Source organism: Mastacembelus armatus, chromosome 10 (assembly GCF_900324485.2).
Source record: "Mastacembelus armatus chromosome 10, fMasArm1.2, whole genome shotgun sequence".
Classification (NCBI taxonomy): domain Eukaryota; kingdom Metazoa; phylum Chordata; class Actinopteri; order Synbranchiformes; family Mastacembelidae; genus Mastacembelus; species Mastacembelus armatus.
The window spans coordinates 5,672,626-5,744,714 of NC_046642.1; the positions used below are offsets into that span (position 1 = coordinate 5,672,626).

The 72,089-nt window shown below is 38.4% G+C and overlaps 4 protein-coding genes across 4 annotated transcripts; 3 read left to right on the forward strand and 1 right to left on the reverse strand.

Moving 5' to 3' along the window:
- Positions 1 to 27,762: 27,762 nt before the first annotated feature.
- Positions 27,763 to 31,843, reverse strand: LOC113144855 (alcohol dehydrogenase class-3-like). Its single transcript, XM_026331116.1, has 9 exons — positions 31,691 to 31,843; positions 31,435 to 31,536; positions 30,933 to 31,083; positions 30,724 to 30,811; positions 30,404 to 30,623; positions 29,493 to 29,753; positions 29,285 to 29,417; positions 28,982 to 29,120; positions 27,763 to 28,520 (listed from the first exon to the last, which is right to left on the reverse strand). Exons 1-9 carry the CDS (start codon positions 31,706 to 31,708, stop codon positions 28,496 to 28,498), a joined length of 1,137 nt encoding a protein of 378 aa, XP_026186901.1. The 5' UTR covers positions 31,709 to 31,843; the 3' UTR covers positions 27,763 to 28,495.
- A 40-nt stretch (positions 31,844 to 31,883) lies between these two features.
- On the forward strand, positions 31,884 to 34,864 carry gar1 (GAR1 homolog, ribonucleoprotein). Its single transcript, XM_026330419.1, has 7 exons — positions 31,884 to 31,983; positions 32,183 to 32,400; positions 33,317 to 33,471; positions 33,600 to 33,659; positions 33,750 to 33,876; positions 34,091 to 34,201; positions 34,289 to 34,864. The coding sequence occupies exons 2-7, from the start codon at positions 32,199 to 32,201 to the stop codon at positions 34,297 to 34,299; spliced, it is 666 nt and encodes a 221-aa protein (XP_026186204.1). The 5' UTR covers positions 31,884 to 31,983; positions 32,183 to 32,198; the 3' UTR covers positions 34,300 to 34,864.
- Positions 34,865 to 35,658: 794 nt separating this feature from the next.
- On the forward strand, positions 35,659 to 39,137 carry LOC113144847 (alcohol dehydrogenase class-3). Its single transcript, XM_026331099.1, has 9 exons — positions 35,659 to 35,738; positions 36,240 to 36,341; positions 36,652 to 36,793; positions 36,900 to 36,987; positions 37,245 to 37,464; positions 37,771 to 38,031; positions 38,225 to 38,360; positions 38,792 to 38,930; positions 39,088 to 39,137. The coding sequence occupies exons 1-9, from the start codon at positions 35,721 to 35,723 to the stop codon at positions 39,110 to 39,112; spliced, it is 1,131 nt and encodes a 376-aa protein (XP_026186884.1). The 5' UTR covers positions 35,659 to 35,720; the 3' UTR covers positions 39,113 to 39,137.
- Positions 39,138 to 40,791: 1,654 nt separating this feature from the next.
- LOC113144320 (eukaryotic translation initiation factor 4E-1A-like) lies at positions 40,792 to 47,480 on the forward strand. Its single transcript, XM_026330280.1, has 7 exons — positions 40,792 to 40,848; positions 42,237 to 42,340; positions 42,809 to 42,904; positions 43,797 to 43,860; positions 45,263 to 45,376; positions 45,737 to 45,876; positions 46,589 to 47,480. The coding sequence occupies exons 1-7, from the start codon at positions 40,831 to 40,833 to the stop codon at positions 46,701 to 46,703; spliced, it is 651 nt and encodes a 216-aa protein (XP_026186065.1). The 5' UTR covers positions 40,792 to 40,830; the 3' UTR covers positions 46,704 to 47,480.
- Positions 47,481 to 72,089: the final 24,609 nt, after the last annotated feature.

The window sequence follows — 72,089 nt, forward strand, 5'->3', positions numbered from 1 at the left end:
GTTGGTCACTGAAGGGACACCCATCTCTGTCTTATGTTAGCACTTTTTCTGTCCCTTGGGATTAGGAGTTGTCAATGGGTCCCTCTGTTCCACACACACACCCATACCCTGCACACACACTGCAGTAGCTGCTCAAATCTCTAGTTCTTAGGGTACTGTGTATGATAGTGACTGGGCGAACTCGGGGCTTGATTAGTGCAGTTAGCCCTTCTAAGGCTCTGGCTGTTTACAGTGGATTACAGAGAGGGAGGCAGGGGTTAAGTCTACCCAGGCACCATGCCCCCTCCCCTCCCTCGCCCCCCATCTGCACAGGGCTGGCAGCTTGTCTGGACTCCCTATTGCAAGGCCAGGCTGACAGGTAGCGGGATTTGGCAGAGCACTTTGCATGAGAGCCAACAAGAAAAACTGAACATGGCGGATTAGCTCGGGATTATGTTGTCAGAGTTAGCCTTGACGGACAAACTGCAGAGGAATAAATTGCAATCTGTTTGAGGAGCACGCTGCCACGCAAACAGGAGCAGCATCAGCTCATCTCACAGCCTGTCCAAAATGACATGGAGGGGAGAAAATCATTAATAATTTATAAACAAAGTCCACAACCATTACTGACATCTGCCCACTTTGGCTGGACAAGACGTCTGGTTGTCTAACCCCTCACATCAGAGGCTGTTTCATGTTAAATCTTAAAAACCAAAAGTGACAGGGTATGTATAGAGATAAGACAAGGTTATAATGGGGAGCACTCATAAAACAAACTGGCTACTACTATGATTGAGCCTATCTTCGTTTTTCTGACAAGGCATTGAGTGAGGAGTAGTCAGAAACATCTAGATCTACCTGTCACATTTTTTGAACTGTCAAGTTGATATTCATTAGCTTATACTGGAGAAATCTTGGCACCTGTCTTTAAATTAGCTTTTAGCCATGGCTCTAATTTAAGTAGCTTTTAGGTAGACTAGTAAATAGTTTTTCAGTTGCACACCATTAATTACAAAAAGAACCGTAGTACATTTTTGCAAATATAAAAATCAGAGTATCTAGACAGCCTATGTTTGTGTGCTCTTTTGTATAATGGACTTGTGTTATGGCTGAGTGCATTTGTTGGGCACTCAAACACTGCAGAAGGTCAACGGTTGATCAAGTTTTTATTCAGGCATTTAGTTCCCACAACCTTCATAAATATTTTCACTTCACGTGAGATACAACACATTAACCAGGAATGTCATCTTAAAATGACACTGTTGTTCCCTTAGGTTACAAGAAAACACTGAACCTTGATGCCGCTGTTTCAAGTGTGACCTCATCATGATAGAATTTCAAATATATCAATTCTATTCAAATATTTTAAAGCCTCTGGGTAAAAGTGACTGAAATACAATTTAGCTGAAAAAAATATGTTCCATGGAAACGTGTGAGAGGAGAAAGATTCTGATTTGCAATATCTCGTGAGACCTTCAGAGTTAAAGAAAAAAAGGATTATTAACTTAGCCCTACATTAAGAAGAAATGATAATGGAACAAAATCTACAACTACATCTCATTGTCTCTCTGTTTTCGTCTCACATACAGGTTGTTCTTTATTGGAAAATTTAATTCTTTCCATTTGACGGCGTGCGACAGCGTACTTGTGCTGAGGACTGACTGGCATGGTAAAATGTATTAATGAGCTTTATTGCATTCTATCCTCTCCTACATCATTAGGAATGCACGTCTGTATGTTAAACATATGAATATGCATCGGCATAGAGCATTTGCTCTCAGAGTTAGCAGTGAGCCAGTGTTGTGCCTTGAATAATAATCTAGTAGAGAAATGAGCTGCATTTCCTTTGCCTTTGCCTGGTAATTGAAAAAAAAACAGAAAAGAAAACAGCAGATTTATTTTTAATTTTATCACAAAACTGCATTTGAATGTGAAATTATGCTCTGACTGAGGGAAGTAATAATTTTATAGGTGGTGATATTTGCCAGTATGATAAAAAAATGTAATTGTGGCATGTTTAGATTAATCTTTATTCACGACAGTGCTACATCTTGTAATACATTAGAAAAAATAGAATGATAATGTTTCTATGGTAATTAAAAATGTAAGTTGTTGAGCAAATACATTAGAGTGAGACCTGTTCTATTTCTGCCTTTTTCCCTGAACAAATGCAGCTCAGTGTTCGTAGCCACACCGTCAGACTGAGGGTGATACTGAGGTCAGCAGAGGTCACGTGATAAAGGTTAACAAATTACCAGAGTGTCTCCCACACACCTGATTGATGTTGGTTGGGGAAAGGGGGAAAGGGAATGTGTCCAATGGTTAGATCAAGATAACGTAAGGTTAATGATAAAGTATTTCTGAAAAGCAGTGGTTTACAACAAACAAAAGACAAAAAAGATAAAAACAATAACTAAAAGGAGGAGGAACTGATGCTACTGATTCACTGACAGGATAATTAACTGGAGCTAATCTGCTATCCGAACAAAATATTCCATATAGGGTGGGCGTGCAGAAGGGTGCCAGACCCTTTAGGTGCTCAGAGAGGAGGGAGCACTAGCTCAGCGGGGTGCTATGGGGTGTGTTCATGTTGATTGATTAATTGTGTAAAGGGTATGTCTTCTTACTAGCTGCTCATTATGAGCCAAGCACTAAGGAATGGAAATACACGAAGTCAGTGGTTCATTTATAGCATTGTAGGAGATACAAATACAAAGTCATCACCCTTTGCTCTAAAAATAGCAGCAACCTATCAATGTGTTTAAAATCTGAAGGTAAACTCCAGAAGCCAGAATAGTTTCCAGGACAGACATAAAACATTTTGAAAGGAGACTAAAACCCCGAGAGCAAGTTGAACATATTCTCCACTCAGTCTCCCTCATTCCCCACTGCAAATAAATAAATCAGCTCTGTCTGCACACACAGTTTTTGACCTGAGGTGACTTCACTCGCTGGAAATTACAGTTTTCATTCTTTCTTTGATTCCAAAATGGTATTATCTTTGCTTCCCAGTGGAGGGAGGGTAAACAGTAGCAGTGAAAAGTCATATGTCTATTTAAATAAACTGCATTGTCTGATGATATTTTAATGGGCCAACCTCAATCCCCTGGGCAGTGACCCTTCTGAGTGTTATGCTGTCATATACTCTGCTCAGGGCACTGAGATGTAATTGCTATGTACATACAGGGCTGTTCTCTAGTTACTCCACTGCAAAATATGTCGAGCTGCAGGACATAAGCAAACCTGCTGCCGTTAAAATCTCATTTACCATTAGACAACTGCACTGCTGAAAGAGAGCACACGACCTGCCCATTACTTCACTGTATGATGCAGAATGAACTCATCAGCAGCAATGGATGCTCAGGCTTACTAGCTTCCACTTTTAAATGAAATACAAATTTAAAAGCATGATGGGTCCTCTCAAATAAATGTTTTACAGGGATAGATGTCATATTGCTTACAGCACATAGTTGTCAAAGTTGTGTGGGCTTGGTGAAGATGGGAATGTCCCCCACCTGAGCCACCAAGACTTGAATTTAAGATTTAATTACATGTTAGGTGGATATTTTTTGCAGTGGATGGTTGTCTGTATGCAGTGTTCCTCCTGCCTTATTCCCACACGAGTGTCCATTTCCAGTCAAAACTGAGAGGGGTGTCCACAGACCAGACGACACTGTGTTTTTTTTTTTTTTTTTCACCACAGACACCCACGCCCTGCATTTCACTGATGTTTCCTGGGAAGAGACAAGTGGTAAAATAAGAGGACCACAAAGAGGACAAGAAAAAAAGAACAGAGGATGTTATCAGATTGAAGGAATGAGCAGCAGAGAAAAAATAGAGACAGAATAACTCAATATGTGCATGACTCCCTTTCTAGCTGAAACTAATGAATTTTTGTGGGCAGAGGAAATGCTTTGGGAATAGGTAAAAATTTCATCAAACACCGGATGTGTGTGCTTGATTAGTAATTCAGACCAAAGCTAACTTTGGTCAGACAATATTACAAGAGGGCTCAAGGAAATAGCTAATGAGCAGCTAAGCTAACTTTATCTCGCTCCAGAGCATACAGTCATCTGATTTTCTAGGCATTGAATCGTAATTGGATTGTGCAGATGTGAAGAACATTTATCTTTTACAATTATCAGGAATTCATATCTTGGACAAATTTGCCAGCTTGCATTACCATTTGATTGAATTAACTATTGATGAGCAGCAGAAACCAATATCAGTTCAGTATTACGACTCCTAACAGTCAAAAGAATATTCTGATTTTGGATTTTACAGAGCTTTAAAAATTTTGTTTGCTTTTTTTAACCATCTTCTCAGTCATCTTGAATTCTGGAGTCTTTGTCTTCCGCCTTACCACCTGTCTCCCATTAGGGTTTAGTGACCAGAAGTGCAGTGACGTGCTAAATAAACTCAAATCATTCACAAGCTGAGACACCAAGGGCACGGCCTGATGAAGATGTAAACTAATATCCCAGGAGCACATGAGGTCAGTCAGCCCCTTTTACAGGCAACATGAAAAGAGGTTCGAGTGGCGGTCATGAGACAGGGCTGGGTCTTTTTGTCTCACTGAAAATTCATGGGTTCAGATAATGAAACAAGGTGAGGTGGCTGCTGCAGGATATTGCTAATATACAATGTTATGTAATTAGATCATAGGGGTCATGACAGGGTTTCGTAAGGCTACAAGGTGAAAGAATTTTATCACCTTGCATAAAACCTGGTAACCTGAAATTATTATTAAAAGTATGAATGAAAACAAAAGCATCTTTTTTTCTTTGTTTGTTCACAGCTGAACTTCAGTGGCCATAGTAGTGTTTTGTCTATCATCGGAGTAGAAAACAACAGTATAATTTGAGATAATTGTTGTCTGTTTTGAAGTCTCCCACAGGTTAGGGTGCCAATTAAGGCCAGATGGATGGAAGTCGCCCACACGAGAGATGACGCAAGGTGACTTTGGTATTAGTCTCATAATGCATGCTGACGGTGGGGATTTCAGAAGCATAGGAGGTCATCTGGAGAGTCCAGAGGGTTCGAGTTTAGCCCTCTTCTGTGAATCATGCAGCCTAGCGTGCGATCGGCACACTGCCCTTCTCTTGACTCCCTCATAAGCTCTGTTACAATAACACACTTGCCTTTCATTCTGGCTCTAACCCTGAACCTAAACTCCCACCACCCACCACCACCACTAAGACTCCACTCCTCTGAAAAACACAGAAGGAATAAAGAAACAGCTCTGTAGCTAGAGTGCTCTGTAAGATAAAAGCCGGAGGGTATTTATTTCGGCCTCTGGCTCCCCTCAAAACTCTATTACTGTTGTTAGCATAACTGTGATGACAAAGATAATCTTTATTATTACTATTATTATTATTATTATTATTCCCTACTTTAATTAATTTCTCCCCGGGGCTCAGAACGGTAATAAAGAGCAGACGTCGACTGTTTCTGTCCCAGCCTACTTCCTCACCATTAAAGTCCCAACCAAGTGCAAGTCAAGGTTAACAGTGCCATCTACAGTAGAAAGAAATCTAGTCCATCATGTGCTTTAATGATATGAGTGGTACAAACATGGATATATATGAAAATAAAATGATATGAAATCTGTTACAGCACAATAACGTCCGCTGATCGCCAAAATGTTACTGGAAACAAAATGCTGCTCCCACTGTCTGATGAGACAACATTTTGAATGACATCAAATCAGTTTCATGATTATATCCTTTGTTAGAGACTTTCTAAATAATTGTTGAGCAATGAAATCCCTGAAGTAGGAATAAGGCTAGGTGAGTGACACAAACTAATTCAGAGCTGACTAATTTAGCTCATCAGTATCAGAGGAACTCAAACATTTAGGCATTTGACTTGACGAGGAGAGGAAAAGAGGCTAATGACCGACCATTACTGTTTATCCTCTGCCTTATCACTACTGGCGATAGGCTTGTAAATATTATCCTATTCTCCTTCCACTGCACAACACCATCTTCACCCACTTACCGGAAGCGCCGACATTTACCTCAGGATTTGCCAGGGCTTGGGCTAGAGTGGCTGTGAGTGTAGGAAGTGCTAATCTACAAGGCAGATTCAGGATTAGTGTAGTGTGCCAGGTGACCTAAGGACCTGAGATCTTATTGGCCAGAGTAGATGCAGGCCTGCAGTTTGTTTGGGGAGGGGGCCTTAACTCTGCTTTAGCCTTGCTTCTCTCATTCTCCTTTCTTCTCTCACTCTTTCTCTCTCTCTTTCTCTCTCAAGGAGTCCTGATGAGAATTCCACTAATCAGCTGAGGATTAACAGAGACTCAGACAACACTACATCTAATTCCCCCTTCACTGCCACTGGGGCAACAAGAGGCCCCACGCAGCACTACAGCACACCAGTACTGAACACATCATAGTGCATGTGTGTGCCACTGTTAGGCTGAGGTAGATATTGACATGTACACTGCGCTCCCTAAAAAGCTCCATTTTGATAACCCTGTCTAAAAAGGTTTATATATTACTGGTTTGCGAGATAAATGTTGAGGTGAATTTAATGTGCTTCAAGTCACTGTAGACTTTTTTATATATTAATTAACCCGATCCCTTTAACCAAGACCATAATCTCGCATCCTAACCTTAACCAAGTGCTGTGAGTACTTCATCATGTGTCAGGCATTATTGTTATTCATTGTTACAGATGTTTCTGAGCAGATGTTTTGCATTCCAACACTCATTGGAAATTTCTCATTAGAGTATAAATGAATAAATAAACTCAAAAATCATTTTAAATCTTTTGACAAGTGGTTAAGTAATTTCTCAAGCAAAATTGGATAACTGTGTGTTACACTCTCTGTTAGACACATATGTTATCTTATGCGATTGTAATGGGCACTGTTATTGAACAGTAGAGACAAAAATGTAAAGAGGGCAGTCTAACAAATAACAGTGGTGATAATTGTAAACCCATGTAAAGACCCAATAATTTGTATATTTTGTTAAAAACATCAATATTGAAAACAATGATCAGTTGGAGCTCAAGAAGAGTGTAAATGAATGTGTTTAGCTGAACTATGGCTGAGCTGGATGATGCTAAAAACATAAGAAACAGTTGCTATAGTATGAGCCATATTTTATTTCTATTATATTTCTGATTCCTGCAAATATCCATATTGCTTAGGAATATACTGTTCACACACAGCAAAGCTAAATATTTTGCTTATATATTTTTTTTTTTTTGGCAGAGATGAGTGTGCCAGACTACGTGAGTGGCCTGAGTGTAATCCTGTATGCTTGGATAAGAACACGGTGGTCAGCTTGTGTTTTTCAAAGTGACAGTGGCATCGTGAGCTCATTCATTTTAATGTTGAGACTCATTCACTTGTCAGGTCATGCTGGGCCACCCGCAGAGCAAAACTACTAGAAAATCTGAACTTCAATAGTGCGATGTTTCACACTTTGTGAGGTAGAAAATCTGATAGATTTCTGCATCTGTTTAATATTAATAATTCAAACCTCGCACTATGCCTGATGACATTTCATGATAATATATTTTAGAGTGAGTGGGTTGCATTTTCAGTCTGGTTAAGTACATTTTGGCTGCAGCCTCGTGTTATCTCGGAGACAGGTTGGCTTCCCAGCCTCCCACAGTTTTGCAGTAATGAAGGAGCTGTCTTACCCAAACAAACAGGCTCTCTGGAGATGTACCTCAACTACCTCCTTAATCCAGGAAGTCTCTCTTATCTCCACACAAATGGCCCTGTAGTGAGACGCAGCACACTACAGTGTCATTCATCAGTTAAACCCCAGAGCGATGAGCAGGTACGACTGCTTCATGATCGGAAAGTAAAAAGTGACAGTGTGCACTGTGGTGGTGTAAGTCAGAGCTCTGATATCAAGTCTGTCGATCTGGCATCAAGCTCTGTGTCACAGTGTGGGATTCACACAGGGTGATGTGCACGTTAAACTGGTAGCTATAAATGCCACTATCAAGCAAGTTTTGTAGAGTTAAATAGTTTGGAGCCTGTTGTTTTAAGGCACTCCTAATGGGATTTTACATATCACCAAAAATCATATTTTAAGATAATTGTATTTCTCAGCGCAAGTTTTGTTAGGCCAAATTCAGTTCTGCCATTACTTCATATTGGTTCAAATCCTTTTCTGATGTTTTTATTTTAACCAATAGCAATTTTCCATTATCTGTTTGAGTTGGTAGCTACATGGCTAGAAATTTGTTAAAAACATTAGAATCTTTGTCACATTTGGCACTTTAGCTTTCTTAATGCCTCAGATATAAAAGCTTCCTGCAAACGAAAGATAAAATTAAAAAAAAAAAAAGAAGCAGTGCCTGAAAGTGTTGATAAGAAAAAATAGTGGTAAAACATTGGGGAGTGAGATCAGCAGCAGAGAAATGTAATTTGTGGAGGAGTTGTGGCACTCGGCGCCACTCATTACACTGCTTCACAGAGTGCTAAAAGCTTCGTGTCTTCCAGCGAACACACTCCCACTCAGTGCTGAATGACTGACCAGACTGGTCGGGCAGAACAACATTGAATGAAAAACAGGAATTAAGAAAAGTGTGTCAGAAATTGTAAAAAGAATGCACATATTGTGTCTATGTTCATTTTTAATTGCTTTAAACATCATCAATAACGAAGGGTTGATAGGATTTTAAAGAAGCAGGAGTCAGCATTAACAGATAACAGCTGCACACACACGCACACACACACACTAAGCCTTTGGAAAACTTTTTTGTCCATCATTCACGTGAACATTTACAATTCGGTTTATATTTTAATTGCTACAGAAGGTGGTAATGTCAATGTTGTCCACTACACAATTGATCATTTTTTATGACTGATAATTTTTTGTTTTGAATTATATATAATGTCTAAATGCTATTACTAATAATATTGCAAATTATGATTATTATAATAATGAGTGCCATATATTCTCGTGTCCATAATACAAAATTGTTTAGTAAATGCACATACCTGCAAATAGAAAAATAGATTAATTAGGTCTTTGGCATAGGGTATTCAACACTTATTCATAAATACACTCATTTAAAAGAGATTTCAGAGTTCTATCTAATTATTTATAAAATGTTTTTTTTGTTTTATTTATCTATCAGACACAATCAATTTCCTAATAAAAAAAATGTTGTAATGCCTACATTATTTCAAAGATTCATGCTGTGCTTTGTAAAGTTGTAATGCTGTTGTTAAAAAATGTCTTTTTCTTTGCCCTCTCTGTATTTTCTGTGGACTGGTTGTTATTTATAGGCCTAAAATGTTACTGCATTTCTTAGAATTACCAATATATTTAAATAATTAGAGGAATGCAATCAAGAAAGGTTCTCTCTTATCCTGTGTATCCATGTGTGTGTCAAATAGCCAAGCAGTTTCCCATTACTATCAGTTACTCTGAAGCAGGTTTTGAGCCGGTTGCTAAGAGAGTTCATCCAGCAGTGTTGATTGTAAATACTGATCTGTATATTTTTTTAAAGGTCTTATACGGAGATAAGACCATAAGACTGTGTTTGCGGGTTTAGTGACTATGCCAACAAGGCCACAAGGAGCTGGAAAGAATTGGAGACCGAGCGTGCAGTCAGTTCAGAAAGCTGAAAACAGCTGTGTTTTTACAACCACTGAAATACAACGCTAGAAAGGATTGGCTACCCATACAGCACCTGCCATTTCCATCACAGCCATGTGGTCACAAAGGGAGCAGTATATCTGTCAACAGGATCAAGTCCTCAATAGACCCCGTGAGCCACTCAATCCTCCAGGACACCCCTTCCACTGGCCTCAACAAAGCCTCAAAACCCCTCAACCTGGCCATCTCAGCCCAATTTATTCAGGATATCCTCTTATTTTCTGTAAGGAAGATACTTCCTTCACCTGTCCAAACTGTCCAAACTGCCTAGGGAGCAGTGTGTTACTGATACAGAGGCCAATGCAGTAGCTGTTCTCCAAAATCTGATATACAGTTTTGTTTTTGAACCTGACACTGAGAAAATGTAGGAAATTTCAAGATAAACATCCTGCTCCACAAAGTTGTTTTGAAAGAAGCGTGCAGGTTAAGGCAACATTGTTCCACTCTGCTTCTGAGTAATGTAAAAGTCAAACACAAGATTACCTGTCCTGACGACAATATTTACAAGGGTTGCTTCAGGAAGGAGAGATACAGCAAATAAAAACCCTGTTTGCCCTCTATAAAGAAGCTTGTCATCATGTTCAGCTCAAAACTCAATGTGAGCATTAAATAGCCTGGTCCTTGAGTGACCCCCAGTCTAACATGAGTGTCAGTATGGGGTACACACCCTCTGAGGTAAAAAAGAAAAAAAACAAAAAGGGGGAAGGAAATGTAGGGACTGAGTCGACCCGATGGGGATTAGGGAGGGGGTCACAGTGGATCAGCTGGGTCTTCCTCTCCCACAGAGGAGGGAAAACAAATATTAATCACCTCTTGCACTTCACACACAAAGGGCCCAAGATGTGAGAGCAGGAGGGCTAGAGGAAAAGATGACACAGGCCTCAGCAACTAATAAAAAGCCCCCATGGGGGCCATTTAGTGGTGAGACTAACGCTCTCAGGACACCTCAGTGTGTGAAGGTGTGTTTCTACTGTTTGGAGAGAAATTCAGTTGCACTTATATATCCAGGTGAAGTTGACTGGGCACAAGGGTTTCTTATCATTAGTCTTGTGCTGATTATTCTACATTAAGTGCAGGCTTACAGTTATGAAGTGTGCATGTTTGCATCCAGTGAAAGTGTGAAAGGAACAGGGTGAGGTAAGAAAGAAAATGGTACGGTATGATAATAAAATGTATGCTTATTTTCCTAGTTTGCAACATGGTCTGTCCACATTCCTCTTACTCCAAAACCTCCCCCTGGTGCTTCGTCCGTGAGGCATCACATGAGTGGCAACGATGAACCCCACCTGGCATACTGGTGACGGTGCCATCTGGATGCGGCCAAGGCTCACCATCGGGCCTGCAGTCAGTACCCACAGTGCCAGAGTGGAGTTGTTTAATGAGCGCATATGAGCAAACATTTGACTGCCAGGTGGCGTTGCCGCCACGCCATGCCGACCAGGCGGGCTTCTGCCATTGCTGTTCAAACTCGGGGGTATCAAAGGGGGGCCTTGGATTTCCAGAGTAACTAAGCCGTAATCCACCCCCTTATTGGTCCTATTCATATTGAAATACATGATCAGAGGAGCTGCAGAGACCTTAATCTTGCCAATGAGCAGTCCGGCACAGCTGCAGGGATAAAGTCAGAGTATGAGACCACCAGTATATTAGAAAAACTCAGGCCTTGCTGATTGGATTAGGGGAGACGGGGGAAGGGGTGGGGGGCCTCAGGGGTGAGGAAATGTCATCTTCCATCGTTGTGTGTGGCATAGTGGTTTCAATGTTGGTGACCAAGGATCAGCAGGCGGGGCAGACACACTTTGTCCCAGGGTTTGGTGACCTGCAAAAGAGAACTAGGAGGGGGTGAGACAAAGAATAGCAACAACAAAATGGAAAGCAACAGCAAGGCTGAGTGTGTGAAGTCAGGCCTTGGTAGCACCTCCCAGACGCCCAGCATGAGCTCGTCTGGTATTAAGTTGTAGTATGGCAGTTTTGAGGAGGGAAAGAGAGAGAGAGGACTAAACCGGGCATTAGCTGTCGACTTAAAGGTTTGTGCTGGTTCCTCTGGTAGGAAGAGCCGCCCCGTTTAAGTGTGATTGAGCATGGCTTAGATGGGGATCAATGGTTATCCTCTCGACTGTTTTGTTTTGAGGTTTCTTTTCTGTATTTACTGTGAGGAAAAGGAGAAGCCATTTTGTTCCACAAAGCAAGAGCCAAATATTTCCATAGTTGTATGTCTGGCGCTGGCAATGTGATTTATTCATTTATACTGACAAATACATCTCAAACACAAACATCACCATTTATTACTCTTCCTCCTCGATTTTCATCTTTAACATTGACTGTAAAAACAACCAGACTGTGAAATCCTACAGGATTAACTATGGTGCTATTTTGAAAGTATATGTTAGAAATGAATACAGAAGAAAAAACATATTTATATATACACATCTCTCATCATTAATGTGTTGTTGAATTAGTCCAAATGACAACTAGTGATTGTTCAGTAAGGTAGTTTTATGGAAAAAACCATCTCATCAGTTAAGTTCAGTCATTAAGACGTACTGTTTGTGACAAAAGGTGCTGATTATTAATTTAGGTAATGAAACAGAAGGCTTACTGTATATACTTAAGGTCATGTCCCTTTAAACAATTTGTACATGCTCTCTATCCAGCAAAGGTCTTGTTTAGGGGGAGGAGTTTAACCCTAGCTTTGTTCTCAGTTATGCAGTAAAATATTGTTAATGACTTTGAAATGAGGCGGAATGGTGGATGAGTGGTTACAACTGTTGCCTCACAGCAAGATGGTCCTGGGTTCGCAACCCATCAGGGGCCTTTCTGTGTGGAGTCCAACTGCTGTGTGGGTTCACAGGTACTCTGGTTTCCTCCCACAGTCCAAAAACATGCATGTCAGGTTGATTGGTGACTCTAAATTGCCCATAGGAGTGAGTGTGAGTGTGTGAGGTTGTTTGTCTCTATGTGGCCCTGTGATGGACTGGTGACCTGTCCAGGGTGGACCCCTGCCTTTCACCCAAAGAGAGCTGGGATAGGCTCCTGCAGATCCCTTTGACCCTGGTTAGGGAATAAGTGGGTATAGATGATGGATGGATGGATGGATGGACTTTGAAAGTTTGTACATATTTCATCATACTCACAAATTTAATGAGCTGTAATACAAGTTAAAAAAATGTAGATTTCATGTTTGCACTCTGAAGCAATGTGACCATAATTTTCTTGGATTATTTTGCCTGGACTTTTACTGTACTTTGTAATTAGAATGAGTTTTCTTCCATCTCTCCTTCAGACACTACAGCTGAGCAGAAGCACAGTCACACAGCCTATATATACACTGGGCTGATGATGGATCTTTGGCTCTTGGTACACCTGCCCAAGATGTTTACACTGGATTGACACTTCTGTGTTATGGCAGATATAGACTTCAGTCTATCTCACATTTCTTTATTTTACCAACCTGTTAAATGTCTTAGCTGAAGGTGTCAATAGTGTGGACCTATTTGAAAGCTGGCTTGCCTGAGACACAATGCATTATATGTACATAACATTAACATTAACAGCATTTTTTCTGGGCAGGCCAAGAAAAAAATATTTTAAATGTACATTTATGGACACATAAGCATGCCTACACAGAATGCTTTATACAAAACACACACACACAGACACACACCAAGGAATCTTGAGAATAATTTGGTGGCTTTCCTATTGATTGGATGAGGAAGAAGAGAGTGAAATCAATTCGAATTAATTCGTCTTTCACCACTGATGTACACTTGAATGTTATGAAGTTAGTGGTTCCACCTGCTTAAAAAGGCTTTTAATAATTGGTCTATTGAAGAGTTAAAACTTTGTCAGGTGCTTTCCAAAAAACCATTAATGCAAAGTATTGCCTAGCTTTGAACTAACAATACTAGTGTTAATGCTGGCCTCCAAAACTCTCACCACTTTAAGGCTACATACTTGCATTACACTTCATCTCATATAATCTCTGTTAGTGTGCTGTAAGGGTCCCTCCAGTCCAGAACAAATGTCGACTCTGGTCCCTGTGGACTAAGAGAGCCAGCTCAACAATGCTATTGTTCCTCAGAGGGATCTAGAGCTGATTAAGTGCCCTGATGAGAGAAGGGAGCAGTTGCCAAACAAATACTAAAACATCCAGGACAACAGGGGCCGGTCAAGTGCCAGAACTTATCCACTCTGCAAACCATTACATTAGCAATTTGAAAATGAATATTCACAGATCTTATTTTACATGTACGATTACTCCCAAGGCCTGTCCAGCCTTGTTGTATACAAAAGCTGTAACACAGTAAATTTACTGTGAATGGTTGATCAGGATGTTCAAGAGGAATAGCAGCACAGGCTGTTGTGATCTTTTCTGTGAGGGAAAATGCCAAATGGAACAATCACTTAATCGAAGCTCTTAATATTTTTTTTATTTTTGGGGGTATTTTTGTTTGGTTACATATATCATTGAGTGTTAAAGTTCTTTTTTTTTTAAAGGTGCCTTCATATTGACTGATTTGTTTAAAAAACAAGCTGAGAAAAGAGTAAGTGCTATGTATGCCATACTGACTGCACTGCCCCTTGGGGCAAACGTGTAATTTGTGAAATTGGGCTTTAAATTAAAACTGCCCTGATTTCTTTAATATGAAACAAAATAACAGCAGATAGGCCTCTTTTGGCATGGCTTTGTCTGACCAAAAGCATATTTCACATTACTTAGAGTGAAAAGAACATTTTGATAGACATTAATATTTTCCTGAGCTGACTTACTTCCAGCCACAGCATTGTAGGGGTATTGTTAGATGCCCTTCTTTTGCTATTTAAACTAACAGCTTGTGCCAAGGCAGCAGACTGCAAATCTGCAGCCCCAGTGTCCCCTGGGAGCTTGGTTAAAGCTTGTGTCAGCTGCATCCTTTACCTGTTGTTGAGAGGCTGCTATTCTACTTCCTTTCTCTCTGGGAGGAGGTTCCTCTTTCACCCACTTGTATCACACTGGGTGACATGCCTGTGTAATACTAAGGAGCCCCATAGCTATTAATCTCCATCTCTGCACCTTTTGGAATTGGCAACATCCCAATTTCACTAATGATCCCTCAATCAACAGCTGAATGCCTGGTTATGTGAGTGTAGCTGTGGTACTTGTATATTCTTACATGCTAAAATAGCAGTGAGTGAGTGTCGAACTGTGCCAATGTACCACTATGTTTAGTCGGCAATGAGGCCTTTACTGGTACAAATGACAAGCAGCACTATAATATGTGACCACAAACATCACATATCACCAAAGAACATAGCTGGTAAAATAATGAGTTGTATAGGATGTGTAGGCAGATTCAGTAATGTTGCACATAAGACAGATTTGGTGTCATATTATAACAGATGTCATATCAGGTCTAAAACCATATGAACTGCAGAGCTGTCAGCGAATTTGCGATCAAATTGCTTAGTTCACAGTCATAAGTGTCACAGAAATTAGTGTCGACTGAATATTGTTACTTCAGCCAAGTTACATATGTAGGGTAGTTAATCAGTGTTCAAGCATGATGTTGCCCAAGAGCTGAAGACGTACAATATGGCTGACAGAGGGTACATTATGTCATGAAAAAGCTAATAGCGGTCTTTGTTAAGCTGGGTATTTAGTTAGCTCACTCCACAAAGTCCTGTGTTCGATCGGAGGATGTCTGTGTAAAATGATGAGACGGACAGCTTCACATCCACTGTAATGCCACTCAGCCAAATTGAAAGAGGCAGAATGAAGAATGAATCCATTAAATTACCATTTCCATTATCCATTTATTAAGTTGTTGACTCAGACACTTCCTCCATATGACAACACGAACACTGAAAAGGTTGATTTTAACTGTAACCCTTCAGATTACCTTAATTATGATCAGTAACAGGCTCAGTCCTTTGAAGGTTAAGCCTCACTTACCTCTCCCTGTAACCACATGCGCCAGTGAATCATCACTGGAAACCCCCTTGAATAGTGTGAATATGCCCAAAATCTTCTGTATCTACATACAGCTATACACGCAAGAACATTTAGCAATGCCATACTTTCCACAGTATGGATGAAATTAATATGAACATCTTCATTATATGCACATTTATACCTGTGGTGTGCATCACATTAAATTTTAGAATAATATATTTTGCAATCTGTGCATTTAGTGAACAACACAATAAGAACGAGTTTTTAAAGTAAACTAAATGAAGATTGTGTAGATTTGGTTTATCCAAGATCTTCAGGTTTGATACCTTCCGGCTTGTTGTTGTTGGCCTCCTCAGCACTTTTCAGCTCTGTGCTTATGTGATTTTGACTGCAATTTTGTTAGGCCTTGCTTGTAAATGAGAAAGACAATAAGATAATCCCCCTGGATTTAACTGAAATAAATTTGAAACACACACACCCTTAAATTCGTCTGCTGCTTCACTGACTTCACTACCTTTTCTCAAGTGCAAACCTGAGTTTTCCTTGAACACATTCTTAACAAACATATGCAATACTCATTGACAGACAGCTTAACCATATCAGTTAACAGACCAAAATAATGTTTAATTGTTCAGTTTTGAGCTTTTCATAGATAAACCCAATTTTTCTTTGACTTTATTGAGACCTCCCGCACCTGACAGAAAAATCATATGGTAAAGGAATGGACTCTGCAAAGGAGATTTATTGTGCTTACCTTGCACCCATGCCTTGATGTCATAAAATTTTATCATGTGTTTTCCACTGAGTACTTTTAAGCACATCTTCACCAGACAGAAGACACATAAGTCACTCGCTACCATAATTTAGTCAAGACAGTATTTCTAAAACCGACGTGAACCTGCTTCGAGTTAGCGCTAAAGCACACATACAAGAACTGGTCTTCACTATTTTCTTCTGGCTTCAATGTTTTAAAATGCTTTAGGCTGATATCAAAGAGATATTTTATCATTTATATTAAATAAATTTGAAATATTTTGTTTTCCAATTTTTTGAAAGATTCTTGACACTACATCAGCAGCTACATCCGTTTAATCTGTCACTTTTAATTATAACTTCAATTTCTTTCTATATTTCACTTATTCACTAATAGCAGAAAAATATTTTGGGCCAATTTTGGGACATTAGACATTCAAGTTATGGCATCATTTTATTATATTGCATGTTTACATATTAGAGACGCCAGATTTAAAGAATTAGGACAATTTAAACTGTTTTTGGACAGCTTTTTAAGACGAGCCTTTTAATTAAGTTTAAATTGTTCAGTTGGAATTGAAAAACAAAATGAATATTAAAATTATTTCCCAAATTGCACATTCTCTTTCTGGTTGAACTTTAAGGAATAGCATATTTACAGAAGCAGAATTAGAATTCAGAAATGTAAGCATTGCATGTAAAATTAGAATGGTATACAAAGTATGAACACAGCTATAAACGTGGTAGTGTAAAAATAGTTATCTGGTTATTCAATGTTCAAAGGTTCACCTCTACCAGAAATTAATTTCTAAAGGAAACAGCTTTTGGTGCATATGCACTAATTTTAAAACATTTGAGACCCAAGTTCAACACAAAAACAATAGCACTGGTCAAATCCTTTAACATAAATATGATACAGTAATAGAAGTCTGTCTAATCATATAACACACCTTGATAATATATGATTAAAACAAAGAACATGCCCATGTCACATGCATACATATTCATTTTTCAAAAATGTTACACCATAAAGAGATTTGGCAGTGTGGGTGTTTTAATTAAGCTTATATGTTTTGGTTCCCAGTTTAAAGTCATTCCTTTTGGATCTGGAAGCAGTAAGGGTTCAAATTTGTCCTCTGAGTGATACGATTGGAGGACACTAAATCCTCATTCTGTTAATTAAGGCTCAAAGAAATTTTGTGGATGAGAGAGAATATCTTGGCAAAAGGCATCAGTGAGAGATGCTCATGGGAAATTATTGTTGTTAAGTTAATAAGTTGTTTTACTCTTAGTAGAGTGAAAGGGGATTTCAGGGATTCAAATCAAAACAAACAAAATGTCCATATGAACTGAAGAGTTAGGGAAGAATCTTTGAAAGGAAATCAATTTCACACATGGTAGGAACAAAACAAAGTTCAGATGTAGTTAGCTGAAATTATTCTTCAGCATTGTTTATGCACATGGAATGACTTGCGTAAACACACACACAAATGCAAAAAGACTTGTCAGAGATAAAACATTATGAAGGAGCTCACAGTCTCTCCATGCTAATCAAGATAAATCACTTCTACTGTAGCAAATTGAACAGGCTCCATTTAATGCTGCACTAATTTTCATTTCTTATCCGAGCATAGGCATGCTCTTACAACAAATTGTGAACATGAAGGTTTGGATAATATTTAAAAGCTCGAAGCAGCCACATGATGAATGTGGCTACAGTTGGCAGATAAGAAAAGACTAATGATTCTGAAAGGCTGCCAATTTCACAGCACCCCGACAGTCTAGGTTAAACCAGTCATTTTTAACCTGCTCCCTGAACCTTTTTTTAATGTTTCAAGAAGAATTTCAGGAGTTTCAGGCAAAAACATGACAAATGTAACAGAAATTAACTGTGGTAAAAATGTAAAATGTGAAGACTTCAATGCATCAAAAAAGCAAAAGCACTAAAATATCAAATTAAAAAATAAAACTAAAATGTTCATTGAGCAAACAACTTATATCAGTATTTGTGAAATGTAATTAATGTGATCCTGCTGTGCATGTAATAAAGAGCTGTGTGAAAGCAATAAAAATAGACAAAAACATGTTGACTTTCTCAATAAAGCCTTAAGCCTAAAGCGAGACAACAATTCATCTTCTCACTACTGATAGTGTATGTTGCAGAAGATGACTGGAGCTGTTAAAGCAACAGTTATGGAGCAACTGTGTAAACTAAACAACCAATTCTCTACCATCTAATATTTTTTAAAAAAGCAAATTTTCGAAACCCACTCTGTGTGTTGATGTATGTAATATGAGAGATGCACATCAAACAAAATATTCCAATCAACTATGTTTGTACAGCAAAAAATCAACTTTTAATTTTTAATTTAATCACCCACCCAACAACGAATAGATGCTGATCAGTGCTGCCTTGTTGAATATTCATTATTCATTCAAGTAACCAAGAGCAATGTTTCATGTCATTTGCTAAACAAAAAGTAAAGCGATCTGACACATAATAATGTATCATAATGTAAATGTTATTCTATAAATGTTATGCATAGGCCTTGAGCTTCCATGAATGATTCTGTAAATTCAGAGGACTTGTTGGCTTGTACGACTTGTTGACTGTAAAAATATACCAGAACGTTTTAAAATTACAATATGCAGGTCGGGTACAAGCATATTAATATGATGCTTGGAAGCCAAAATGCTTAAATGCTTCCTTGTATGATCTGTCTCAGGCAGTGAATGTACTTTTCAGCATTTGCAGATTCTTTGTCTCCAAGACTCATGGAGTGACAGGATTTTGTGCAGCACTGCTCCCCCTTGTGGAGCTAAACCTCCACTGCATTCAAAAGGCTTAGATTTAGCACAGCCAGGACTGGACTGACTTTAACAGATCTGCATTGTTGCAGATTTCAACTCAGGTGGTGAAAAGAACCAGATCGAAACTTGGTCTCAATAGGTGTCCAAATATCCACAGTGTTTCACACAGCAATGCTGCAACTGTTTGTTAAGCAACATTTTCCACTTGAAGCACTCTGTGAAACAGCCCAATTAGCGGTTAGAGTACTGATCCCTCTGCCACTGGGCTTGGCAGCCATTAAAACTGCTTTCTTAATGAGCCGAGAGATGAGGCCTTTTTCTGTGTGCTAACCAGGTGGGGCACTAACACACAGAGGCGATAAAATCAATTGGCTCCCCATCTCTCCACTCGCTCACTCATATTTTTCTTTCACATCAACCATGCCACCCTTAAATTAGTACTAAATGTGTCCAATAACTAGATAAGTTACTACATGAAAATGATGGTTGCATTCAGAAATACATGATGTATACTATTCACACTGTCCCCCAGTTGTTCCTTGAGTATGACATTTTTAAGATAATTCAGTGTGTTTTGCAAAACATTGCTGTTTGTTCCCTGTAATATGCTGAAATTTAAATGTAATCTCCTTTTGAGAACAATTAAAGTTACTCTGCTCGAAAATGAATATAATGTGGTGGCTGTGGGTGTTCCATGGGCCCCTGCAGTACACCAACTTGTCAGGGCAGGACAGAGCTCTGGGGTGGGTAAATATGCCTCTAGTGCCCCAGGGATGAGGGATTACCCTGGGCTATTTGGCTGCTTCCAAACAGGTGAGGAGCCAGGTTAGACATGACAGACTTTGCTGGGGTGTCCAAGGCTTAGAGGATATTACTTTAAAAGCAGCTTGGTGGGTGTTCCTGGTGCTGTCTCCCTGTCTTCTGCTGGTTGTTTGTTTGTCAGTCATTAAAGATGGAGCATTTTGTGTGGATAGTGGTTCTTAATCCGAGTGGTAGTGATTATAGGCGCGGTCAATAGAAGCTAATTGCATGCACTGCACAGTTATTAACACAAACATAATCAGTCACTTTTAAATGAAGGCATGTTGCATTTTACTGCAGGACTTTCTTTGCTTGTGTCTTATGACACAACCTTTCAATAAAAAAATCATTTTTCAGGGCAAATGTCATCACTTCTGACCAGTATGAGTGATCAAACCAATCAACCAGCATTGTTACTGGGCCCAGGCCTCAAACATAAACCCTTTCTAGGCTGGGGACTTTGTGTGCCTTAATAAAGTCCTAATCACTGGAAAGCATTGTTTATTTTCTGTTACACTGGCCCTAAGGCCACACAAATTTAAACCCTCTGGCACTGTGGCTTTCCCTCAAAGCCTCACATATCCGCTAAATACCATCGGAGATCTGAGACTTTTCCTCAGTCGTCCCTTTCATTAATGTTTGTGCTGACCTCACTCTGCATCACTTTCATTCACTAATGATGAATCAGCCATGCTTCCTCTATCAGGCGAAATGTTGTTTATTCCACAGGGGAATTAATTATTTGTTACCTATTGTAAAGACGCTCTGATGCCTTCACTCTTGTCATTTTACATGCAATGTTTGTTATTTAAGATTTGTTGATACTTTCACTAGTCTGGTTAAGAGCAGCACTTTAATTCTGAAAATAAGTGGAATATCTGGAAAATGTCAATGTAGAGCAAGAATTCTGTCAAACGGAGTACATAAGCACTCAAATAATAGACAAAGTATAGTTTTGATTAACAAGCTAAACGCAAGTAAACATGACAATCTGCTCTTTTTTGTTGTACTAACTCTTTAAAAAGTTCTTCGTATTTGCAGTTGTAAACAAATGTTTTAAAAAGATTTGATAGTATTAGCTGTGAGTATTTATGAAGTGGATGTGTGGATCTTGGTTATTGTGGATGTCACATCACCACCTAGTGGAACATGTTGTTTTCACAGCTTTCAGGCTCAAAATATGAGGTAATCAATAGGCTAACTCACATAAAACTCAACACCACATCATTTCAAAAATATTGGAGCATGCATGTCACTTTACAGGGTCTCTGTACACTGGACATCTCAATAAGGAGCAAAACATCCCATCCCAATTATCACTGACTGTCACTGATATTGATATCAAGGCCAGATTTCCCTGTTTGCTCAAGGAACATCTCGTTCAAGCAAATGTGTTTGCTCATGCTCTCAAGACATGTGGGCTGAGGAATGAAATATCAAACAGGACAACTGTTTAATGAGATGCACGCACCATCTCACTGCCACATGTGCATACACACACACAGTTATGCATACATTCAAACACACACACACATGCTGCATTTCTAAAACACAAACACTCAGTGACACTCCAGTCTCCTAAATATTAGTTCTCTATCACACCTGCTGAATGATCAATGAGACCAATGTAGGTTTTACATTAATAATTTGTAAAGGAGAGTGAGTGAAATAGAGAGTGAGAGGAGCGAGAGATGTGTCCTGTTGTGTTCTGGGACAGGGGAAGGCTAGATTACCCAAGTGCCAGGGGAATCTAATGCAATTATGAGTGTTTGCTTACACCATGTGTCCTCTTCCGTCTGCACAGCAGCATCGGGACTGTGCCCGCCACCATCCTCCCATTCAGCTCTCTTGTTTGTTTTCAGTATTTATGCCACCACAGTCGCCTCCTCTACTCATCACCCACACCACCAGCCCCCCTCATTTGCCCCTGCTTCAATATCACTAATTAAAGTAAACCAATAAGGTTGGGGGGGGGGGCGGTGAAAAATAAGACGTGTTTGAAGACCAGATTGAACTCTACCGGCAACTCAGAAGTCAAAAGAGACATTGGGGGGGGTTGTGTGTGTGTGTGTGTGTGTGTGTGTGTGTGTGTGTGTGTGGGTAGAATTGCTGGCAAAATATACATTATTTATAATGCAAGAAAGGAGGTCACATAGGGAAAGGGAGGTTTGTTTAAAAGATTAGCGATGGCCTGCTTATTAGCTTTAGCTCTCATTCCCAGTCATTTGCCTATCACTGAAGACTCCCAGGCCATCCACAAAGAGTAGCCAGATTATTAATTTGAATCCAATTTTAGTTCTTTTACTTCCCATTTTAATCTCATTATGGCTGCACATTAATGCCTCTGTCAGAATATAGAGGATAGTTCTTATAAGAAATGCAAAAGGAATAAAAACAGATGACAAAACTCTAAACATCAATAGGTAATTATTTCTGGATTGAAATGTTGCCCTTTGCACTATATCTAGCAGGGCAACCCTGGTTTGACTTTCTTATTTTGACTATACCCTGGGACACAGATGACATTTCATTTTTGTGTATTTTGTGCCAAGGAAGATATTAAGCTAATCTACCCATGCTCCTGTTTGCTCTTAGGGATTTGGGAAGTATAGGCAAACACGAGGCACACAGAGACTCCAGCTAAGATAAAGGGAGATAGAGAGACTTTTGGTAAAGTGACGGCACTGAGGCAGTGGCAGCGAACTGTTGGCTCTCTCAGTGTGAGGTTGAGAGAATATTGTCCATGTCCAAACCTCTCTCATTAGGATTACATATTTGATGTTAAATCCGTTGCTAAAGTTTAAATCTGTGTGTTTTGCTTGCAGTGACGTTGACCTTATGATGTGAACTTCCCAAAGACATTCAGGAGTTCTGCTGCTGTGCTACACAAGTCAAGATGACAAGAAGAGTTGGATGATACAGTCTGGATGAATTGATAAACAGAGTGATAAAACAATGACTGCAGCTACCTGGTCAAAATCACCACGATGACCTATATTTAATGCTTGATTATTTTTAGTAGCAACTGTGTATGTTCATTACCTTTAGAGCAGCATGGAGGCCCGTAACACATCTACCCTACTCTGACCTTATTTTCTGATGCACTCATTTGGTTTAACTGCTGGAAACTGTCACTTTACAAACAATATGAATGAAACTTGTACTAGATGACATAATCATATATTACAATTTATTCTATCATATATTATATCATCTAGTGTGTGTTACACTGTACCTTCATATATATATATACAGTCTACTGTTTAGCATGTGTCATAAATAGTACAAGTGTATATTTGATATTTCTTGTATGTTTTATTATACCAGTGTAATTATACCATGATACACCTCATTATGACTCCTAGCAAGTCACAATTTCACCTTTGCCTTTTACCTATTTGCACAATACAGAGGACTGTTTATGCACTGTAACTCATATTAGGGTTAATTTAGTTTCCTTCATTTTTTTATTTGACGTATTATTTTTAAATTTATTTTATCTGTTTATTATCTGTGTTTCTTGTACTCCTTTAACATTATGAGTATATGATATTCATGTTATTAATTACCTTAAGAACTTCTTTTTCTGAGCTGTCAACATCCAACCAGATGTCTATGCAGCTATACCCTGTTCTCTACAACCTTTGTTGTACTTCAATAACAAAAATCCATCCATCCATCCATTATCTATACCTGCTTATTCCAAACCAGGGTCACAGGGATCAGCTGGAGCCTATCCCAGCTCTCTCTGGGTGAAAGGCAGGGGTACACCCTGGACAGGTCACCAGTTCAATAACAAAAATATTACATAAAATTTAACTGCATAGACCTGACTAAAGACTTTAAACAAAATTTTAATTAGTCCTAATTAGTGCATTTTACTTGCTATGTAAACTGTTTTGAAAGGCAATTCCAAAGCAGTGAAAAATGATCAGGTCCCTCTTTATCCCTCTTTTGTTTACCCCGGTGATGTGATACAGCTATAAACTTAAAAAATATACGTAACTGTAAATTCAGCATTACTCATTTCTATCTCGGCTGCCAGTGTATAATTTAAAACTGTGGGATGTTCAAGAATGAGTAATGAATCCAGGCACCTATAATGGATCATTTCAGGTTTCTTTTCATTTCACCGCAATTACCAGCCAAAGAAAAGTCTTTCAACTGTGTTCAGTTAGAAGTGTATTTTTTGGGATTGGCCCAGTCCTTCTGTGGCCTGGCAACGAGCCATGCAACAGTGATTTGGGAGCTTCATCTTTGGACAACAGTGAGTTGTTGGGAGGAGAAGGAGAAAAACAGAATGATGTACTTTACCATGGAGGTATAACAAGACAACCATGACTCACCACACACTCATTATGATTTTTCTTGTCCTACCACAACCTTGAGACTCATTTGAAGCAATGGTGGACTATATATCATATTAGACCAACATGTAGCAAACCAGACATACTATGACAACATGAGTCATCAGAGGCAGACTCTTTTTCAGGGCCAAACACAGCAAGTTCAAACCGCTTCTCAGTGGCGCAAGGAGAAGTTTATTTTTAGATATCGCCCTAATCTAAAGCAGCTTTAAGAGATAAGAGCGCCAGAGTAGACTAGACAATCTAATTTGTCTTTATTTAATCTCTAGTATTGTAACGTTTTATATTCAGAATTGAGTAAAAAGCATTAAATTGTCTGCAAATCCAAAATGCAGCTGCAATCATTTAACTGAACTAAGGGAAGAGAACATATTGTTCCAATTTTAATATTCCTATTTTTTTCCCAGCTGTTCCAAGAATATAATTCAGAATTGTGTTCATCATTTGCAATGCATAACACTGTCTACAAGTTAGTGACTTACTCTTGTGTACAATGGTATACATTTAGTACCGGTCAAAAGTTCGGACAGACTTTCTCATTGAATTTAATGGTGAAGTGTGTCCAAACGTTTGACTGGTACTGTATATAGGTCATACATTTGTTTTGATGGTACTGCAACTATTATATTTTAAACACTTTTTAAATTGGCTATTTTCATACTCTGGGCTATATTGCCTTTATTGATTGTTTTATCTTGTTTCATTTCATATTCTTTTATTTTATTGCAGTTTCATGTTAATAATTATGCTGATTAACAAAAATTAAGAAAAAATAGTTATTAACCGAAGTGCTAAATTTGTATAATAAGCTATAATAACACCCTATGTTAAAAAGGGTGTTTCCCCAAATAGCTAAAAATAAAAGTAATAAAAGACATTCCTTATGTGTTGTGAAAAGACTATTGTAGATTCTTTCCTATTGGAACTGGCAATTCCATACCAATTATAATCTTACAATGACTAAAAAAAAATTACCTTTGCAAACATTCCCAGGAATTGCCCAAGTCCCCATGTGGCTGTAACTGTGGGAGCGGTAAACTGAGCAGGTTTGGGAGGTAGCTAAATCTCCCAGTACTTTCCTCACGCTTGTGAACTTCTTCTTAGGGATTAGGGGGTAAACACACAGGGTTTGAGAGAAATATCTCCCCCTACCTCCAGCCCATAACCACATGAAATGACTCTGTTGACTCAATGTTGGCACGTTGAAAAAAGCATTGTGGCAGAGGAGATTGGGATGGGTCCAAGTCTCTCATCTATGAATTCTGTCTTGTCTACAAGGTCAAATGGTCTAAGATTTAGTTGTTTACCATTTAAGGCTACTATAATCAATCTTTAGACTTCATGACAGACTTTGACAGGCATGAAAATACATGCTAGTACAAAAACATTTATAAAAATGCACAATGTGATCCTGCAATCAATTTTGACAATTGAGGTATAAAATATGCCTGTAATAGAAACAGAACATTGTATACCATTTCTGCAAGTGATCCTTTATGACAGATTCAAAAGAAGTAAAATAAGGGAAACTACACCAACTATGTCGATGACTACTTCCCACACATGCTTGTAGTATTCTGTGTGACCAATAAAGGAAAGACCAAACAAAGGAGTGCCATGATAGCACCTTAGAGTTAATCTTTCAATTACTACTTTACTGCTGCTGTCAGACAAAACACAACAAAAGCTTAGATCTGTCACGCATATAGCTCTTCACGTGTGTGTGCGTCTCTTTGGTAATAGCTGTGTGGTCTGTCTAATACCATTCTCTGTTGTCTATTTCTGTTGCAACTTAACTGTAAAATACTGACACAATATGACTGACAGATTACAAAATATAAAACAATATTGTTAAGTATATTTTTAAACAGAGCATCAGTACATGATAAAAGTCGACTATGGTTGTTGTTTGAAAACCATCAATATTGGCATTTTCAAAGTTTAAATCTATAACCATTTTGGCACATCAAACCCTTTTAAAAGCTATTTATCAGGTCATTACGCACTGGTATCAAGTCACTTGATAAAAATAGTCTTCTATGTCAGATTTGTTACTGCACAGTGCACTAATGCAGCAGAAAACTAGCTGCCCCTCCAGGACACTGTATTGTGCTGTCCTCTAGTGAAGCTGGCTATATTTCACTGACACAGAAGCTAAAGCTAACCGTGTCAGAGAAAGACCAGGGATGTCACAGGCAATGCTTGGCATTAGTTGTATAATGGCCAGGATTTGCTGCTAAAACAGGGCCTCACGTTGGCAGTCTTTAGTGACTTAAGCGGGCCGTTCTTCCATAGCCATTGGGGCTATACAGCATATCCATCCCTCTGTCTCTCTCTCTCTAACTGACTATGTCTCTTTCAGATGTGCTTTTCCTCCAGCTAGTAGTTTTCTGTGATTAATGAAATTTCATATTTTATGTTTGTAATGTTCACATGACATATGGCACACATTTAAACCAATAAGTGTATGAAGTGTTTATAAGACAACAAAGTATTGTCATCTTACAGTGTCGTCATAGATACAGAATATAATGTAGACTTGAGTTTTAATCCCATGTTTTAATTTTTCTTTTTGCAATAAAAAATCTTTGTTAAAAGAGGGTGTTTCCAAGCTACTTCTTTTAAGGTTTCATCATATTCTGTGTGCCATCATCTGTATGTCACACAGGAATATAGCTTAATAAATATGTGGAAATCTCTTGATCCCAGTCTAAATATTGTGAAAGGTAAGGCGGCACTTTTTGACATTTTTTCCAGACATGCTTTTATTTGTGTGATGGCATTTATCTCATCTGGCATTTCTGTTGTTTGTCAATTATCTTCATGCAGTCTACATGAAGGGTAGTTGCAGTGTATTGATGACATCAATAGATAAAAAAATGAACAAATGAAATGAAATATTAATATTATTAGTAAATGTTAAGGTTTCTATTATTATTTAACTCGATGCCACTTCCTGACATTTTATGTTTGCTATTGCCTTAATCGTTGCAGAAAAAATGCAATTAGTGTCAAAATGAGAACAGTTTCAATTTTACAGTGTTGTGGTTATATTCTAGATTGCATGTCCTTTGTGTATCAGTTGCACAATGCTGTGACCATGGTACAGACTGCAGAGTTCAAACAGAAAGAAAAGAAGTAGAAAACCTAGGGTCATTACTTTGAACTGTCTTCACATATTTGAGGTAAACATTCAGACACATGTCCCCAAGTCTGTGAGCATGTGCAATATTTATAGATCAGGTTGCCTGTCAAAACTAATCTTCTGTTTTTCACCTTTCTCCATTATCTACCTCTACTGCTTCATATTATTCTGCTCTCTATTTCTTGATGTTTCTCTTTATTTTCAGATTATTTAAGAGGAACAAAAAGATCTAAGATGTGTAATCTGTGATTGATAGCATAGAGGCAGAGAAGAGCAACATAAGAGGAGGAGCGCCACTTTATTTTCCATTTTAAAAAAAGATGGAAAAGCACAGGGAGCTGCCAAGAGTATTTATTTGATCTGAATGGAACTTCAATAAAACAAATTCCTTCTACAGCTATTTTAGTTCTCCACCAAGAGGCATTCCCCAAACAACATTTTGTCTTCAGTCCTGACAGCTCACAACTGTTATTTTAGCCTTTCCCGTTGACTCCCTATTAAATCAATATATAATATTACCAAGGGCAAAATCTGGTAAGCAGATACTTTTCCGTGGCTGATGACACATTTAGCCATTTGGTTTCTTTGTCTTTTGACCCATCTTGAATGGGAATGGAACGGGAATGTAATTCCAAATATCACTTCACAGGACTACAATCACTGTAGATGTTAAGTATGAGAAACATGAACCTTTATGTAAATATTATAGAAGATGCTGTGTATAGTTATGAATTACTTTTGTTGTCATGTCACATTATTACACTAAATATTGTGTAGTTTACCATGTTTGACAAACAAAAACAACATAATATCTGATTTAATTTCAATTAAAAAAAAAATCATTTTCAAATAGAAATGTCTTTAAAAAGTTAGAGGGTATTCATGGACACAAACACAGAAGCTCTTACATGACATAACACTGCCATCTAGTGGCAAATGTGGTCATTTGCTACAAGGTCAACAATAGAAAAATACGATCAATATAAAAAAAATACGCCAGAGTTGTATGCAAAATTTTATTCCTTCCTCTTATGAATGTAGCTTCAATAGATTCAGCCTCCTCTTGAGCGTTTCACAGACTGATTACAGTACGGATGCTGAAAAAAAGAAAAGAAAAATCATTAGGTTAGTTCTGGTCACATCATTCCCAACTGCAATAGCTACAACACCTGTTAGGCCTGTTTGTTTAAGAAAGTATTAATCAGGAGATATGTACAAAAGCTCTACATGATGCTATTATCAGCTTGCTTCTGTAACCAAATAGACCATTTGACATTGTTGGTCCTGGATATTCTGAAATAGACATTTCACAGCATATTTGTGTTTGTGATTCTATGGAGGTGTATCCCAACCCAACACTATAATCATAATCCAAGTCTTACACTTAAAAATGAAATGATTAATTTTGCAGGGATCAGAATTATGACCTTAAATACACAATGAGTCACAATAATGTGACTGTCTGAACAGATGTTTCCCCTGCAATGTGAGTAATACAAGGAAACATACACATGCAAAAAAACAAACAAACTACCAAGCACAAAACAAATCATCTTACGATTTTCCACTTTTCAAAAGGTCAAAGGCCACGTTGATTTGATCCAGAGGGAGGCTATGGGTGATAAATTCATCAAGCTCCAGCCTGTTGTTCATGTAGTCATCCACCAGTTTAGGCACATCCTGCACACTCTTCCAGCCTTTACACAAGGAAAGAAAGAAAGAAAGAAAACCCAAAACACAGAGGACATTAATGAAAGTGTACTTTTCTTGATGACCCTTGGATACATCAATAATAGTGGATATTAATGTTTAGACCATGTAAGATGTGATGATGATTAAGTGTTGTAATGTTGGACTTCACCTCCAAAATAAGTCCCCTTCAAGGTGCGTCCCATCAGGATCTTTTCAACCATGACTTTCATTGCTGCTGTCTCAGTCCACCCTGCAATAATGCAAGTGCCCCAGGCATCTGCTGTAGACTCGAGTGCTGCGCTCTAGGACAACACAAAGGACCGGTTGTGTAAATCAATAATTCACAATAGTAAGTTGTTTAACTGTCGCACACCCACCATGATATCCGGACTTCCAACACATTCCAGAGCATAGTCCACCCCTCCATGTGTCATCGCCACTATAACCTCTTGGATGGGCTTATTATGATCTCTGGGGTTGACACATTCAGTGGCTCCCAGCACCTTGGCTTTGTCAAACTTGTCAGGATTGATGTCTACCCCAATGATCCTTTTCGCTCCTGCAACCCTGCAGCCCATGACTGCAGCCAGTCCTACAGCTCCAAGCCCAAACACGGCACACAAGGAATCTTTTTCAACCTGCATGCAAAGATATAGGAAAGATATACGAAAGCCTGTGATATCAGATGACATCATTCACATTTACAGAATTTAATTTCACTTTGTACTCATCACATTTTAATTTTCCAATAGCTGCACAGAAAGAACAGACTATTAGAGGCAGGCAAGTCATTTTATTCATATTCATACTAAGCACTCCTGAGTTTGTTCAATATCCTAAACAAGTTTGTTTATTTTCTATATTTTTCCAAAAGACTTTAAACTTTTCCACCAAGCATTTTTCTTTGCCTGTATCATGCAATAAACTAGAAAAACAGAAGGTGTGGAATATGAAATTCATAGGTTTAAATACATTTAACATGGTGCTGACATCTAGTGGGAAAACTGACTAACTACTGTGCTGCCACTGTGTTCATGACTGTGTAGCAACTCATAAAAATATCAAATATCAATGTACAACTAAAATGTTTTCCTTTACAGAGTAAATCCATTCTGTCATGATAGGCACAACATTTTTATATTGCCCTATATTGTTCTTACACCTGCATCTCTCTTGTTCTAAGAAGACAAAGGGTTCTGCAAATAAGAATCTTAGGTTCACATCACACCTGGTGACAATTCGAGTCATGATATGAATATGAGGATCCAGCAGATATCTCCACTCTTACCTTGCCTGTATTAACAGCGGCACCATAACCAGTGGAGACACCACAACCTAGCAGACAAACTTTCTCCAGCGGTGCATCACTTCTGATCTTTGTAAGTGAGGTGTCAGGAACCACTGTGTACTGAGAGAAAGAACTGACACCTAGGAACTGATAAATCTGCTGATTCTTGCAAGAAATCCTGCTTGTGCCATCAGCCAAAACACCCATTTGTGTATTATCCCTAAAAGCCACAAAAAAGGAACAATGAGTGGTGAGACTCCAAAAATAAAAAGAGAAACAAAAGGGTGTACGTGTGTATGAGCACATGATAATGAAATCACCAGTTTTTCCTGCAATGGTTGGTTTTAGGACTCCGACATCGGTCACACTCCCCACACTGAGGCAGAAAAAGGGGAATAACTTTATCCCCTGTAAAAACAACAAAAAGCAAAGTACTTCATTCAGAGCTCTGTGTATAAAAAAGTCCAACCAAACAACAAACAGAATCCAACCAAATGCCAACTTGCTCGTTGGGAGCTGTACAGTTTACCTGGTGAAAATTTGGTTACTCCTGGACCAACACTCTCCACGATTCCTGCTCCTTCATGGCCGAGCACTAATGGGAAAGGCCTAAATTTCATCCCCTTTCCAGTTTCATACAGGTATTCCCAGTCTGTGTGGCACACACCTGTGGCAACAATCTGTAAACAGACATGAGGCTGATTCATGTGACTGTTTAAGGAAACAGATATACTTGTTGTGCAATAGACGAGAAACTAGCTGAAGGAGTGAAATGTATTTAAATGATTAGTATCAACATTTGTGGCCAGATAAGAAATAGACCTGATTAAGACGATGCTCATATCTGTAGGTATTGCAACAGGTTTCTAACACTTCACATTACTTTGACAGGACATATAAGTCAGAGGTGTCCAACCCATGGTCCTCCAGGGCCACTGTCCTGCTTGTAAACTGGATAAACACCTGATCCAAGTAATCAGCAGTAAAGAGACAGGGTGTCCTTGTAACACAGACAACAATGAGCAGCTGACCTTGACGCGGACTTCATGTGCTTTAGGTGGGGCCACCTCCACATCCTCAATGGACAGGGGCTCCCCACGCCCCCAAGCAACAGCTGCTTTGCACTTTATCACCTGATAAGATTAAAATACAAGTTTGACACAGCCCGTTTCAAATTATTAAACACCTGAGGGAAAGTCTTTACACACAAAAAATGAGCGAAAGCGCAGAAAAGATTTTCATTTAAGCAGAATAAACAGACTCGTGGTGAAGTTTTTTCTTTCTTACCTGACCAGCTGTTGACATTGTTGAGTGGTGGCGCTACTTAAAATCCCTGACTCTGAACAGAACAGTTATTACGTGGGACGATACCTGCACATATCAACACCAGACTACAGCCTGGGAAATAAACAGCTTCTTTAAATATGCGAGCGGTAGGGTTGGGCGTTTACGACACTTCCCGACTCTGCTGACTGCATTACGGCAGTCTTCGGTCACACGTGTTGTCATCATCGCATGGACCCAGCTCGGAGTGAAAATTTGTAACTAGCAGGTCACTTCGTCGGTATTCTCCTTTAACTGTGAGTAAACAGTGTTTTCAGGACTTTTGAGGATGTATAAAAGCATAACGGGAGGCTTGTGCTGGAAAACACGCGTTAATCTTGCGGTTTAAAAGCCTGAATTGAGTTAGCGTGTTAGCAGGAGTCTGTGTTGGTGCGATAAGTTGTGTTTACTGGGTGAAGTTAGTAACTGTGCCCTGCGTTTGTTCTTTTTCCTCAGAGATTTTGAAGAAACAATGTCGTTCAGAGGACGAGGAGGAAGCAGAGGTGGAGGATTTGGAGGAGGAAGAGGTGGAGGAGGATTTGGAGGAGGCTTTGGAGGAGGCAGAGGTGGAGGAGGGTTTGGAGGAGGCAGAGGTGGAGGAGGGTTTGGACGCGGCGGTGGCAGAGGTGGTTTCAACAGACAGCAAGACTTTGGTCCTCCAGAACATGTTGTCGGTAAGTTCAGCAAATCCCAGACTAGGAAAGATGAAAACATGTCAGGTTGACGTGCGGACCATTGATCATGTGAAGACGACAGAAGCTTTGGGAATAGATTAATAATTATACAGTCCTTTAACCAAAACAGACTTTATATAACATCTGAGTGTTAACTCAGTCTGTCACTGGAACTCACAGCAGTTTCCAGTTTGTAAAAACATATAAACATGCAGGTTTTAACTAAGAGAGCTTCTATATACCTGAGACATGGGTTTAAATATGTTAAATGATGAGGTAAAGTCCTGTTTTCAGTGGAAATCAAACCTGAATTTACAGTATGTGCAGGACTGTGAGTCACGTGTACTCTTACTCCTCTGCTTGTAGTGCAACTTATACAGAAGCGACTTATATGTGTATATTTACAGCCAGTTTGTCGAATAGTCACTAGTGTTAGATGACGCTCTGGGCTCAATTGCTCAATTGGAAATAATTCTGTACCACTGAAAAAGTAAAGTGTGGATGCTCACGCTAAACTCCTAGTGTAACACAGGTGAAAATGCTGCCCACAACAAAGAGCTTTACTGAAGACTTCAAAGTGCAGGTAATAAAGTTGCAGCTGAAGCACAGAGTTTCAGCATTCAGACAACCAAAGACAGGAGGAGGACATGCTGCTAGATGGATATAGTGCTATAATTGTTATAATGTCAATGCAGTCAACCAAGTCTAGAGTCATACAACCCATTTTGGGATTTCCGAACACTTACATGTCTATGACATGTATGCAAAGTAAGTACTGCGATTATTGAATTGGACACAAAAGAGCACCCACAGTTTGAGCAGTGGGAAAAGTCAGAAATTGAAACTGGGTTTAGTTATGATGTGGACTTTACCTTTTACACAACCAACTGTGTTTCAATGTTTTTCCACTTTGCAGCACTGGGAGAGTTCATGCATCCATGTGAAGATGATATTGTGTGTAAGTGTACAACAGAGGAGAACAAAGTTCCCTACTTCAATGCCCCAGTGTACTTGGAAAACAAGGAGCAGATTGGGAAGGTGGATGAGATTTTCGGCCAGCTCCGGGATTTTGTATCCTTTGTTTCTCCTTTTTATTTGGACCTCTGAAACAATATGTAGTATAAAATGAGATCACTTTCTGAGAAACAAATCTCAGTTTCTGCTCAGTAACCTTTTTATTCCTTAACATGTGCTTGCAGTATTTCTCAGTTAAACTTTCTGAAAATATGAAGGCATCTTCATTCAAGAAACTGCAGAAGGTAAAAAATCAGTAACATTTTAAAGTAGTGGATTTGCATTTTTAAGTGTCTGTGTAATAAATCACATCTACATCTAACTTTCTCTTTTAGTTTTATATAGATCCAATGAAGCTCCTCCCACTGCAGAGATTCCTGCCCAGGCCGCCAGGAGAAAAGGGGCCATCAAGAGGAGGCCGAGGTGGGGGTCGAGGTGGAGGAAGAGGTGGTGGTCGTGGAGGTGAGGCATCCAAACTTATTGTCTCATTTTCATTAATTCTGTTTCCAGCTGTTGATGAATGTGTAGATCAGGTCCTTAACAGTTTTTACCCACTTGGGTGCTCCTGCTGAAATGAGCTGTTAGTATTAGTTGCTGTTGAAATGAAAATTTTGTGCCTATAAAGGCCATCACTTGGAAGAGTAGTTTTATTAATTCCGCTTTGCTTTTGTTCCAGGTGGGTTTCGAGGCGGCAGGGGTGGAGGTGGCCGTGGTGGAGGATTTGGAGGTGGTGGCCGTGGTGGAGGAGGCTTCAGAGGAAGAGGAGGTGGTGGACGTGGATTCAGAGGTTGGCTCTTTCTCCATACTCTTGGTGTAAATTTGCCATGTTGACATGTAATGTTTGTTTGAATTGTTTCTCTATCTTTACTTCAAGGTGGGAGATGATCTGACGATGATGACTTGGTGTATTCTTTTTATCCCCGTCTACATCTGCTCTGGCAAAAAGGCTGTGTTCCATGTGAACACGTGGCCTGTTGGACTCAAAATATGGACATTGTCTCTATTTGTAGAACTTGAATCAGTTTTCCTTGTTTTATTTTTTACCACTTGTGTAAACGATGGATCTTGATACATTTTTATTTAAAAGGTTCATATGTGTGCTTGTGTACAACATATCCACAAAGGGTTGTAGGGTCCCTTTGTGAAACACCTCATGTTGTTTTCCTGTGCTGATTGTTAAAATATTTGACCATGTCAGATGTGTGTGGGTGCTTTTGATTAGCAGACACATTCACAACTCCCATGCATTACTTTTTTCAGATGTGAGAAAATGTTTAGTAAATCAGACTTTATTCAATGCTAGTTGAAAACATTTTAATACTCAAACATTGTAAAATCTTAAAATGTTACATTTTTGTCAAATGCCTTGATTAAAAGGTGCTCAGTGACTTTGTACATTATTTTCTGCTCTCCTGAAATCTGAGGTTAATAAATGAATGTATGACCCTGATTTTGTGCGACATTTGCAAGCCAGTGGTGGTAACAACATGCAAAGATATAATGTGGAAATTTGTTTGCTGATAGAATTTTAACAAGGTAACAGAAATTTTTCAGTAGATAATTTCATTTTTTGTAAAATGTCAATATTTAAATTTATTAGGTTTCTTCCCTGAAACCTAAAATAGGACTAGAATGAAATTAAGTACACTGACAAAAGTAGGTTCTATTATTGTACAGTTTTTATGCTTTAAAAAAAATAAACAGACGAATGGTATGTGCAAGAAAAGCTGAAATAAGTAGATGACTGACAGAAAATCGAATGGTAACTTCTGATATTTGTGATGGTTCAAGAAGGAACCATCTAATTTTAGAAATATTTAGGTTCAGATTTTAGTGATTTTCAGAATTGTGAATGTTTTAGTTTGGATTCTTTTTTAATTGTGATGGCATTTATTTTCTGAATTTTTATAAACTTTTTTTTTTTAAACATTGATTTCACAACTAAATGATCATCAGCTGCAACAACTGAAAAAAAAGTACAGGGTGAGTTACTTAATTTCTCTGTTTAAATTTGCATATTTTACTTAAAGCTTTAAATGCAGAACATTAAAAATATTTTTAGATTTTCAAAACATCTCACAGATATAGTTATTGATTTACAAAATAGATTATATATGTTAGATAATAACATATATTATAACATATACATATATTAATAGAGAATATGTTTTTTTTTTTTTTTTTTTTTTTTTTTATACGCCGTGTCTACGTCATACTTACGCTGCGCGTCCTCGTCTCTGATTGGTCCAGACCTTAGCTCCCTTACGTGCGCGCACGGCCCTGTCCTCTCTGCTGAAAGAGTGAACATGGAGACAGCTGGTAAAGTAAGTCCACTTCCTACAAAATGCACAGCAGGTGTTGGAAATGCACAACGTCTTTGTGTTTGTGTGTCGATAAGGTGTTATCAGTTTCAGCGTCATGAAAAGTCGTGGGTGTTTCTAACTAGCGAGCGCTCAGCCGCGTTGAATGGAGAAATACAAAGGATCACTGTTGCTTCGGTGCACGCGGAAGAGTGGGCAGTCGTTTGCAGCTGGTGTTTGCTGCATGTCCACAAAGCAATGATTCAACTTCTGACAAGTCAGTAGTGTGATGGAAGCACATTAAACGCGTTCAGCGGCAGGTTACTCCAACATTAAACTGCTGAAGTCTTGCATAAGCGTCAACTTGGACACAGGTCAAAGGCTAATAACTACACTGTGCAACTAGCTCGACCTACCACAGGCACTGTGGAGCTGCAGTTACTCATTTCTTAGTTACAGCACATGCACACTCACTCACCACACACCTGCACTCTTCTACAAACTTGTTCTGTGCTTTGCCTTTAGGTGATCAAATGCAAGGCAGCTGTCGCCTGGGCACCTGGAAAGCCTCTTTCCATTGAGGAGGTGGAGGTAGCCCCACCCAAGGCCCATGAAGTTCGCATCAAGGTAATTCAGACCAATGCATGTCACTTTTCCAAGCCCTGAATACTTTAGATTTTAATCATCTTTTGTATTGTTTGGAGGTACATGTCTCATCAGCATGACAAAATATCACGCTCTGGAAAATCCTATGTAAACCAAAGTTTAAAGTTTAAAGTTTTGAGGGTAGACGTTCATGATTGTCATGTTTCATGGCTTAACTTATACATTTAAAACAAACGTAATGTTAGGATCAGTCGTAATATTTCGCATTTTTCAGTCTTGTGTTAAGCTGCAGTGTCTGATGTGGGCCTTAAGAGAACACTGTGCCTCTCAGATCTTTGCCACAGGGGTGTGTCATACAGATGCTTACACACTGAGTGGAAGTGACCCTGAGGGACTTTTCCCCGTCATCCTGGGCCACGAGGGTGCTGGGACAGTTGAGAGCGTTGGTGAGGGTGTCACCAAATTTAAGCCAGGTACTGAGCCATCTGTCAAAGTATGGAAACTTAAATTTGTTGGTACAGTGTTACGAATAAGTACTTCTTGAGGGATTATAATTATTGACAATTCTCTTTGACACAGGTGATACCGTCATCCCATTGTACGTGCCACAGTGTGGTGAATGCAAATTTTGCAAAAATCCCAAGACCAACCTTTGCCAGAAAATTAGGTAAGGTTTTATCCATCTATTAGTTGAAGATGTCTCTCTGTTTTTTAATGATAAATCTGAAATTTAAATGTATTTCTTCGTGGCTAAACTAGCAATATCAGTAGTTGAACTCAGGCTCAGGTGGCTTTCCCCAAGGCAACAAAATCAAAGCTCAGTCATCATCAGTTTGAGCTTCCACTGGCCCTGCATTGCACAGCAATTGGATTTCATCATACGCACATGAAAAGAAATGTTTTCCTTGTGCTTGCCCCCTGCAGAGTAACCCAGGGCCAGGGCCTGCTCCCCGACAAGACCTCACGCTTCACGTGCAAGGGAAAGCAAGTTTTTCACTTCATGGGTACCAGCACCTTCTCTGAGTACACTGTGGTGGCCGACATCTCTCTGGCCAAAGTGAATGAGAATGCCCCACTGGATAAAGTGTGCCTTCTTGGATGTGGCATTTCTACAGGTTACGGTGCTGCACTTAAAACTGCCAAGGTGAATATCACACATTGTTGGCCATGCAACAAGACCTAATCCTCCTTACAAGTGGGAAACAGTGATGCATTAACAGATTTATTAGCAACATTAAAAACAAACCTTTAGTGGTATCTTTCAGAAGGAATGACATGGTTTCTAAGTTGTTGTCAATTTTTTCATCACTGGTACCTGCATTAAAAAGAGAAAATCAAGTATTTGTGTTAGTTTTAAATGAAATGAGGCTCATTCAAAGACTTTCTAATTTTTAAATTACTCTGTAATACATGAACTATCACGTGGGTATTTTTTTCTATGCACACACAGGTTGAGCCTGGTTCCACATGTGCTGTGTTTGGCCTTGGAGCAGTTGGCCTGGCTGTTATTATGGGCTGCAAGGTTGCAGGGGCAACCAGGATTATTGGTGTGGACATCAACCCTGCAAAGTTTGAAAAAGCGAAGGAGTTTGGAGCCTCTGAGTGTGTGAACCCTAAAGACCACAGCAAGCCCATCCAGGAGGTTCTGGTGGAGATGACGGATGGCGGTGTGGACTATTCCTTTGAGTGCATTGGAAATGTGCAAGTCATGGTGAGATTTACATTGTGTTCACATTTTATTGTGAAAACCGTCCAAGTACCATAGATAAATCAATAGGCAACACGTAAAACACTGTCAAAATTGTATATTGTTTGTTGCTGTACGGCCAGTACAGATAGACATTGTGGTTAATGTAGTTGACAGGTGTCACGGGCACCATATAATGGTCAATTTGTTATTTCAGAGGGCTGCTCTGGAGGCATGCCACAAAGGATGGGGTGAAAGTGTCATCATTGGTGTAGCCGGAGCTGGACAGGAGATCTCAACCAGGCCATTCCAGCTGGTGACAGGCCGAGTGTGGAGGGGAACAGCATTTGGAGGTGAGAGACTGTTTTAAAGGGCTTAATTTGGATTGGCAGAAGTCAAAATTTCTGCAAGTTAAAATCCTTTCTTATATTACAATCTGGGACCGGATGCAGTTCCACACTGAATTAAAATCAATAAGCAGTTAGTCTTTTTAGCATCTCGTCTTATTAGGGTGAGATTAACTTATTGGTAGGATTTAATGATAGCAAATTGCTTTCTAATGAACATGCATGTATTTGTAGTGGTATTTTTTTAGCTTTGAGGAAGCCATGAAACTGCTGTAGAATAATTTGAAACTTTGGAGCTCAGCATTTAAATGCACTGAATGAATGTAGTTTAGAATAAGAGTAGAGTCAAATGAAAATGCCTTGCCTTTTGGTAGAACGGTGAAATGTTTTTATATGAACATTTAAATGGTTAAACTGGTTTTCGTATTCACCCCCAGGCTGGAAGAGTGTGGAGAGTGTCCCTAAACTAGTGGATGACTACATGAATAAGAAGCTGAAGGTGGATGAGTTTGTGACCCACACCCTGCCCTTTGAGCAGATCAATGAGGGATTTGACCTCATGCATGCTGGAAAGAGGTGAGGAAAACAGCTGATTTATATTGTCAGTGTATATTAGAATCACTGTTAAAATTAAAAACAGCTTTCTAGTTTCATTTCCTTTGGTTCTTCATAAAGCACATACCTTTTTGTTTTCTGCAGTTCTGTTAACATATTTTCCTTGTTTTCATTGCAGTATCCGCACAGTGCTGACCTTCTGAAGTGTCTCAAAGACACCTGTTGCTTCCTGCCTTTCAAAAATTTTCTGTGATTACAGCACTTAACTCTATTTCTCTGCACTAGTTTTGATGACATTTTCAGTATTAGATCATAATCTGTTTGTAATTAATCACAGAAAAAAGTGTCATTAAAATGCATTTTTTCTCTAGGTTTCCATTCATTTCTCATTAAGTGATCGTACCATGAAAGCAGCATATTATAATATTTGACAGTTAAAGTGTATAGCATTGCATTCATGCTTACCGTTTGTTTACTTCAGAAACATGCCTGACACTAAATATCACTAAAGTAAATATATATATATATTAATATGATTCTTTAATATGTTTCAGATTTAATACTAAAGGAAAAAACATACTAGTCTCAATTTTAAGATGGTTTTCACATCCTCTGACAGAACAAAACAGGCTGATAGGATCACAAGCTTCATCCGGAGTAAAAGATAATAGTGATGAAAAATAAAAATAAAATTTGCTGCTCTTGTGTTAACTTGACCGTGTAACATGCAGAGAAGCTTGGTTTGTCAGTTGCAATCTCTTCTAACCCTGCATGTGGGTACAGTAGAGTAAGCCTATACAATACTGCCACAGGGGTGGCAAACAGGTGACCTCCTTTGCAGCTTGGTTTTGCAATATTACACTGTCACTGCAATTCACTTCTCTATGCTGTAGGATGTCATAGGTGAATACTGCCTAGGCTTCTAACCACTAGGATCCAAGACAAGCAGGTTGCACGTTATTTCTGACAAGACCTTGGAGGTTTATTTTTAGTGAATTAATGCATGTAGTGGTATTGGTAGAGGTCAGCTCAGCTGGAATGACCATCAGGTTCTTGGTCCCTTCTCTAATTAAGGCCCTTCTATTGGCCCAATATTCCAGTATTGCTCAGTTTAGTTGGACAACCAGCTCTTGGAAGAGTCCTGGTTGTGCCAAACTTCTTTTGTTTGAGTATTATGGAGGCCACTGTGCTCCTGGGAACATTCAGTGCAGCAGAAATATTTTTTGTAGCCTTCCCCTGCTCTGTGTCTATCAACAATGCAGTCTCTGAGCTCTGCAGGTATTGACCTCATGGCTTAATGTTTGCCCTGATATGCATTGCCAGCTGAGAGGCCTTCTATAGACAGGTGTGTGCCTTTCCAAATCATGTCCAATCAGTTTAATTTACCACAGGTGGACTCCAGTCAAGGTGTGGAAACATCTCAGCAACAATCAAGAGAAATAGGAGGCACCTGTGTTTCAAAGGATTTGAATACTTATGCAAATGTGATATTTCAGCTTTTCTTTACAAACATTCCTAAAATTCAGTTTGTACTTTGTTGTTATGGAGCACTGACTGTAGATTAAATGAGAAAACCAGTGAATTTTAACAACTGTACTATCAGGCTGCAACATAAACAAAAAGTGAAGGGGGTCTGACAATGCACTGTATGTTAACCTATAAACAAATGCTATTATTCTATTACTATAAATATTTTAAATAAATACAAACTGCTGCTGCCTTGAGTAGGATTTTGCATGCAGGACCTTTACTTGTAACAGAATATCTGGCCATCGTGGCACTGATACTTTAAATCAAGTGCAGGGTCATTACATACACGGATCAATATGTTCTTTGGCCGATATTCTTGCGCATGCGCTGTGCAAAGCAGCAGCTATTTTAACACGCCAAAAAAAAAAAAACTGAATGTGATTTCTGGAAGATGGCGACCGCTCTGGTGGTGAGTAGCATCCTGGCAGCTAAATGAGACAAGCTGGGGGTTCATCCTCCCAGAGAGGTCTTTATCCATTGATTATTGACACCGCTGATTATCGACGGGTTTGGCCGGGTGACAAACAACCTCAGTAGTTTCCTAAACTTCTGTAATTAGCTCTGACAAGCTGTAGTCAGTAATTTAGCATCGTAGAGTAACGTGAGTGGGTGCGTGGGTTGGGTTAGCCCTGACAGTACCGCCTGTGAGACGGTTTGAGGTTCAGGATAATGCGCAGTTAGAACCGAGCTGACCTCTGTGTGGGTGCCGGGGGATGAGCTCTGATGACCGGGTTAAAGAGGGCGCACACCTTGGTAACGTTACCTGTCTGCCGGTTGTTGTGGCTCAACTGGTTCACCTCTACAGACTGCTGCACGTTATGATCACGAATTGATTAATTTTACATGTGGGCTTTTTTATGCAATGCAAAAATTTGGACCTTTTGTTAAAAGTTTCACAAATTAGTTCTTACACCCTTGAAGTTGTTTTGGTGCGTGTTATGGCTGGACGATAAATTAGCAATGAGGTGACAACACTTACTTTTATTCAAATCAGCTGTAGCTTAGTTATGTCCGTGGGGTTTGCAGCCCAAACCAATTCATGGTTAAATAACCATAGTCAATGTGAGTTTTATGAATAAGGGTCAAAACAAATCAAATACTGAACTTTATCTAAAGGAAATTGTCTGTATTATTGCACTAGTTTCATTTGGGGAAGTGTGGAGAAAAACCTATTCTGTGTGTGTGTGTGTGTGTGTGTGTGTGTATGTATGTGTATATATATATATATTCAGGTTTATGGATGTATACAATCATCTAAAACTGTATGGTTTAATTTGCCAGTGTGTAAAAGAAGCCTTATATAATGTATGTTCACAGTTGTAGTGTATTGATAAATGTTAATGTGTACACAAATAGGTAAAATATTTGTAAGATTTGTACCCATGTCAGAGATTGTAAATACATGCAGCTGAATGTGACTGTAAAAGCCCTTATGAGTGAAAAGTGTCATTTAACTTCAAGAGCTTGCAAAAATAGAGCAATTGTTTTAACCACCTTATGCCTCTCAATTACCTTTTGTTTTTTTTTTTTTGCCTGAGATCTGAACATCTGTGTGATAAATGTGTGCAGCAGCCTTGAATGGAATTTACTAACTTGTTTAATTAGTCCTGGTTTCTAAATAAAGATAGCCTTCTTCAGTCTAATGTCACAAACCTCCTGTGCACATTTACAAAGAATCACAACTATTGGTATTAAATCATGTACGTCAGTCCAAATGTGTCCTGATAAAACAGGACTGTTAACACAGATGTCGCACGAGAAACATGTTTGTTTTTTGTTTTTGTTTTTTTTTTTTAGGTGTCAACTTCAGTTCCTGCAAAACCTGAAAAGGAAAAACGTGAAAAAAACATTCAAAAGGTTGTGAGTCCTGAAGCACACATCAAGCACCCATTACAAAACAAGTAAGAGCACAGCTCCTTTCTTTTCTGTTCCCCAGCGCAGTATATAAATTATAATTGTTTGCTTTGTGAACAAGTGCATCAGTGCAGTTTAGATTACACACACTTACCAGTTGGCCAATATGAACTGATAGTGAGGCTGAGCTGTTGGTGTTTCTGTTCCTCTGAACATGTAGAAGAACAATGCTGTCAATTAGTGCTCGTTGGCCATATGGTGTTCCTATAATTAGTTTCTTAAAAGTGGTTAAGATTTCAGCAGGTACAGTAGTCAAAAGTTTGGACACACTTTCTCATTCAATTAAATGGTGAAGTGTGTCCAAACTTTTGTACCCACATGCAGGATTAGAAGCAGCATCTCATCTCCGTGTTGTGTATCTTTGTGTTTTTGTCTTCAAGTGAAACAAGTTCTCAGCTACATGACAAATGAAGAGAATGCATGCAGCTGTAGTCTGTCGCTCCTTTGTTTTGCAGGTGGGCTCTTTGGTTTTTCAAGAATGACAAAAGCAAAACATGGCAAGCCAACCTTCGTCTCATCTCCAAATTTGATACTGTGGAAGACTTCTGGGCGTAAGTACAATATATTAGTATAATGATTAAATTCAAATCTGTCGTCAGACCAATGCCAAATTAAATTCAAATGCTAGTAAATAATTGGATTTGCTGCTATTGAAGATTATTTTAACAAATTTATCGTATTTTCTGGACTATAAGTTGCACTTTTTTTTTTTAAGTTCTGTCTTGTCCTGCAACTTATATGTGTTAATTTACTGTCACTTTTTGGAATAGTCACTAGTGTTAGATGGCACCGTTGGAACTCTTCACTCAACTGAATATAGTACTTACTTAACTCTAACTCCTAGTGTAACACAAGTAAAAGTGCCACCCAAAAAAGCTCTATGCTGCAGACTTCACAGAGCAGGTAATAAAGTCTGCAGCTGAAATAGTTTAGAGTGTCTGCATTCAGGCAACCCAAGACAGGAGGTGGACATGCTGCTTCCCCATCTTCTCAACATTGGCACAGTTGTTTAATGTTAACATGGATGATTGAATCTCGTAATGCACTTTTGCTTGTTGTTATGCCTGGCCTACCTTCTTCATGGACTTAAACTTTTTTTTTCTCTCCATCAACAAGGCAGTTTTTGTTAGAAATGACTAATATTGTAGTGCAACTTACAGGCTGAAAAATATGGTGATATAGTGACCTGTTTCTCACACCAAAAAGATATGACATGTTGGATGTTTAAAAGGTATATTTTGCACCTGATATCCTTATACTCAACACCTGTGCCAGTGTATATTACTGTGAAACAGGATGCGATTAATGTTCACAGTTGCTCTGTGCTGGTGTCACCAAGACAGAGCTGTCATTGGTGATACAGTAAGGTTTAAATTCGTATTGCACCCTGTTTTAGCCAGGCTCTTAAAGGATCGAGTCTGAAATATTTTCTTCCTTCTCTAGATTATACAATCACATTCAGCTATCCAGTAACTTAATGTCGGGCTGTGACTACTCACTGTTCAAGGTACGAGTGATTTTTAAGTCTTGCAGTATTGTACAATAGAACCACCTAAAACAAATCATGTGGACTGGATAAGATGAGTTTGTATCGAGGGCTGTAATTAAAATTCACTTGTTCGGAACTAAAAAGATTGTTTTAGTCCATTTAGCACAGACCACAGCTTATTAAAAAGAACCAATGATTTTAAGCACAAATTTAAAACACCTATTGGTTTGATCCATGTCCTAGCACCAGTCAAGATCCACTTACTGCATATCACTTCATTTCTGTGGACGCACAGAGCATGTGAAGGATAAATAGTTGATTACATGCGGACATGTTATCAAATGCATATTTAACTAGACTAGGGGATGTCTCCAGAGAGTTGCAGTGATAAGCGGATGAATTGTAAAAGCTCCTTTTTGGTTAGGCTTGGGGAATTTATGTAAGTGTCACACATCCAGACTGTTCTGTCATATTCTTCAAAGAACTGAAGGAAAACACACACCTATTCTAGTGAGATACTTGCTTTAAGGTGTACATCAAAGGAGAGGAGGGAGCTGCACACACAGCTCTGGTGCAGTCTTTTTATTTAAATCCTTACAATCAGGATTTTATACATATTGCATTTTTCCTCGTCTGTTGAATTCTCACGAAGACATCCTCGGCGTCCAGCCCACCTTAACAGACATCATCTGTGTGGTTGTTTGAGTTTTATTGGCAGCCCTACTGACAGGTGTTCAAACTCACCAAGCAAGTTGGGTGTGAACAAACTCTGACAGAACAGACATCCCCATTCATCACACCCAGATTAAGAGCATAGGGCAGTTCACCTCCACTGCTGTAAAAGTATGTGCAGCTACTTGTGATTTAAGCACATGATTGAGGAATTTGTAGTTACAGTATAAATCTTTCTCCCGTGCAACATTTATCCACTATAATCTAAAATTCATTTTCCTCATTGACTAGGAACCATGCAAGCCACTCTTTTGTATACCAACTGGTATTTTTTTTATTTTCTCTAGATTTGTCTCTAATACGTGACAGATTTCTCCCTTGACATTTTTCCGTCCATGTTAGTCCAAGATTTTAACCATACAATTGCTTGTCTAGCTAAAAATTGAGAATTCACACCAGACGGAACTGATTATCAAGGTGTCGCAGCTGACCACACAACCATAATATCTCACTAAATGCACTGCAATGTACAGTTAGCATATAAGTTGGCATTACTTTTAAACTTTTTAAAATATTTTTGTTAAACAAGAAGCTTATAAATCTAGTTTTGGTACCATATAATCAATAATAGTGTACTAGTCAGTCCTATCTCGATTATAAATGGAAAGTCGTAATTAAATCATATGTTCCTTATGGATACCTTGGAATGTTTGTATAGTTGTAAACTTTTCCATTTGTTTGGAAACAGGATGGGATTGAGCCCATGTGGGAGGATGAAAGGAACCGACGAGGTGGCCGCTGGCTCATAACTCTATCCAAGCATCAGCGCAAATCAGATCTAGACCGGTTCTGGTTGGAGACGGTATGTTCAGTTCTGTCAAGTGAGAACGTTATTAGCCCTATATATATATATATATATATATATATATATATATATGTATATATATATATATATATATATATATATATATATATATATATATATATATATATATATGAGGACCCTTTACACCATAGGTAATTACATCCAAGTAAGAAAAGCACAGATGTAATATAATCTGATAACTGAATTCTGTTTAGCTGCCTTGGTTATACAATCCTGGAACCTCCATGCTAGTGCACTGTCATGGTTTACTGGGACACTTGAATAGAATATATGTATATATTTTTTCCTGCTGTGGAAAGGCATAACATTTGGAGATAATGTTTGATTTTCCTGCAGCTCTTGTGTCTTGTTGGTGAAGCTTTTGACGACTACAGTGACGACGTGTGTGGAGCCGTCATTAACGTGCGAGCCAAAGGCGACAAAATAGCAATATGGACGACAGACTATGAAAACAGAGACGCCATCACACACATAGGGTGAGCTTAAGATGTCACAATTATTGAAAAATTAAGTTTGTCAAATATTAAATCAATGAACTGTTCAGGAAATATCCCACTGAATTTTGAAAACATAGAAGTGTTGAGGGGTCATTCTAACACAAGGAGGAACGAATCATCACAACCGTATTATTAGAAATCTTATCCAGAGAGGGTGAAGCACCCTCCTATCTTGGATTGTCTGAATGCTGACACTCCAAACTTAGTTTCAGCTTTTTACTTTACCTGCACCTTGAAGTCTGTAGTATAGCTCTTTCTTTTGGGCAGCATTCTGACCTTTGTTACACTAGGAGTTGTAGTTTAGCGTGAACATAAGCGTGTTTACTTTTTCCATGGTATGATATTATCCTCAATTGAGTCAAGAGTGCCATCTAACACTGACTACTCAACAAAATTACTGTAAATATTTTCATAAGTTTCTTTGCGGCTTAAGTCGCACTAGAAGCCAAAGGAAAAAAATTGTGACTTATAGTCCATAACATATGGTAATAGTATATGCAATATTAGCTCTAAAGCTAAATGCCCCAGTTCCACAAAGACCACATCTTAGGACTATAGTCCTTAAGGGTCCATAGTGCAACCGAAATGTTTTAGTATTTCATTGTTACATGTTCTTATAGAAACACTGCAGTTTTTTTCCCTTGTGTGATTCCTAATAGGTAGTGCATGTTGGTCTTCTGTTTGCCTTTAGGCGTGTGTATAAAGAGAGATTAGGTGTTCCGCCAAAAGTGATCATCGGATACCAGTCACATGCAGACACAGCCACAAAGAGCGGGTCCACAACCAAGAATAAGTTTGTTGCCTGAGCACCATTGCCCAGAGTTACCTTATTTTCTGTTGTAATAAAAGATTTTCTGTAATTTTTCATTGAACTGAAAACCATTTCACCAGAGGTTTCCAAACCTCTGGTGAAATAAAATTGGGTTGATGATGCATCTTTTGTTTTTTTTTGTTTTTTTTTTGTTTTTGTTTTTTTTTGCTTGTCACTTTACCAAAGCTGCTGTTTATGTTCAGTTTCTTGTCATGTAGCTTATGAAATATGTGAGGGGTTAAAATTAAGATGTTCAACATTTTGAAGAGTGAAAAATATATTTAAAATAATATAAACGGTGCTTCATAGTGAAAGCAAAGATTTAAAGTTGAGGTCTTTGCCATTGCAGAGTAAACATTGCACATTAATACGGAACGGGAAGTAAAGTTTACTACAGCTTAGCTTTTACCACTTAAGCAATAAATGCTAACCATTCATGCCATAGCTGTTACTACACAGTCATTTTCTCTTTTAGATTAATGTAGAATAATCTGTGTCAGAGCACAGGAACAGCATTTTGTATCACTTTGTCTGAAGTGGGGAATGATGTTTGTATGTATTATTTCTGTTTTTGTTGTAAGTGCACAAGCCATATTACAGTATTCTTCAGTTTACGTCTCATTTGGTATGATGAACCACTGCTTTGAGTTTACAGTGTAATTGTTTCCATTTAAAGATTTTTGAATACAACAAAAGCCAGATGAGTTCTTTTTTTGTTTTTGTTTTGCAGGGATGAACTGTGCCTTGACTGTAACACCCTGCCCCATATCTCTGAGCAGTAAATGTACAAAGAATGTAAATAAACATGTACAGTGGATTGTGTTCTTTCAAAACAAGCTGTTTTAATTCACTGTGAAATGAATGTTTTTGTAGGATAATCGGAGCAGTTTGGGACACTGTAAAAAGGCAGGAAAGTTTAGTCTGTGACTTGCCATCTAGAGGTCTCTTGGGCTTTTGTGGGCAATTTGGACAGTCAGAGACTTGTCCCAGAGCTACTGAGCATTACCTTTGCTATGTTTTTCAGGTTGTTGTGCTTGAGGTGAACCTTTGCCCCAGTGTTGGGCTGCATTGTATGAGCAGGTTTTCTTCAACGACCTTTGTATTTGACCATTTGCCTTCCCCTAAGTTTATGAGATGAGCAGTAGCTGGGTTTTTTTTTGTTTGTTTTTTAATCTATATAGACACGATGCTTGGTGTCTCATCAGACCAGAGAAAATTGCAAACATGTCTAGAACATTTATCTTTTGTCACCGTAGGTTATTTGCTGTAGATTGATGGGGAAATGGCAGTTTTATGTTTAAAATTTGATCTGTGACAAAGTCCACAAAAAGCAAAAGGCTCTGAATACTTTCCAAATCCACTGTGCCATTCAACTATAAAATGCAGTTTTGTGAAAGCCCTCTTTATCTACCCTTGCGAGCCTGCTCAGCCTTTCATTGTATCCCACAACTTTTGTCTCTAAGTACCATAGCTCTCTGTCTCTCTTTCACCCCCCATAAATTTCACTTGAGCTGGATAAAATAAGGGCACCATGGTTTGGTGGTTAGTACTGTTGCCTCACAGCAAGAAGGTTCCTGTTTTGAAACCCAGCAGGGACCTTTGTGTGGAGTTTGCATGTTTTCCCCATGCTGGCATGGGTTTTCTCGAAGTACCCCGGTTTTCTCCTGGATAAAAAAAACGTTTCACACTGTTAAACTGAACTAGTTAATGTTTTGTTGATTTTGTAGCTATATTTGTTTAGATTAAGATATTTGTGTAATTGTTGCAACATCACTAATTTATGGTTTTCACCTTGATTAGGCTACTCAAATTGCACTTAGACTTTTAAGTAATTTAAATAATCTATGACACCCATTGAGTGCTACATGAGAGCAACAGCCCCTCCTGCCCCTTTGAAATAAGCTTCCCTGTAATTGACACAATCAATCAAGGCACATTTTCACACAGGAAACAACTAAGAGAAAATTGGAGGATGAATCTACAGAATTGTCCCAAGAGATTGTAAGAGTTTACCTGATGATGCAAAACCCAGCTAATAGTCTTCGTTGAACTCTTTGGAGCCCTTCTTGTGGTGTCGGTGTTAGACATTCAAGCCACAATGTGCCACTGTCAAACAGAAAATCAAACACATATTCTTTACTGTCTGACTCACTGCTGCCCTTAGAAAGGTTCTTCAGTAGATGCAAACATAACATAATAAAATTCCGGATGGTTTATAACAATTATCTGAAATCAAGCCACCAGGCCCAGGAGGTTTCTTGTCTGAATTTGACAGTGTTTTTTTGCTGCACAAATACAATCTGTTGTATGGTTGACTCACCCTAGAGCTCCCTGACACAGTGATACAGACACTTGGATCTCTTGTGCATGAAAATAAAACAAGTGGTGTACAGAAATATGTTTGATAAGCTGTGATGTGAAAAGTTTGGCCCAAAGCCACAAAGTTGACTGAGGTTGCAGTGTCCTTTCATCAAAAGAGGCCAGGCGATAATGGCAGATTAGTTTTTTCTCAATTTGAAGAAAAGTCCCAAGTGGTGGAGGTGGTTTCCACACACATGCTATGTTCATGTCCAGTCATATAGTGTGTTCTGGTTAATCAGTTCTTGATTGTGTCAATGGGTTTGCAGGTGTGCATACAATATGTATACCCATTCCATTTCTAGGTCTTATGTGATTCAACCCCACTCATGATGGTTGGACTCAGACAGCACTAAGGTCAGACTTTGCAACTTTTAAAGTCAGTAGTACTATTATTGATCTTATATTAATCATTAGCTTTGTTTTGTCCATTTATGGTCGGTCAGATTGTGAGTATGGTATCTGATAAGCTATAAATCCTGCCTGATGAATTTATTTTTGCAGGCATTTTTTTCTCCCCCTTTCAGCTATAACACACATTCAAGTTTATTAACCTACTGCAGATATCTGTACCTGCAGAACCATCCATTCATCCATTTTCTATACCTTCTTATTCCTTAACCAGGGTCACAGGGATCTGCTGGAGTCTATCCCAGCTCTCTTTGGGTGAAAGGCAGGGGTCCACCCTGGACAGGTCTCCAGTCCATCACAGGGCCACATAGAGACAAACAACCACACACACTCACACTCACTCCTATGGGCAATTTAGAGTCACCAATCAACCTGACAAACATGTTTTTGGACTGTGGGAGGAAACCAGAGTACCTGGAGAAAACCCACACAAGCACAGGGAGAACATGCAAACTCCACACAGAAAGGCCGGGTTGTGAACCCAGGACCTTCTCGCTGTGAGGCAGCAGTGCTAACCACTCAACCACCGTGCTACCCTACCCGCAGAACCCCCAGATGTATGCAGATATCCTCATGATGCAGGTGAGTGAGATTATTTGTCAATTCATCACATTGAAGTGTGTGTGTGTGTGGGGGGGGGGGTTACGTAAAGCAATTATGTGTCAGATTTAAATGTCACTCCAGATGAGTTAAAAATGTGCTAAAAATGTGTTAATGTAATTAACTGCCTGATAACTTAACATCTCTTGATGGATTATTTAATTATTTTCCTTCAAGATGTTATAGCAAATACAAGTATCTGTTTTAATTACTGCAATGAGGAGATGTAAAACAGATTGTGATGCTGCCTGATTACTATCATATATTCAATTCAGTTCAGTTCAGTTCAATTCAGTTTATTTCTATAGCACCAAATCACAACACAGTCATCTCAAGCCACTTTACATTAAATATTGATTTATGCAAAACTGTCCTTCCTACAGTCTGTATCACAGATTAGCACCTTTTTAGTGACAGCTGACATCTGTATTGTGTGGATTTGATGCATGACGCCCTGAGTGCAAATTCAAGCTGACCCCTGTAATTGACAGAGGCAACATAAATGTGGTCTGTCTGTTAAGTTGCAATAGAAAGTCAGATGCAAGGGAAACATATACCATAGTCCTACATGCACAGGAGGAAGTATTAAAGTATCCTTTACTTAATTAAAATGAGCACATTGATGTCTAAACTTCCATGCAAAAATTCTGTTGCTGTTCTGGATGTTGCAGGGATCAGTAACTTCTCATGACTGACATACCCTAAATAAAGCCCAGCGCTGCACTTACATTTTATTACCAAACCATTGGTATTAGTAAGGTAGTATAACATCCTCCAGTCTTGCTGAAAGACTTTCTACAAGATTTGTAAAATTTGCTGTGGGGATTTGCTCCCATGCAGCCTCAAGAACATTACTGAAGTCTGGTACTGATGCTGGGCCAAAAAGCCTGTCCCTTATATACATATGTATGAATTTATGTATTGGATGGATGGATGGATGAATCTATCTATTTATCTATCTGTCTATCCACTCATCCATCCATAATTCACTACATAGGCAGTGTTTATGATAGTGGTTATTTTTTTCCCATAACTGACCACAAGGAGGCAGTATAGTTACACACATCTATATATCTTGCAATCTTTAACTCCACAAACATTTGGTAGAGGAAATTGGGATTCCACTGAGTGTGACTCTGTTGCACATACTAGGGAAAGAAGATGTCTGTAAATAGCAGCTGTCTTATTTTTTATACACCCCCAATGCCACCCACCCCAAACACCAAAAAAGAAAAAAAAATCACATGATGTACAACAAGGTGACATGGAGAATCAAGCCATGCACCCTCTACTTCACGGGTGTTTTTATACCTTCACCTATGCACAAGTGCAATAGTTAGAAACCTGATGGTGACATGACACTGGACGAGGCTGTAGCATAAGAGGTTGTAGATAGTTCCTTGCATCTGTAGGAGGTGCTGATTCCCTCTATGTTTCATGACATGTGTGACTGAACTATTTCTTGCTCACCAGCTGTCTCTGTGGACTGTAAGCTAGACTCAGTAGCTAGGTTATTATCTGTGGTGCTGTTGATGGTGTCCTATAGAGTCAATAATGATCTTGCCATCCTTCTATCTGAACAGGAGAGAGGAATCCACCCATTTGCCAAGTAGTATAGGGGGTTTTGTGTAACACAGACACACACTACACAGTTTTCAAAAAGGAATTATGTGATCTGGTTAAAACCAATATTTTGATTAGGTTTATAAGATTATTTGTTTATATGACAAGGAATTCAAGTTCACAAATGTACATAAGATATAATACTTGGTGTGGTCATTGGCAGTCCACTGAACTAGAGCTGTTAATGCCACATCTTGAAACCCTTCACATATGGGACTGAAAATCCAAGCAAAACAAAATCTGATTTAAGAATTTACATGTCAACAAACTGTATCTAAATCACACTTTAAATTAAGATATTCACAGAACTCTATTAATATTAAGGTTGTTAATTGAACAAGGATTTAGTTATGAATGGATTAATTCAGATCATGTTACTCATACATTTTTTCTTCCCCTACCAGTTGTTAGAGTTTGACGTTTGTGGCTGGCAGCAGGACTCCAGTAGCATGGACAAATACAATACACATCCAGATACTCAAGTTAATTGGTAAGTGTCTGTCAGAAACCAGTTAGATGGTACAAAAATATTTGGGATAAGAACAGTTATTATACCAAACAGAAATTATATGTGTTGTAGCATCTGTGTGTTTTTCATATATCTGCAAATGGATTTTGGTGTAAAAACAGATTAATTTAAATGGTCACCCGTGAACATTACCTAAAATGTGTGACATAGCTGCGTTTGTCTTTCCTTGTAATCTGTACTGATGTGCTTTGTTCTGTAGACCGCTTGTTTAAAGAAAAAAGATTTGAAAATATAACTTTTTTTTTGGAAATGGAAAGACTGAAGGGGTAAAAGCAGCCAATAGCTGTGCAGCTTATGTTTACCCTCATAATTGCTTCAAACAGGAGCCATCATTAGCTATAGATAAGGCAGTGCCCAATACCCAAACACGGATCATCTTGTAGAAATGAGTCAGCATTGTCCATGTCTGCTGCATCAAGATCCAAATTCGTTCAAGAACTGATCAATGTTGCACTTCATCATTACTTTAGCCAGGAACATAATGTCTGCTGCAGTAGTTTGTTTTCAGCACATTTTCATCATTCGATCACAAGCCCTGATTATTTTTAAATCACACACAAACTAAAGTGTTAACAAAGGGTAAAATCTGTCATGTTTTTCAGCAGGTTTCTTAGCCTGCTCTGTGAACAGACTGTAAAATGGCAAACACTAAAATGTCTATAATCCAGTACCCTGCACCAGAACGATGAAAAAGATGGTCGATGTGTATCTGTGCCTGCAAAATGACATTTCCTAATGAAGTGAACAACCACTGTTAGCTAATATATTTAGCAGTTCACTGAGATGTAGCGTGAGTGTGCAATATGCTTGTTCTCAATGGCTGCTCTCAACTGTGGTGATGCAGGGATGGTCTAGATTATGACCCAGTCCCACCCATCCCAGTCCAGTCCAGCTCAGGCATGGGTGCTTATTTGGGACTGTGGACCAAACACAAACCCAACTGTCATGGCATTTTTCCCTCTGTTTGGTTGGAATGTGTAACCATCTTAAGACAATGATAAATTATAATAAAGAAAAATTATGTGTGGCTTAAAAAAGCTGCAGTACTGCTCTCTGTAAGATTTGGAAAGGTTTACCATTCCTTTTAATTCTGTATGTTTGACATTTTCTGTCAACAGGGAATTTATGGTTGTAGAATTGGTTTATTTTTTTCTGTATCATTCCACTGCTTGCCCAGGCAAGTTCTGTGATTTAAAAATGCATTTGTCTAGAGACCAGAAAGAAAGCAGCATTATAATCAGCAGGCTGCAGACAATCACGCTACAACCTACATGATGAAAGGAAAAAAAAAAAGTCACATACAAGTGAAGGGAAAAATACTATGAGTGAGCCCTGAAAACATCAATAGTCCAAAATCAAGGCCAAGACTTTATGGATCTTGGCAAAGCAAAGCACAGGTTGCTTCTTTAAGTCTGCAACTAAATCCTTTCTTAATTATTGTTAAAGAATGGCAAGAGATTTACTTACATTTTCTTTGCAGTTTAATTCCACTTAACCATATTTGGTCTGCAATATATGGTCTGTGTTTATGGCACATATATGAATTACCGACTGTAATGAGATGTTATATCACTCATTTTGCCCTCTGAACAAGAAGGAAGCAGATTTGTCCTTGAACAAGACAGTGAGCTACTTCCTGCTCCTGGCAGCTTTGCACTCTGACCCATCTGTTGAAACAACAATATGTCTGTATATAACATAAGTTGCTTTATAAAAGCTCTTATTCTGCTTTCCGGCCTTAGTCCATGTGTTCAGTTTGAGCAGGAAGATCCCCTGGCACTGGCTACTTAAATGAGCTTTCCCTCCTGTTGGTTCAGTGGTGTCACAGCTCCAGATTCTGGTCTATGTTAAATCTGTCCTCTAGAGCTTTGGGCATCATCTATCTCCAATCCTGCCTCCCAGGACACATTGGGAATTTCCGTCCCACTTGGAAAAAGTCTGACATATTTATATCAGGTATTACTGGAGGAGGATGAGCTGCTGAAATATGAGTTTGATCTTGACTCTGAGGTCAGCTCATCATGCATAAATGGTGTTTCCCTGGCAACATATTCCATATGAGAAATGCTGATGAACACAGTGGAATGGAGATCTCCATCTAGAAAATTGTTCACTGGCTGCAAAAAGTTTATGATGATGATCTCAGAGCTCTACTATTTTAGAATTTAGCGCACAATTGACATAGAGTATATTAGCATCCAAGATACATAGTGAATATGTAGACATTTCACCAGAGAGGGCAGCAGGGACAACAGTCCCATGAATCCACTGTTTATTTAAAATGAGAACCAACCATCCACAAGCATCCATGAACAGGGCACACTGATAATTCAACCGATTAAACCTGTGACCTTTTTTGTATCAAACATTGTATCTGACACCATGCCACTCTGCTGCAGTGTAACATTTGCAAAAAGTCTCCTAAAAAATTGGATAAAATCTTTGCCCATCCAACTATATGACACAGACTCTGACCTCACCAGATATTGACATGCCATTACATTTGGAGCAATTGCATTTTGTGATTGATAACAGAGGCACAACATTGTTTGTAAAACAAACAGTAACTTGCTGAGCCATCCTGTTCTTCGGGACAGAGGTTAATGCAACAAATCCTGCATGTTCGACATTTGTAACTATACAAAACTGCCTCTAATCCAAGTCTCCAGTGTTTATGGGAGTGTGTGTTTTTTGAGTCAGTGTTTGTGTGTGCATCGATTTGTTAGCTATGTAATCCTCGATTGTGACAATGGTCAGCGAGATTAGGGGCTCGAGCCACAGCGTCGGCTCTTTTAGGCGGGTAATGGGCAAAAAAGCGTGTTAATTGCCCTTGACTGTTGAAAGTAAATTAATTATTGATCGCTCTCGACTTCTCTTCTGTACTTACATACCCTTACAAATCCTTTTATCTCCGGCTCAGAGTAAGAACATTTCCACTTTTCCCATCATTATGCAGGCTGGCTAGCAGGAGGACCACTAGCCAACCTCTTGAACCAAAACCTTCTTGCTTGTAGTTGTGTAATGTGCTGAAAAGGTCTGTCACAAAATCTCACCTCAAAAGATGCTTTACCTTCTTCAGTGATGTGTTGCTACCTCTCTCTCACACTGCCTCTCTCCTCCATGCTCTCTACTTTTCTTCCATTTCTTCTTCATGCTCTGACTATTTCTTGCCTTCTCCCCCTTCACACACACACACACACACACACTCCCATACATGCATAAATACTACACGCACCTTTTCTTGCCCCCACACCCTCAGTCACAAATAAATAAGAGAGCAGATGAATAAAAGCCAGGGCTGAGGTCTAAAGGTAAATTGATGACAGTGAATGTAAGTGTGTGGAAGCAGTACAGACAACAGCATCATTATTCTGCCTATTGATTTTCTCTCTCTGCTGCTAAAAGGTAAAAAGGGACCTTGTATTTGAAATGAGATATTAAAAAAAGTCCAACACGATATAACTGCATATATTTTTTGTCTGCAGCTGCAGATGTCAAACCCCTTTGGATTAAAGCTTCAGATTTTTGTGTTGTATCTTGTCTATGTGCATACAATCTTGTCATGTATGCTGCATGCATTTGAAGGAGGTGCCCTATATTGCAAACGTATCTGATGCTGTGTTTGCTGTTATTATGCATTGTATTCCTATATTTTAATCACACATCCAAAGTGAAGGCAGAGGTGCTCTCACTGATCCATAGTCAGTGACAGATTAGTCACAGGGGAAAAGGCTAAAAAATAATGTCATGTTTGGCTTCAAACAGCCATGTCATTAAAGGAATAACAGAGTATGTGGGAGATATGACTATTTATATGAGTTAATGATAAGACTGACATCATTTGACTGTCTGTATATATGTATAAAGCTAAAGCCAAGAGGTGATTCAGTTAGCTCCTTGTAAAGAGTGGAAGCAGCAGGAAATACATAGATTTTAGAGGTGCTGGTATGTGTGTTTTTTTTTAAATTATTATTATTTTGGGCAGAGCCGGGATAGCTGTGTCCCCATGCATCCAGCATTTTTGCTAAGCTAGGCTAATTATCTCCTAGCTCTGCATAATTAGCATACAGACATGAGAGGGGGATTTATGTTCTTATCTAACTCTTGGGAAGAAAGTAAAGAAGCATATTTCCCAAAATGTCAAACTATTCCTTTAAAGGTTTATTCTCTCTAGCAATTATAGACAACCTGCAGGGCCTTCATACACATGGATTGAAAAAGCCGGTACAACAACAGCAGCTATTCATTGTGAATAAGCTCTGGCTTTGCAGCCATGCAGCTCCTACTGAGCTCAACAGCCTCAAAAAGCCCAGGTATGGCACGGAGGTAAGTTGAGAAAGGTTGTGAGGCAGCATGAGGAACAGCCAGGAGAGAGACAGTTGCGATTATCTTGAAACCCAAGAAGAGTCTAATGTTAATGTATGCATCACATTACCTGGAAATGATCTTAACAAAATACACCACTGTTTGTGCAGTATTTTAAATTTGATTTTCAGTGTGGCAGGAAGTGAATGCAGTTATGGTTGTTCCATGTGCAGTGAAAGCATATTTACATTCAGAGACCAAATATCTTACTACACAAGACAATAGCTCAGTGTAGTATCAGTGTGGTTTATATAGGAGGAACAGGAAAAAAATACAGGACTAACAGTAAAATGGACCCAGAAATGCAGCAGATGTTGCTGACAGGCTCTGTATTCCTATTGCATTGTAAATGACATTGTTTTGTACTTGATGTTATAGGCTACATGCCTTTATCTACTTTCATGGGTTTGATAGTTATTTACTGTGTGTTCCTGCACCAATGTCATGAATATAACTTAGTTCACATTCATTGCTCTCGGCGTCTTAAGCTATTCTAATTCTGACATCTCAATTATCAAAGGACCTTGATTCCTCTTGTAACGTTTCTACAATGATTGAGAGAAAGGTTTAGACAGATCTCAAGCTTCTCTGTGTCCTCTCTAAAAATAAGGAGGTATTCATCTCTATAAGGCTAGTATCTTTATGGATATCTAATCTATTACATTTAGGCTTTTGGTCAGCTGAATTATGTCTTTTCACTTTCTGAAGAAATCCATTTCTTTTGACTCAGGTTTGTACAGTGAGCCATTTCAGTGACTTGCCATTTCTACTTCATGTTTTACAAATTTTAATTGCTTTTAGAAAATAGGTGTAAACAAAGTACAGAAAACTGATAAAATCAAAAGATAATTTACAATAAACATCCACTAAATCATGAACTAGACTCAGGAGTACAGGGGAGTAACTGAAGTTTATCAACCCATGTGGAAAAACTCTGTTTATAAACCAGACAACAGTGAAATCGGCTGTTATAAAGAACACTCAAAGATTATATCACGCTATAAAGAGGGCAGTAACCTTTTAGATTAGATTCATACGAAGCCTTCAAAACAGACGGAACAGCTAAGATCCACCACCATAAGCTGTGAGGGGTGTTTGCTGTGTGTGTTTGTGTAGAGGAAGTACTAATTTAATGTACAGTGCTGATAATGTAAAGCAGGACCTTGAGGAGTGACAGCATAAAACTATAGTAGTATTAACTGTGCATATAGAAAAACACACTCCATGAATACCATGTTTTTCATTCTAACATGTAACATTGCCAACCTTCCTTTCCTCAACTCTGTGGAGCAGAGATACATATAATCAATAATATGTATGGGAAAAGCTCACATGTTAAACCTTGTATTTAATTAAAGGATTGTATATTAGGTGAGGGCAAACAATAGACCAGTTTCTTTGTCAAGGGCATTTGATTGGCTATTTGGTTGTGGATCCTTTCCTATTTTGTCAATTTATTGATCCAGGCCACTAATATATAACACATGTAACATACAATAGAAATAATCACACTTTAGTTGCAGAAAATAAATATCTGTCCCCTGAATCTTGTTGTTCCGTGGATGCCTGAATGCATAAAGGGTTTCCTCTGTCATTTGTTCCATCATGCTTTTCCATTACATGACCCATGAATGATTCAGGAGCCACTGTGTTTGTTGCATATAGTCATTCATTTTTTATAGCAGTTTATCTTGAAAACCCTTTCCTGTCCTGAACCACCCTGCTGGATCACGGTTGGATTTCCATCACTGGTGGATGAAGTGCCATGCTGGCATTTCTTTTTCTGACTTGCCCAGATGCATGAATTCATAAATTGTGGATGTGGTACTGATGGAGTCCCTTGTTTTCTCTGATGACATTTCTATACATGGCTCACTGTGGGAAAATGTCATTTTGGCTTACAAGTGCCATAACATTCCCTCTTATAGTAAATTTGATATTGTGTTTCCAAATAACATCAAATTGATTTTATGAATTCTCACTGTTTTGCATATCTTCTTTCCCCTACCATGCAGTGATTGCTTTTCAGTGGGAAGACAAATGTGTGTTCATCACTAAGTGACGCGCGTGGTTATTTGCTCTTGGACATCTGTTGAGTCAGCCTCATTTCAAGCCACTTCCTCAATGGCTGCTTTGGGTAAGTAGCTATTTCATGAATGACCAAAATATCAAATAATATAAATGCTTTATATAACAAAAAACAGGTACATCAATCCTCAGACTTAGCTATTAGTTAGGGTAACCACCCTCAAACTTTTATGATTGTGGTTCATCACAAAATCAGCACAATACTGAACTGAAGCATTTATACTGTGACGTAATTTAATCTTGACCTCAGAAGCAGATATAAACCTGGAATGTGGCAGCAACCCAAGTAAGAGGTGGGACTGGGTGCAGTGGAACTATTTAAAATTATTCTTGGGGCAGAAAGTAAAGAGGACAGCCATGTTTCTGCTGGTGTGTGATTAAGAGCACCGCTATACATGTGTGTGTCCCTGGCTGCAGTGATTTTCTGCTAGCCTTGAGGGGACAGTTATCTCCCCGACTTTTCTTTACTTCAAGCTAGTAGCAGACTCTCCACCCACATAAATCTGCAACTGTGCCAGGTGAGAGTGGCAACCTCATTTAGCTAAATGTTTTCTTTTTTTCCCAGGAGCTTCAGCTTGTGGAAGTTCAAAGGGAAGTTATCTTGTCCTTTCCTCACACCACGTACCTCTCTCTCAATTCAATTCTTTCCACCCTTCACATTCTTTTTCTCTCTTTCTTTCCCTCCACATCTCAAGATTAATAATGCAACATAACTGATACCCCTTCCCTCCCCCATTTTATCTTCACCAGATAGTGCTCAGCCAGCACAAGCTAATTTTAGAGGATGACACTGCTGAGTGCTTGCGATAAGCAGCTCACAATGAGCAGGACATTATTTTCTTTCTCTCTCAGGTTCCAGTCCTTCTCAGGTGGAAATCACTGTAAACACAGCATGTCCCAGATCTTGTAGATTGCAGAAATTGCTGAACATTTTTTGCATCATTACCCGAAGTTTTGAAGCATGTAACTGGCATAATATCTTATGTCTGTTTCCTTTCCTCTTTTTTAAGGGTGCAGATGTGAAGGTAGAGTGTATTACAAAATTAGCTCTTAAGGTTGTGATGCCTGTACTCATTTAGAACAAATACAGCTGTTAGCTTTTTAAAGAACAAACTGGAATACTAGGCTGCAGTAGAAAATGCTTGTTCCTAAATAAATAAAAAAGTGACATTGTCTCTGAGAAAATCATTGATGTTGCAAGCTGAAAGCATATTATGCCACTTTCTCGAGGGATATCAAGTGCCTTTAGAGACATATTTTCAGCAATTAACAAAAGGTTGAGTCGATAACAGCAGGGGGCCCCAGATCCTTGCTTGGCACAGCAGCCAAACTGTTTAGCATTCCATGCTTGGAGCACATGGTGCAAGTGTTTATCATACAAAATGTATTATTAATTTTCAGGCCCTCAGAATTATTGACTTCAGTATTTGTCTAACCTAATCTTGTTTATTTTATCTTGCCTATAGCATGTAAATCATGCCAAATCAGCTTTAATTACACTGGAGTGGAGTTTGTCTAGGTAGTAGAGATTAGATTCAAGGACAGGATTATTTTACAGTGAGTTTTGGTTGACTTCTGCTCTGTTGTGTGTATTGCTGTGCTGACATGTGGGTGTAGGTACGTGTGTGATCTTATCTGACGAGGACATCATTGTAATTTATAGGAGGTAATAGATAATAAGGCAGTGCATCCAACTAAACTGACATCAGCGGGAGCAGCAATATATATCCTATCATGGCTGTTCATTTCCACAAGTGGTTTAAAATGGGAAGGCAGTGGCTGTTTGACACAAAATGAATCTGCTGCACCTGGGATTATTTCTGTTTTTAATGCTGGTAAACTGCCTGCACTCTGGAGTGCAGGTGGTAGCCTACTTATTCATAACCTGGAGATTTTACTGTATACAGCAGCACATCAACTTTTATAAAGGCTTCTCAGAGAATAGCAGCTGTGATCTGTAACCTTCTTCCATGCTCTCAGCCACTGTGCTGATTACAGTATAGAAACTATTATAGGCAGCACTTTAGAATACAGAGCCAAAATACTAGAGGAGAGAGGAAGTGTAAAAGCCCACACAAACTCATATAACTTTGAAATTTTGTGGGGAAAGTAATTCATTTCTCTAGAGTCATTGCAATTAGTGGTTTCACTTGAAGGGGGGAATCAATCTGTACCTTTTTTGGCAAATCAGCCAACACTGACAATAACAAACTATCTTGACAAATCTGACTTATGAATGAACAGTTAAGTCCAACATGGAGGAAACTGTTGTAACTTATGAGCTATGTTGCACCATGCAATTTTCTTTAACCTCCTCTGTCTGAGAATACAGTACTTCATATAAAAGGAATTGCTTTTAGAAAGTTAAGAGGAAGAAAATCTTTAGAAAATGTTTAGAAACTATGTGAAATATAGTTCCCATAGGAATCAGACAGACAAATTTGTCAGTAGTATCCAAGTTCGAAGTAGGTAGCTCACATAGTTTTCTAACCCCTCCATTAACAAGAAGAACAAAATGTGAAACTAAATGTAAAAGAAGGAGTCTCAGAGTATTGGTCTTTTCCCCAAATCTCCATGGTGTTTCTTTAACACATTAAAGGAACAAATATAAGAAAAAACAGATATAAGAACATCATGTAGAAAAATATCATCTCCATTATTGGTCTGGCCGCAACCAAAAATAACTGTCCACTCAGACCGCAGTATGTAACTTAACCACAGAACTACAAACCGATCAGACCACAGATACTGCAAATCACTTTATATCAGTATGTATTAACACACCATTATGAGATCATATGTACAAACCACTCAGTAGGCTATACATTATATTTAAGAAACCCCGAAATAACAAATGTTTTTACTCTTTATGCAGCGAGATGTATTATTGCTTTAGTCTTGGCAGTAATAATCTCTGTCGTTGCAAACGGTTAGAGAGATGTATGTAAAGATTTTTGTTGTATTCATATGAATGTTTGACAAATGAGTTTCCCTTGAAGACATATGATACATTATTAGCATTTCATTATAACTAATGATGTGGGTGATCAGGATTATGTGGAGAACATAAATCATTTCCCTTGCTTTCACTTAGATAATGACCATGCATTTTGCTGGTCATTGGAATTGGAGAGATTATATCTTTTGTTGATTTTAAAGCAATATTTTCAACTTGGGCTTTATTTTCATAGTTTTACAATCATGGCAGTAGATTGCATTTCATTTCATTTCATCACCTACTTCTCCTTGTAGCTTCAGTGTACTTTAACTCTCTGTTGAAAAGACCAATGCAGTTCCCAAAACACAATTAAAGCACAACCCAATCCTGCATATATGCTTAATCACTTCTACTGTAGCAGCCAACCATCCCGCATCTACACTGCATTGATAGTATCGTGGTAAGAATGGTAGAGGTTCCAACTCCATCATCTATATTGCATTTATACTGCGGCGATAAGTCCCTATTCCAACATCTATATTGTATTAATACTGTAATGATAGCGGAGGTAAAGGTCCTTCCCAATGCATCTGTCTTAAATTAGTCTTGCAGGAGTCGATGCCACCTGTTCTATTAAAAATGTGAGAAAGTGGAATTGAAGACTTATATATATATATTATAAGACAGTATATTGTGACAGCGCAAACAACAGGGTGCTCAGCTATTTTTTCTGCCACCTGACAGCTGCAAAGGGAGCGCATTTGAATTTTTGACCGTTTTTCCTAAGGGCAGAATAACACTATAAAAGCAGTGCAGTGATGTGGAGTGAAAAATGGTTTGTCTGACAGCAAGGACCTTGGCTGGTTTTACAAGGCTGGCTTTGAGACAGACTAATAAACAGTAACTACAGTACAGTAACAGTAGTAAGAGACACAGTGTGAATACTCAGACCACTCTATCATTCCTAGATCTTGGCAATGTGTACAATCTAGGCTGTCTTAAGGCTTTATCCTGGGAGTGGTCTGTGCAGGACTAAAGTCCTCCAAACTGCAGGCACAGGGCAACCCCTGTCTGGGGATTTCAAACTGCAATCTTCAATCTACAAAACCTAGCTTCCCTTCCTCAAAAATGTCCTTGTGTGCAGCAGACCCCACACATGGAGTAGCTTAAATTAGAAGAAGAAAATTCATTTGTTTAATTAGCATGTGTTTCTTTTCAAAATGTTTGTCACTTGGCATTCACCGACCACACCAAAAGTGTTGTATCCTGTTCTGTGAACACACAGTGACTTTGGTTTGCAAGATGTTCCTGATACTTAATATAAAAAGAATTAAACCACTTTAAATGTGGCAGTGAGCTTGTGTAATGTGTACTGTATAATTTAGCTAATGTGGTAGAAAAAATGAAAAAAAATTTTTCAGCTTAGTTTTTACCTACTTAAGTTTCAAGCACCAAAACCTAAGTCTGTGTTTAATTGAAAATAACCATAACCAATAAAAACTAAATAATTTCCCCATTTTCCAGTCTTTGAAGTGAATACCCCACAGTTTTTTCGTGCAGGTGTTACATTCACATTAATGTGGTGGATTGAGCAAATGGACAGTTTTGTTCATCCTACTCTCTATGTTGATTTTATGACAGTGTTAGGCTGAGCGGCTGCAATCATACAATGACTTGCTTTAGTATGACTTAAAGCTGTCACTGTCGTCTGTTGGTCCCCAGAGAGCCTGTGTGCACTTGTTGCATTCAATTTTGGGATTCAAGACATAGCTGAAGTAAATAGTAGGAACATTTTTCCAAAACGAATTCGTTGATTCAAAGCCTCTCATCCACCAAACACTGTGAATACCATTTTGCAGACAGCATTGTATTGACTGAGGTAGTATTTTAATCCCAATACAACTCCTCACCAATGACACTAAGATGTCTTTATATGGATTTCATGTGGTCAATGAATCTCTCTGAACAGAAAACAGCATCAGAGACTAGTGGTAGTTGGAAAAGGTCATGTCAGCTCTCTTTTCAATAGTGATAGACAGCCTGCTGTCCAGATCTCTGGAACTGGTTGAATGGGGCTAATCCTCAGAGCAGATCATGCCAAGTGTTAAAATTCAGAGCCACACAGTAGTCGAAACAAAGATGCCCTATACCTGAACTCAGACACATTTTTATTTATTTATTTTCTTGAAAATACAAGATGGTTGTTACATTATTTTTTCAGGCTAGTGACTACTGTATATACATCTATCTTCTGCCAATTGCCTAAACAAACCTAATGACATTAAATAACATGCTGCCTTGGTTGAACATTGAGATGGAGCTGAGAAAGGTTTTGATTGAAAGATACAGTGAGAATGCCAGCTGCTCATTTGTTCCATGGACGACGGTGTAATAATACCCTCAAGCCCTTCATTTTGTCACACAGTATTATTCCGTAAAATATCATTTGCAAAGAGGTCAAAAGAACAAAAGTTTAAATTTCAATCCAGTAAGTGAAATGACTCAATTGGGTGGATTTTAATATCATTGCCATCCTCCAATAACATTGGCCTTTGACTAGATGGACACCAATTGGTTCTTGTAATCAGATTCCAGATCCACACTCGGCATTAAAAGATTTAACAGTGCAGATTCCCAGCAAATCTATCACAACTTGATCAAGCATAATTTCTGGTGGCCCTACAATCAAAAACTGCAGACGCTGTGGTTTTTCAGGATTGATGTGGAAAACCATTGCTTGTGGGATTAAAGAGTACTGCCATTCCATCATGGTGACACCTAGGCACATAATCCACATGGGACAATTTAAGTGAGCGCTGTCGATAAAAAGCCCAGAAAGACCTGATGAAAAGCTTTGTCAGGTCTTTGAAGTGCTGAGTTGCGTTTTTTTCTGCTGCATGTCCGGTCTTCATGCTGTAATCATGATGAAGAACCATGGGACCAGTATTCATTTTGGTACTTGATTTTAATTTAGTTTTAGTTTATCTAATACATTTAAATTTGTTAATTTGACTTTTTTTCTGTTTTTAGTCTGTTTGTTCACGCTCACATTGTCTATGTCCCTCTGGCCTGTAGAGCAGCCAATGATTCAGAAGCTGGATTTTCTCACATTTTCACTATAATAGTGTTGCCTGGGTTTAGATTAAAAGGAAAAGCTGTGCAGTAACAATTTTACAATGATATTTTCTAAGCAATCTTAGAGGAAGATTAAGATGGTTGATTGACAACATGCATCCAGGAAATTACTTCTTCCCTTTGATACCAATACAAGAAATAGTCCCAGGCTACATAAACAGCATTGCGTGTTAAATTATCTTATCTTTTCATTATTGTTATTGTACAATTTTTGCAGTTCTAGCATTGTTTTCATTGTATAAAAGGTTCTCAATTAATGTTTTTGTCATAGCTTTTGTTGATGACATCAACATGGCATGGGACACGGACCAGGTTAATCACTCATTGCTCAATGAGAAATCTATTTAAACCTTTTTTGTCAGATTTTATTGCAGTAAACAAGTGAAACATTGCATTGCAGGAATGAACTTCATTACAGTTCTGGCAATGCATATAACAGAGCTACTCACTGTTATTTAAAGGTTAGGACATGAATGTGTAGGATCATAACAGTCAGAATCACAGAAACACATACTGTACCTTCTGCGAGAGCTAATATTGTACATCAATACTCAGATTCTGACAGGACATGTAATTTCCATATGAAACATGAAGTCAACGAAGGACTTAGCAGGAAGAGAATTAAACTAAAGGTCACGGTTTTGTGTCAAACCCATCATAGATAACCTAGGATACCTCATAAATTAGATATTTGTGTGCATCCAGACATGACAACTGTAATTGGAAAGTGTAACCCTAACCTTACAGACGGTGTCCTCAGCCAATGCAACAACAAATGTCTTGTCTGTTACCTTTAGTATTCCTTCCTGTCTTTGGTAGGCCTCCCTATAGTTTTCTGTTTCTGCTCATGAATTTCTGTATTCCTAAAAGCTTATCATCAGTAAAGAATTCTGCATCTTGCTGCGTCATATCTTCACTTGAGGCCTATCTAACGAACAGGACAGAGAAAGTGAAAAAGCCATAATTGCAAAATAATTGCACAAGTTGCTAAATAGGTAACATAAAATAATAGATTATTATCCTAAAGAAGATCAAATGTGGTTGCATATATTGGGTGATGTAGACAGCTGACTTGTTTCTCATCCAAAACCAGGCCACCTATCAGGAATTGTTCTTATAGCCAAATCCTCACCAAAATGTCATACTTACCCTGCTTGGTCCATTTATTTGATTCAGCTCCCAAATCTGTTAAGTCTGTTATTAGTGTATTTTGTTGTACTTGCCACATGAGTATGAGATATGCACACTAAAGCACCTTAACTTTAAACTGTGTACAACCTTCTGTTTTAATATACCCTACAACAGCTTTTTGGACAGAGTTAAATCATTTTACAATTATAGGGTGTACTGAGCCTCTTGCCCAATTTTGGGCAGCTGAGCTCAGCTCCAGCACCCCTGTGGCCTTCAAGAATAAGCGTGTATAGCTAACGGATAGGTGGGTTTCTCAATGAAATGAACAAACTAAACAAGAGGTGATTATTCGATTCATGAAATACAGTTCATTACTTTTGTCCTTGTGGAAAATCCTCCCCCCATGTTGACTTATTGATTGGGAATGTGAGAGTAGAGAGGTGTCTATATTGTTGTAGATCAACTGTCAGTGAGAAGTTGCGCAATTAAAGATACACAGATGTTCCTTTGCCCAGCTTTTTCAGACATTAATACATTTCTGACACCAGACTACAACAGTTCTGTGTATTTGTTTGGATTTAATACATCATGCCCATAATGATGTTGGAGCTTCCATTCTCACCACATCTCCTGAACAGCCTACGTCCTACAGAATTTTTATTGGTCATCTTTTAAATGGTCATCTTTTTCTCTGGGGTTGTACTTTTCCCATTAGATATTAATGTAGCCTATGTGACATTTATCTTATATGACTGGGATTGTCCCTGTCCAGGGTGTACCCCTGCCCTTCACCCAAAGGGAGCTAGGATAGGCTTCAGTAGATCCCTGTGACCCTAAATAGGAATAAGCGGGTATAGATGATGGATGGATCGACTGGGGCTGTCAAAGCCAACATACTGCTGAGGGATAACAGGTCAGTTATCACATTTTCTGATTACATCACAATGCATTTTGCTTTTAGGCTACTATAAAGATTGCAGGTAATATTGTGAGGTTTATCTTAAATATGTACATGCTCTTTAGGCAAAGATGTAAGGAATACTAACATCCATCCATCCATCCCTCCATCCATCCATAATCTATACCCACTTATTCCTATTTACACCCTGGACACCAGTCCATCACATATAGATGAACAACCACACACACTCACACTCACTTTCATGGGAAATTTAGAGTCACCAATCAACCTCACATACATATTTTTGGACTGTGGGAGGAAACCAGAGGACCTGGAGAAAACCCACGCAAGCACAGGGAGAACATGCAAACTCAGCACAGAAAGGTCCCTGCTGGGTTTCGAACCAGGAACCTTCTTGCTGTGAGGCAACAGTGCTTACCATCAATTGGTACCACCGCCCGTGTTGCCCAACTAGATTCAAAACGGTTAAAAAAACAAACAAAACAAAAACAATTTATAAAGGCATAAAATGCATTAATACAGTGCTGCCAGACTGTTTCCCGTACAAAAACGGTCTTAGGCAGTATTGAAAAAAAGTGCTGGTTTTAGTTTTTTTTAAACATACAGTAATTAAACGTAATATTCCTGCATTTTAAGATCATTGCCTGGATAGGGTGCTACTTGCAGGAATTAGTTAAAACTTCTACAATATCAAAGTGAATGGGGTGGGAAAGTGAGGTTGCTATTGAGTCGCATGGTTTCTGCTTCATTTCAGCCTGATTTTATGGATATATGGATTTTTATGGATATATGTTTATATATCCAGACAACGTGGTGCCATCAGCGACAGTGCGCATGCTCAGCGGTTTTGTCATGGCCCGATGAATGACGGGAGTAAAGAAAATAAAAATGGCGCGAATCGGGATAATCGGATAATGTGGGTAATAATCCAATTATCGACTAGCTAGTTATGTCAGTAGTTAGCTAGCTAGAAATAACATTACAAAAGTCAAAGTCAGTTAATCTGTCCTGAATGTTTTGTGCAGTGATGATTAGTGAATAAGTCTGTACCTGTTCGTCATTTGGGGGACTTTTAATGTCAAGTTCAACTAAAAGGCAAGTTAATTAGTGTTAACCGTCAAAAAACTGGTTGGTTTTTTTTAAAAGACAGTGGTGTGTAATGGTGCATGTGTTACGTTTTAAGCTGCATCTGATTTGTGCACAGAGGATGAGCCACATCTTAAAAAAGGAAATACACATTAAAAATAAATATGGCAGCAATAAAAACTGCTCCAAAGATAGCTCTCTGATAATAGTTTATATTTAACACTATTGACCAACACCAAGTTTAAATTAGTGATAGATGTGTTTTTGTTTTAAGAAAGCAGCTGTGTGCACACTTTTATTTGTTACAATCATTATCAAAGAATCGTATTGTCATATATGCCAGTGTTGAAGAGACATAGCAAAATGTAATACTACTTTGTATGTGTAATATTTTTATTTCATTTATGGTAATTTGTAGATGGAGTTTGCTTGCAGTGAAGGACAACGTTCATGCAACTCCACTGGTGAGAGTTTTCTTACGAAAAGGCAAAACAGCTGGATAGACAGAAAAGGATTTCATGGTGGACAAGGTTTGTGTTTTTATTTAACATATGCCTGCTCATCAAGAACTTATATATTTTTTATTTATTCATTTAATTTCAGAATTTGTGTGTACTTGGTTCAGTTTAGTGTACTACAAAATACTGGAAAAAGTATCTAGTTGATACAGAACAGATTCATGTGAAAAGCCCTTTACTCACCTCATCTAAAAATACTCCGAAATACCACATGGATGTATGTTGGGTTAAATAGTTTGCTATACAAATAGCAGTTTGATTAACATAAGCTCTCAAAATTCCTGTACACATCATGTAGTTGTCAAGTTTGCAAACAGTTTTGTTGATTATTGTTTCACAATAGATTTATGAATGGAGATTAAGTTGTTTATTTCCCAAACTTTAACTCATGGCTCAGTGTTCTCATGTCCCTGATTGATCAGGTAAGACTAGAAAGGCTACACCAACTCTGTTTAGGGTATGGGGGGATGGATTGATGGTAGCTAGACATTAAAAAATGGTTTGTTTTGTGTGTTATGACTGAAAGTTTAAAAAGACTGACATCTAAAATAATTTAAAACTTCCTGGCAGTTGGAGATGTTTGAATCTTCAGTTTCTTAACCAGAAGACCTGCTGCCAAGAACCATATGTAGTTCTCTCAAGTTCCACTATGGTTCAGGTTCAACAGAGACTAAGTGGAGAATGAGACATTGTGTTAAGGTAAGATATTTCAGTTATTTCTGCCTCTGTTTTGTGATTGTAGAGTGATTTTTAGTGTCCGCATATGGGTGTGTGAAAGGTTTTAGTCGTCTTGTTATTTTGAAGTATTTATAATGTTGGATTTTGGCAGCGATCAGTTGCATTTTAATGTTTGAACCTTTTCTGATATGTTGTGATTTGCTAAATTATGACATCATTCAGGTCATTTTTTTTGGTTTTCTATTGGTCTCTTGTTGTTTTACAACATTGTTGAAACAATACTCATTTATTATGTGTCAATGTTTTACATGAATCAAGTTTTTAGTTTTGTTTGTGCTTTGTAATTCTACACTCCACAAACGTTTGGCATTTAATATGGTTGTGAGACTGATTATCGGCATGTAGACATGTAGACATATGGCTTAGTTTTAATCTAGGTGGGTTTTCAGTGCTGTCCATGCAGGATGTTTTTCCACCATGATCTTATCATAAGAGTTTCTACTGCTGTCTGTGATCAAACTCACAGTAGTTAGACATAAATGTTCATGTATACATAAGAAATTTGCTAGAGATGGGAAAAAAAAAACAGTTTGAGCTAAATGACAGATAATGCATGTTTGCCTGAAGACACATCTCTATGTTTTCCTCATGCAGGCAAAAATGAAAGGGTGAAAAAAACATATAACCCTTAGCTCTTTAGTAATTTAACAGTTAACTAGAATGTTGTATTAACAACTGACAAGTGGCTAGCTTGGTTGTGTTACAAAAGAGGACAAGAACTCACATTGAGAAATACCTTGTATTAATTATCTATCTAGATCAAGATGGTCGCCCAGGCTCTTCTAATTAAACCTGCGTGTGTGTGTGTGTGTGTGTGTGTGTGTGTGTGTGTGTGTGTGTGTGTGTGTGTGAGAGAGAGAGAGAGCTGCTTAGTGTATTTGATATTTCTTTAAATAAATGCCTGTGTGCATCACATTTCCTTGGAAATACCTGATTATCTCCACATTTACTGGAAAAGACCTTTGTTCAAGATTATTTCTGCATCAGAGACTGTGTATTTGTGTGAGAGAGTGTCTGTGTGAAAATTTGATCTCAACAGGTTGTTCTAGTAATTAGTCTCATAATACTTTTTTCATCTGAAAAAGTCAACAATCCATCTGTGAGGTGAGAGCCACAGTTTCTTCTGGTCTGAGGCACACTGCCAAGAATTCATGAATTTGGGGTATTAGCATACCTTTATTAGCAATTCTGAGTGAGTGGACTTATTACCAGACAATGTCACTTGCTCTGGGACAAAGTGCTTTGAAATCAAATAAAATCACCTTGCTACTGTTAGAAGTTTTTACTTGTTTTAAGGGAAACGTATTTGTAAGGACATTGCCGGTTGGAATGACTTGTTGGATGGATATTGTTTGCAATAAGGTGCTGCCAAGGCCATCGCCTGTAATGTAATGGAGAATAGTGTTGTGATGGGCTGTGACAAGGGCAGCTACTGACGTTCACCTTGAGATAAGGGTCACACTCCTGCATCATAATCCATAAAGAAGCCATAATAGCCTCTGCTTCTGTAAGACATGGCACCTTTTTCACCAAAGTAGAATAACAGTGTCAGTACAGAACTTTTATACTCTCACAGTCTAATTGAACACTTACTTTCAGATAGGACAGTGGTTCCCAGAGTTCAAGGGTGTGACCCCGGGGGGTCACAGAGCTACCACTCATAACAGGAGGTGATTCTGGACCAGTGGAACTTTTTCATATTTCTTAGAACCTTTGGAGGAAGTTCCCTTTTTTATGTGTCTGCACTGTAACATTTCTTAGAACACTGTTTTTAACTCCTACTTAGTAATAGGTACTTTTCAGTATAATAGAAACCATGAGTGACATACATTTGTGTTGAAAAATGATTTTAGACCTATAAAAGCTAACATTAGCTTTCTTATAACATAAAGATGAATTATAGTAGAGTAAAGAATAGCTGACTGAACAAGATAAGACAAACTCATTTTGATTTGAAAAGAAAGAAAGGTCAATTAAGTGCTTGAGTCAGCTACTTTTTAGAGTAACCTTTCTGGAAGCAGTAAATTTATAGTGCATCATCAAGATACGATGAGTGATCATCAAGACAGACAGAGAGAAACAAAGTCTTATATTAATTAACTACATCATGTGCATGTAGGATGTTATTTTGGTGGAATAAAGACATTGGTAGCATGCAAGTGTTACTATTTCACTTGAATTTTTGGTGCTAATAAAGCCAAAGGTATCTATGCTGGGGAAAGTCTCCTTATACTTATATTCAACATTGCAAAACCACACAGATGGTCCCTGATATGATCTCTTATTTGTGACAAATATTTGCAAGGGTTTCATATATATTTAGAAAACATGATCACCCTATGTTTACCAAAGTACCAGTTTCTTACACTTCTCAATGAGAAGCTGATATTTGACTAAAAATGTTTTATTTGGTTGTTTTTACTAATTTTCTTATTGAGTATTGCTGAAAGCTTAGCTTTTTACACCACAAAACTGACAATTCACAAAAACACATAAAGGAACAGAGTGAGACAGATTTGTTTACAGTTAATGTTGTCTTGTTTCTCACTCTCACCGTGAGTTCTCAGGTTCTTGAAAGAGGTGCTTCCAAGCTACTAGTAAAACTACTATTGTTTTGTTAAAACATAACTTGAAAATAAGTTTACAGTACTTGTCTATTTTCAGCAATGAAGGGATTATTGTAGTGCAATATTTTGTTGTCATTTGCCAATTACATGATGGCGGTTAGTTAATTCCTATAATACAAAAATCGATCCATTAACATTGAAGATGAATTTTTATTTTTGCCCCTGGCACTCACTTTGTAAGAACACAGTTCTTGTTGTCAGAATTGTGGGTATATTATAATTCATCAGAATATTTTCAAAGTTATTTTTGTTGCTTACTCCCTGAGCAGGTATAATTTCTAAAAAGATATAGTGACACTTTTTGCCACTAAA

What these genes read in the sequence shown, in the direction of transcription:
- LOC113144847 (XM_026331099.1), top strand. An exon ending in AACCTTTGCCAGAAAATTAG is followed by an intron (nt 36,988 to 37,244) that starts GTAAGGTTTTAT and finishes TGCCCCCTGCAG; the next exon opens with AGTAACCCAGGGCCAGGGCC. An exon ending in TTGGAAATGTGCAAGTCATG is followed by an intron (nt 38,032 to 38,224) that starts GTGAGATTTACA and finishes TTGTTATTTCAG; the next exon opens with AGGGCTGCTCTGGAGGCATG.
- LOC113144855 (XM_026331116.1), bottom strand. An exon ending in AACCATTGCAGGAAAAACTG is followed by an intron (nt 30,624 to 30,723) that starts GTGATTTCATTA and finishes TGTGGCTTTTAG; the next exon opens with GGATAATACACAAATGGGTG. An exon ending in GAAGGGGACTTATTTTGGAG is followed by an intron (nt 29,121 to 29,284) that starts GTGAAGTCCAAC and finishes CCTTGTGTAAAG; the next exon opens with GCTGGAAGAGTGTGCAGGAT.
- gar1 (XM_026330419.1), top strand. Translation starts at nt 32,199, where the DNA reads ATGTCGTTCAGAGGACGAGGAGGAAGCAGAGGTGGAGGATTTGGAGGA. An exon ending in TCCTCCAGAACATGTTGTCG is followed by an intron (nt 32,401 to 33,316) that starts GTAAGTTCAGCA and finishes TCCACTTTGCAG; the next exon opens with CACTGGGAGAGTTCATGCAT. An exon ending in TCGGCCAGCTCCGGGATTTT is followed by an intron (nt 33,472 to 33,599) that starts GTATCCTTTGTT and finishes ATGTGCTTGCAG; the next exon opens with TATTTCTCAGTTAAACTTTC.
- LOC113144320 (XM_026330280.1), top strand. An exon ending in GTGACTACTCACTGTTCAAG is followed by an intron (nt 43,861 to 45,262) that starts GTACGAGTGATT and finishes GTTTGGAAACAG; the next exon opens with GATGGGATTGAGCCCATGTG. An exon ending in GACGCCATCACACACATAGG is followed by an intron (nt 45,877 to 46,588) that starts GTGAGCTTAAGA and finishes GTTTGCCTTTAG; the next exon opens with GCGTGTGTATAAAGAGAGAT.